General features: G+C 37.8%; 4 protein-coding genes across 5 annotated transcripts; 3 read left to right on the top strand and 1 right to left on the bottom strand.

Moving 5' to 3' along the window:
- The first annotated feature begins 17598 nt into the window (after window positions 1-17598).
- LOC133788815 (uncharacterized) lies at window positions 17599-20788 on the top strand. The gene is made up of 8 exons (XM_062226418.1): window positions 17599-17725; window positions 17848-17967; window positions 18065-18100; window positions 18241-18378; window positions 18746-18832; window positions 19563-19610; window positions 19724-19800; window positions 20381-20788. Exons 2-8 carry the CDS (start codon window positions 17893-17895, stop codon window positions 20523-20525), a joined length of 606 nt encoding a protein of 201 aa, XP_062082402.1. The 5' UTR covers window positions 17599-17725; window positions 17848-17892; the 3' UTR covers window positions 20526-20788.
- A 1338-nt stretch (window positions 20789-22126) lies between these two features.
- On the top strand, window positions 22127-25493 carry LOC133788814 (double-stranded RNA-binding protein 1-like). 2 transcript variants are annotated; one of them, XM_062226417.1, is made up of 6 exons: window positions 22127-22421; window positions 22923-23036; window positions 23596-23807; window positions 24204-24423; window positions 24688-24855; window positions 24957-25493. In XM_062226417.1, the coding sequence occupies exons 1-6, from the start codon at window positions 22325-22327 to the stop codon at window positions 25247-25249; spliced, it is 1104 nt and encodes a 367-aa protein (XP_062082401.1). In that variant the 5' UTR covers window positions 22127-22324; the 3' UTR covers window positions 25250-25493. The 2 variants fall into 2 exon arrangements, with proteins under 2 accessions (XP_062082401.1, XP_062082400.1); XM_062226416.1 differs by having other exon boundaries at window positions 24954-25493.
- A 1328-nt stretch (window positions 25494-26821) lies between these two features.
- Window positions 26822-29742, top strand: LOC133788813 (uncharacterized). Its single transcript, XM_062226415.1, has 4 exons — window positions 26822-27179; window positions 27259-27333; window positions 28498-29316; window positions 29396-29742. The coding sequence occupies exons 3-4, from the start codon at window positions 28513-28515 to the stop codon at window positions 29627-29629; spliced, it is 1038 nt and encodes a 345-aa protein (XP_062082399.1). The 5' UTR covers window positions 26822-27179; window positions 27259-27333; window positions 28498-28512; the 3' UTR covers window positions 29630-29742.
- A 29705-nt stretch (window positions 29743-59447) lies between these two features.
- LOC133788812 (inactive protein RESTRICTED TEV MOVEMENT 2-like) lies at window positions 59448-61374 on the bottom strand. The gene is made up of 2 exons (XM_062226414.1): window positions 61065-61374; window positions 59448-60455 (listed from the first exon to the last, which is right to left on the bottom strand). Exons 1-2 carry the CDS (start codon window positions 61183-61185, stop codon window positions 59563-59565), a joined length of 1014 nt encoding a protein of 337 aa, XP_062082398.1. The 5' UTR covers window positions 61186-61374; the 3' UTR covers window positions 59448-59562.
- Between the last annotated feature and the right edge of the window lie 10461 nt (window positions 61375-71835).

Here is a 71835-nt window from a genome sequence, read left to right as displayed (position 1 = left end):
AATTCTATTAAAAAACCTTTCGGTTTTAACCCTCCACTTGGTAACACACAAGTACTCAATATCTCAGATGAGACTTGTTTTGAGTACAACTAATATTCACTTGATTGACTTGTTATTACCTATTGAACCTAACACTAGTTGAATAACTAGTGTTAAGATAGGTTACCATCAATCGTGAATCTCTTTAGGGAGTTTAAGTCCCATCCCTCGAGATGATGCAGCCACTAAATCCCTCGTTAGTGGCTTAGTGAAAGGATCCGACAGATTTTCACTTGTTCTCACACAGGATATTGAGATGACTCCTCTTTGAATCAATTCTCTTACATATCCATGTCTTAGACTAATGTGTCTAGACTTCCCATTATACACTCCGTTGTATGCTCTAGCCAATGTTCCTTGGCTATCACAATGTATCGATATAGTAGATACATTATCTTTGATTAGGGGAATCTCTATCAACAGATCCCTTAACCATTCGGCCTCTTTGCCGGTAGCAGCTAGAGCTATGAACTCTGCTTCCATAGTGGAATGAGATATACAGGTTTGTTTCTTAGAACCCCAAGAAATTGCACCTCCACCAAGTGTAAATACCCAACCAGTTGTGGACAAGTTGTCCCCAAGATTGGATATCCAACTTGCATCTGTATATCATTCTAATATCGAAGGAAATTTGGAGTAGTGAAGGCTTGGTACTTTGGTTTTCTTGAGATAATCTAGGACTCTTCCAATTGCCTTCCAGTGATCCACACTTGGATTACTTGTAAACCTACTAAGTTTACTTACTGCAAATGCTATATCAGGTCTAGTACACTGGGCAGCGTACATTAGACTCCCTATAGCACTAGCATACTCCAATTGAGCTACCGCTCTTCCTTCATTCTTCTCTAGTTTTACACTATGATCGAATGGAGTATTGGCATCTTTAACCTTGAGATGGTTAAATTTGTTCAATACTTTCTCAACATAGTGGGCTTGCCCTAACGCAAAACCCCCACTATGTTTCTTTACTTTGATACTGAGTATGGTATCACTTCTCCAAGATCTTTCATCTCGAAGGTTGATGATAGAAACCTCTTTGTTTCTTCTATCCCTTTCATGCTATTACTTAAAATAAGCATATCGTCCACATATAAGCAAACAATGATCACATATCCCTTACAAGTTTTGGAATACAAACACTTGTCTCCATTGTTATGTCTAAACCCATTAGACATGATCGCTTGATCAAATTTCTCATGCCATTGCTTAGGAGGGATTTTACAAGTCTACAAACTTTATGTTCATATTTTGGTAGGACAAACCCTTCGGGTTGTTCCATATAGACCTCCTCATTGAGGCCACCATTAAGGAATGTCGTTTTGACATCCATTTGATGAACATACAAGTTGTGTATAGAAGCTAAAGCGAACAAAATTCTTATAGAAGTTGTTCTTGCAACAGGCGCATAGGTATCGAAATAATCGATACCCTCTTTTTGCCTAAATCCTTTAGCTACTAATCTAGCTTTAAAGGTTTGGATAGTACCGTCAGTGTGGTACTTTCTCCTAAATACCCACTTACACCCAATTGGCTTAGATCCCGGTGGGAGATCTACAAATTCCCAAGTGTTATTGGAAAGAATGGAATCCATCTCATCATTGATGGCTTCTTTCCAAAATGCACTATCTCTCGATTGCATAGCTTCTCTATAAGTCTTAGGATCATCCTCAACGAGAAGTACAATAGGAATTTTCCTAATGACTTCCTCTCTATTTCCTTCTACCATGTAGAATGAAATTCGTTGAGAATCTATCTCATCCACTACTAGACTTTTATGATTTTTAAGCCTTTGACTTCTTCTAGGTTCAAATGGTTGCATTACATCCTTTTGAGAATTCTCCTCTTGAGAATCAACTTTAGATATAGAAGCTTGAGAATTGTTCTCATATAAAAAATTCTCCTTTAGAGATGTTGAAGCTTGAGAATTTTTGTCACATAACATATTCTCAAAGAATTCAACTTCTCTAGATTCAATCACAATATTAGACTCTAAGTCTAATAGCCTATAAGCTTTACTATTGTTGGCATAACCAACAAAAACACACTTTATGGCTCTTGAACCTAACTTTGTTCTATTAGGTTCGTTTTTCTTGCAATATGCAAGACACCCCCACACTTTGAAATACCATATGTTGGGTTTTCTTCCTTTCCATAACTCATATGGAGATATCTCATTTTTCTTCATCGGTATTCGATTAAGAATGTGACAAGCGGTTAAAAGCGCTTCACCCCATAAGTTGAAGTTCAACTTAGAAAACAACAACATAGAATTTATCATCTCTAGATAAGTCTTATTTTTCCTTTCGGCAACACCATTGTGTTGTGGTGTATAAGGTGCAGTGCACTCATGAATTATACCATTTTCTTCACAAAATATATTGAATTCATTAGAGAAGTACTCTCCTCCTCTATCACTTCTTAGCACCTTAATCTTTATTTCATTGATTTTCAACTTCTAATTTATACAATTTAAAAGCATCAAAAGTTTCATCTTTATGCTTTAAAAGAAACACATAGGTATATATACTAAAATCATCTATAAAAGTAAGAAAATACCTTTTACCACCTCTAGTTAAAACACCATTTAATTCACAAAGATCACTATGGATTAAATCTAGTAAATTAGATGATCTTTCTACACTAGGAAATGGTTTCTTAATCATTTTCGCCTTAACACATGTTTCACATTTACCATAGTTTTTAATATTACATGCAATCATACCACATTTTACTACTCTTTTCATGGTTGAAAAACCTATATGCGATAGTCTAAGATGCCACAAAAATAAAGAATCATACTCAACAATATAGGCGAAATTAGCATTTTTATTGATAACATTGAATGTTACATCATTGGTGCACAATTTAATCATTCCCTCACAGGAGCACCCTTTTCCCAAGAATAAATTTGATTTGGTAAGTATATGTTTACCGGACTCAAAAACGGCTTTAATGCCGGGCTTGCCAAGCAAATCACCACTTACCAAGTTTCTACTCATTTCGGGAACATAAAGTACATTCACTAATGTAACTTTCTTGTCGGAGGTGAAGTAAACTTCAATAGTACATTTGCCAAGTACCTTGGATTTGCCCTCATTGCCCATTTGTATCTCATGGTTGCCCTTTGACTCTTCAACGGTCTTGAACAATGATTTGTCATAGGTGACATGGACGGTGGCACATGTATCATACCACCACCCTTTCACCTTGCCTTGGACTGCATTCACCTCACTAAGGGTAGCAACTATGTTTTCCTCTTGAGTTGCATTCACCTTAGGTCCTTGTTGGTCTTTTCTATGCCTACACTCTCTAGCATAGTGACCATTTTTCCCACACACAAAGCAAGGACCTTTCTCGCCCTTAAACTTGTTTGGGTTGGTTTTTGGACCCAAAGGTTTCTCATTACCCTTTTTCCCTTTGTTTTTGGGATGTTTTGGTTGTGACACTGCATTTGCTTTGGAAGTCTCTCCATTAGACCCCTCCACAAGTTTATCTCTACATATCGATTCCTCTTCAATTCGAATATGCTTTTGGATCTCCTCCAAAGAATAATCCTCATTTTTATGAAGGATTCTTTTCCTATAGCTCTTCCAAGTTGGTGGTAATTTAGCCACTATAGCACCAACTTGAAAGGCCTCGGGAAGCTCAATCTTTAAAACTTTCAGTTTGTTAACAATTATTTGCAATTCATGAATTTGAGGAAGAATAGGTTTATCACCAAAAAATTTGAAATTGAAGTATTGAGATATCAAAAACTTTTTGGTACCTTCCTCTTCCGCCTTAAACTTTTTCTCAAGTGCATCCCATATCTCCTTGGCCGATTTGGTCTCAGTGTAGAGGTCATAAAGCCTATCGGATAGGGCATTAAGGATATGACCCCTACAAAGAAGGTTGTCCTCCTCCCTCTTCCTTCTCTTCTCCACCTACTCGGGAGTGTCTTTGTCGGATGTCTCGGCTAGAGGTGCCAAGGATGACTCAAGGATGTAGGCTATCTTGAGTGTTGTCAAAAGGAATTTCACCTTGTCTTGCCACCTAGTGAAATTGGATCCATCAAACCTATCCAACCTCACTAGGTCTTTGTTCATGATCTTGATGGTCTCACCTTCCATTGAAATAAACAAGGGATAAGCTTTTGAATGTTAGGAAAATATGTATTTTGCCTCAATGGAAATAATAATAAGAAATTACAACTCTATGCAATATATTACAAATAATAATGATTGATTAAAAAGAGTTACAACTCTATAACTGAAAATTACAAATAAACAAAGAAAATGATGAAGAAGAAGAGAATAGTAAAATACAACTCTAAGCAAAATGTTACAAATAAAGTAAAGTGATTGAAACAAAAGAAAGAAAAGATTACAACTCTTGAACAAGAAATACAAGTAAATAGAGAAGAACAATATAAAGATGAAAAGCAATAGAATGAAAGAAAGGAACAAGAAACAAAAGATGAACAACTCTCACTCACACTATCAAAGTGAAGAGTGTTGGGGATCACCAACTTGAACAAGGTTTGAAACCTTTGTCCAAAAGCTTATTTCCCCCTAACTCAAGCACTAAGGGATCTCTCACAGATTATAGGAAATTCTTCTAGAATTATCAAGCCTCAAGGTGTTTCTAGCCAAGTGCTCTAATGGATAGAAATGTTGTATCTTACAAGTGAGCTATAGGCTACTATTTATAGAGTTTAGAGACATCCTTTGAATTTCAAATTCCACCAACCCCCATGGTTGTTACCAATGTTTAATTGGATTAATATGGAATTAAAAATGAGATTAGAGAGTTATTTGGGTTTTTTGAGCCGTTCAACAAAGATTGAAAAAACTGAAGAAAAAAAATTGTCAGTTTTTAGCCTGTGGCCGCGGCCAGAGACATTAGTGGCTGCGGCCACCGACCATTTTCAGCACTAAAAAATGTGTTGTTTTTCCAAACGGTTCCAAACCCTCCCAAATTATTTTGTAACTCCCAAAACACATTATTGGGGTTAAAATCATATCTCTAACAGCCATTTCTCAAATGGCTTTATGAAATTCATCTCAATATTGTGTAACAAAAAATTTACACAATAAAGGGTAATATTTGGAAGTTACAAATTTGTAACACCAAATATGTTACATTATTTGGATATATCTCATATATCTAAATATTATAACTCTCTATTATATGTTATAATATGTGACACTCTTTGTCACATTTATTTAATCTAAAACAATATATTATAATATAATATAATATTACATTATATTATAAAATAATATAACAGTCATTGCCTATTTGAAATAAATTGGATCATCGTCACCAGTGTCACCAACAACCATTTTGGTTTCACCATCCAAACCATAGCGAACTGGATTCCTAGAAACCCTCCCACTACGACAAGGCTCCGTGACTGTTTTCTTAGGAACAGTGGTACTATCTTCATTTAAAACGACTTGCGTCGGTTGTACATGAAGAGTGGGAATTTCATCATCAACTTGCGTTGATGACGATGGAACATTGGTTGGAGTCAATTCTTTAACCATCTCCTCTAAAACTACTTTTCTGTGTGGTTTGAAGTTTTGGACATAGTCATTTTCCAGAAAAGTAGCATTCGTAGAAGTAAACACTTTCTTTTCTGAATGACTATAGAAAAGTCCACCTCGAGTACCTTTAGGATAGCCAAAAAACATGCAAAGTTCAGTTTGCGGTTCTAGCTTTCCTTCCTTTTTCCTTAAGACATGGGCAGAACACCCCCAAATTCTATAATGGCGTAAACTAAGTTCACGACCATTCCAATGTTCTAAAGGTGTTTTGGGGATTGATTTAGACGGCACGACATTGAGAATGTCATTCGCGATTCCAATTGCATGTCCCCAGAACGAAGTTGGTAGAGTTGAGTAACTAAGCATGCATCTAACCATTTAAAATAAAGTTCTGTTCCGCCGTTCCGCGACACCATTTTGTTGCGGAGTACCTGGGGCAGTAAGTTGTGATAAAATCCCAAGTTCAGTTAAATGATCTTGGAACTGCATATCCAAATATTCTCCACCCCTATCAGGTCGCAAGATCTTTAATGTTTTACCTAATTGGTTCTGAGCCATCGCCAGGAATTCCTGAAACTTTGAAAATGTTTCTAATTTCCTATACATTAGGTAAAGACATGAGTATCTAGAGTAATCATCAATGAAAGTGATGAAATACTCAAAACCACCCCTAGCTTGTACATTCAAATGTCCACAAACATCTGAATGCACAAGATCCACCTTTTGCAAAGAATGACGCTTGGTCAGTTTGCCTTCTAGACAAGATTCACAGACAGGTAATTCACCTAAGGTGAGTTCCCTCAAAGGTTCGTCCTTTGTAAGTCTTTGAATCCTATCATAGCCATTGTGACCTAGTCTCAAGTGCCATAAATACGTTATAGTATCGTTATCGGTCTTTTGACGTTTATTGGTCCTAGGTTTAGCTACTTTGAATAAATCATTGCTAAGAACGAGGGGTTCATTAGGTCGTAGAATATAAAGCCTGTTTTCCAAACATGTAATACACAATTGTGATCCATTGAAGGAAATAGATATATTAGAACTTGTGAAAGTCATAACAAACTGTTCTAATTGCAACATGGAAACTGAAATTAAATTTCTACTAAAATTCGAAATAATAAATACATCATTTAAAATTAAGTATTTATTTTCAAACTTCAGATGAGCTCTTCCTCTATCTTGGACCGCAATGAATGCTCCGTTCCCAACTCTAAGCTTTAAGCCACCTTTGTCCACTTCCTCCCACCATTCAAGAAGATGTAAAGAGTTGTTAACATGCTTGGTAGATCCGAAATCAATAATCCAAAAAATTTATCATTCTCTAAAACACATGTTTCTAAGATAAATGAACTATAATCATTACCTTTGTTTTTCGCTGCTAGAAACTTGGGGCAATCTCGTTTCCAATGTCCCTTCTCTTTGCAGTGAAAGCACTTATCTTTACCTTTCTTGTTTTTCTTGTTCTTCCCCCTAGACGTATGTGCATTTGGTTGTGCACTCGCAGCCTTTGTAAGCTTGGGGTTGTTGATCTGTCCACATTTCCTCTTGTTTCCAACTTTCAAAGACGAAGCTTGGTTAGCTTCAGCCTTAGTTGGATCAGCAGCAACAACAGTAGTCTTATTTTCTCCTCCTTTACTAGGTCCACCCATGATAGGCTCAATAATCTGAAGCTTGTTCATGACCTGCGTCAGACCATAGTTGAGTTGATCACGAACATGCAGACACGGTGCCATTTGAGCATTTACGGTGCCATCACGAACGTGCAAAGATGGTGCTATCCGAGCATTTACAGTGTCATCACGAGCATTGATGGTGCCATCACGAACGTGCGGACACAGTGCTCGTTATGGGGATTCCTTAGTCATGATGAATTCATAGTTGTCACCAATCAACACAATGTTGATGTTTTGCTCCATTTAAGAAAGTTTTCTCCAGTGAGTTTCTCCATCGAAAGTTGAGAAAAGATGGAGTAGACACAGCCATACTCAACACTACCAATTTATCAATAAAATATAAATCAATCACTTTTTCTCAATAAAACTCCTATTCACACAAATTTCAAGAAATAACACAACATATATAAAAAATATGTAATATATGAGAAAAAATACAAAAATAATCATATCTCTATTTCTTTAGGTTTTTAACTAATTTATGATATCTTTGTCCTGGTTGGCAAGAGTCAAAAATACCACTAGTTGAATAAAGTTGTAAACTTATTTAATAATGGACACCATTATTAACAACCTACTATTCGATCAAAATAAGAAAACAAAATCTCTTATTTTATGAGCTAGACCCACGGTTTCGATAATCATAGATTTAGTCCTAGAAGTCACCGTAGGGGTGAGTCTAGTAGAATTTGACCTATAATTATCTATCTTTCGAAATCTAACCTTGTCAAAATAACAAATGAACATCTTCCGTAGGGGGACGAATTAAAGCATCTCGAGGCCCCATTAAGTTATTGATGTTGTTAAACCAACGGTGGAGATCGAATATAATTCTTAAAATAAGTTCATTATAAAATTAAAATAGTATTTTTATTATTTATTTTTAGAAAATTAATGACTATGGTTTACCAAAAAATTGAAAATTTTAATTTTTTAAAACCAAAGTCCTATAATTTCCTATTAATTCTAAAGTGTCACATTGAAACAAATTCAATTAATTTATAATTAATTTGTTGCTAATCAATATTTAGGTTTAACTAATATAATGAACCTATACAATTAAGTCCAACTCAGGTAAATGGGCCTTAAAAATTGGGCTTGTATGGAGGAGGGTTGGGTCCAGTATGTCGTTCCCACTACAAAGGCCCACAAACTTCCATACAAGGTCCAAAATACAAGAATTTAAACATTCGTTTTATTAATTGTTATTAATTGATTAGGTCCACTATAGTCATGCAAAGCAAATGCATTCACAAGTGGAATCACCCACAAGAGAGGAATTTAAACTTTACATTTTCTAATGGGCCCAAATAAAACCTATCATTTTATGAATATTTTATTTGGCAAAATCCATATATCTAACAAATATATGTGCCACTATATGCATCTAAGTCCAATTGCAAAAAAACTACATATAGTGCATAACATACATGTTATAATTAGATGGGCCTAATCATGTTACTATATGAGCAAGTCAATGAATTTATGCAAAAATACTACAATTTATTTCATTTGCAAAAATACCACAATTAATTTTCTAGAATTTATCAAAAAAATTCGAATTAATTAAATTTTTACAAAAATAAGTCAATTTAAATTAAATTTATCAACAATTAACAATAGTTAATTTAAATTTCATTTTATCAACTATCAACTTGGTTTAGGTTAATTTGAAAAAAAAATATTAATTTAATTTAAATATGATTTATCAACAATTAACCAAAGTTAATTTAAATCCCATTTATTAAAAAATATTTTATTAATTGGTTGAAAAAAATGATATTTTTCAAAATTTAACAAATTTTAAAATCAATATCTTAACTGTTTTAAAAAAAAAAATATCTTGTGTTGTTACAACTATAAGCTAATATTTTAACCATTTAAAAAAATATTAATAGTTATAACAACCCTAAAATATCTTTAAAAAATTAAACAAATTCAAATATCCATAAAAATATCTAACTAACAAATTTCAAATTTCAAATAATTTAAATATTAAAAACTATAGAATAAACAGATATTTATATTTTCAAATAAAGATTTAATAAAAAATATCAAATATTTAAAAGAAAATATCATAAATATCTAATATCTTAATTCTAATATTTCAATATTTTAAAAGATTTAAAATTAAATTGTTAGTCTATTTTTAAATTTGAATTTGAATTTTTGTAGAAAATATCTAATTATTTAAATCTCAACTAACAAAAATATCTTATTTTAAAAAACAATTTTAAATGATAAAATAAATCTAATATTTTTGGTTTTGGTATAAATAATCAATTTCATATTTTTATTTATAAAAAAATTATGGGATGAATAGTGACGCTCGCTGGTGCGCGCGGGTGCCCGCACGCATGGGCAGCCAAGCCAAAAAAAATTCAGAATTTTTTTGTGTGCAATTTTTCAAACCAAAAGTGTTTTCTAGTTAATTTTTACCATGTTTTACACAAAATAAAGTATATATAAAAGTTAATGGCATAGAAACACACAACAAAATAACCTAAAAATTGTTAATAATCACATAAAATCATATATGTTTCATAAAAACATGAAAATCCATCCAATTATTGAAACATATCAAATAATTCAATTTTTAACATATTCATGCAAGAAAATAAAGATTACCAAAGGCTGTGAGGTGAGTTATTAGGAAAACTTATACAGGATCTTAATTTATTTTCATGTAGATCTAATATTAAACAAATTAATATGAGAATCTAGAACATGTTTCTAAAATTGAATTCAAGGAGAAATAATGATAAGAATACTTACATTATACGCAGCAGAATGCATGAGTCATTCCTTCAGTTTCTCTAACCCTTGTATCATTTCTGTCACAGAGTATTACCAAGAAACTGAACCGATCTTCAATTTTCTTCATAGCATTCCAAAGTATCATTAGAATCACCTAGACTAGAGTAGGCAATTCTCAACACATGAGATAGATACAGAGAGAAGAAGAATAGAAGAGAAAAATTGAGGCTTAGAAATGACTTATGTTTAGAGAGAATCTAAAACCTATCAGAAACTTGTGTTTCAACTTGTGTTTCAGAAATCTGAACTTATGTTTTGACTTGTCTCTTAACATTCCTTTTATAAATTCAATTATGTCATTTATTTAATTAAAAAACCAATAAAATAATAGCCAATTAACAGCCCTAAGTCGAAATTATCATGGGATTTAGGCCCGTGAAATTTCTCATTTCATTATAAGCCCATTGGACTTAAAATAAAGGCATGTATTATTTTCAATTGATTTAATTAATTAAATAATTATTTAAATCATTTATCAAATTAATTATTTATAATTTGAACATTGATTTAAACTGATTTATTAATTTAGATACCAATTTATCTTAATTAATAAATCTGCCCTAATGTCTCTTTTCTTCTCAAAATTACATAACTCTGTGAAACTATCCAAAATTGACCTGGGCAACTTTGATAATTCTAATTGAGACTATCTAGATGATTTTATCCAAGGTATAGTGGGGACCATAGGCCTATGAAATCAAGCTCCAATAAGTTATCATAAATCTAACAAATAAATTTACTAACTTATTAATTCATCGTGACTCCATTAAAGACTCGGAATTGCACTCTTGAATTCATAGAACGCTCTATAACAAATATAGATACGTTATTAATTATCCATTGTTACAACCATAATTGTCACTCAATCCTCTATAGACGGTCTACAATGAGGTGGGACTAAAATAATGTTTTACCTCTCATTGTATTTTATCCTTAAAACACTTAGTTCTTTGTAAATGATATTTCAGTAAACTAATTTAATATTTGAAATGAGATCTCTATCATTTAACGCCTTGAGTCAAACTAAAAGGAAACCATCGTTTCACTTCTTCATCAGAAGCTATAGATGTTCATATCTATGATTAATACTCCCACTCAATTATACTACCGAGTTCCCAAGATGTAAGTATGAGCTAGTCCGTCGGGTAAGCTGATAATGAACAAGTCAAAGAACTCAAATAATACAATCAGTTAGAATACTAACCACTCAGAATTGAGATTGAATTGACTTATGGTCAACTATATGATATGACTAGAATAGATAATAACGGTATGTTTACTTATCCTATCAACTATCAATATTGGTTCAGTCTGATGTAACACATACATCTGATCTTATCTAATTTGCTAATTTTCTAGAAATAACATAACACTACAATGTGTAAGTAGATCATATCGTAGATTGACAAGTCAGTGTAAATCTTGTGCACTGATTAATCTTAGGACTAACTTATTTTTGAACATATAATCATATTTATATTCCACTGTGATTACGTCACTATAAATACGATTAGCTATATGCTCGGGATTTAATATAAGTTTATATTAAACAAATAATCATGAAAATAAAACATGTGAGCAAAGTGATTGACCAAGTCAAAAAATGACTTCTATTCTTTTATTTATAATAAATGAGATTACAAAGAAATTTGGGTTTTAATTAGGGCATAAAACACTAACAGGATCTTCCACTGGCCTCCTTGCCCTAGTCGTTTGTGACCTCGACACATGGCTTCCTGACGATTTAGCAGCCCTGTGTTCTCGAGTCGCCTCCCTCTCGCCCCCATGTTCAGGTCTGGCCCGATGGTTCCCATCTCGACTGCCACTTTGAAAGGGCCTTTATGGTGCAGGCTCTCCTGCCTAGTTCCTTTGAGGAGTTGGCTATGGTGCCTCTCGGAATGGTAAGGGGTGTCTTATTGGAGAGGGTGGATGTCTTATAGGTGATGGTGGTGGCCTCCCATTGTTGGGCCTGGATGGCCCAGAATTGGCTCGGACAGGTTCCAAGTTGTTCCTGACTACTTCAGGGTTAGAACTCTAAGCTACTAGAGGAGCTCGATTATTCCCTGTTCTTGTAGAAACTTCCACAGTCAGATTATTAGTAGCATCAGTTCGAGTATATCTCCCAAGGCGTTCATTGCTAGGGTTTGCACCGGGCCTCGGCTGAGCCTGTTGGGCCTCTTGCTCAGCTCTCCTGGTGGTCGTGCTCCCTCGGGGATGTCCTCTTGGCCTCTGGGGTGGTGCCTGGACCTCAACAGCCTATTTGGCCAATTCTTCATTGCGCCTTGTAGCCTCAGCCAATTGTTGGCGCAACTGGCAATTCTTTAGTTCAACAATAGGGTTATACCTCTCTGGATTATAGTAAAGGTCCTCGTCAGGCCTGGGAGCAGGCGGTCCTTGGGAATCAGAGGATGCACTCCCCTTCTCTGGGCCGTGGTCAGTCATGGGTTGCTTCCCAGGTCGGCGTGGGTAATCGTCAGTGCGAGGAGTTTGCTCCTCCTGTATTTGGGGCAATGGTCGCCCACCAGTACTGGGGTTGTGTGTGGCAGCCATTGGTAATTCAGGAGGTTTCTAATTAAACAATCTAACGACTCGCTTAATGCTCTCAATGAAAGCACCAAAATGTTGACGATGTTTTTCGTCAACTTAAATTTGAAGAGCACTAAACACAGAATTAAGAAAATAAATAAAAACAATCGGGATTTTACGTGGCTCAGCAGTTAAAATCTGCCTAGCCCATGAGTCAGTATTATTGAGTGGTGGTGTAGCATCCCAAATTTGCTAATAAGGCTTAGGGCCTTGATTAGCGTGCCTGGAGAGCAATAAGTGATTTATTACTATAATATGTGAATTTTGATGAGTATGTGATTAGAGATGCATGTTTAGGTGAATTAAGTATGCATGTGAGCCCCGTTTCGTTATTAGGGGCATGTTTGTAATTTTAGCCCGTTGAGGGCATAAATTTAATAATTGTGAAAATTGTGATGTATTTGTGATATATTTGTGCTGCAAGATCCGAGACAGTCCTAGGGAGCGGTTAGCTAGAAACTCACAACGGGGTCGAATACCCGACTCGGGGCGAGTCGAGGGGCATTCCGGGCATTAGACGTTTTATTGGGTTATCGGGTTATGAAAATAAATATTTGGAGATATATTTGAAGTTAGAACATTTAGGAGGGAATATTGGGAAAATTTACCATTTTGCCCTCTGGGACGTTTTTGGTACCCCGAGCCTTTGAGGTAACCTTAGAAACTTAAGTTAAATAAAACAAAATTGAGGAAGCACTGAGAAACCAAGGAACCGACCCAAAACTATCTTCTTTATCTCTTGTTTTCTCTCAACCTTACCAATGGGAACTTTGAGGAGATTAAGCTAGGAAATTCAGAACTCTTGGGGGGATTGAAGCTTGGAGCTTAGGAGATTAACTCAGGGGTTCAATTAAGCAAAGGTAAGCTCTTAACTTGATGAGTTATGTTGAATTTATGCTGATATTTTAGAGTTATGCATGTGAGCTAAGTGAAGAATCATTCTTGAGTTTTAGATGAGGTTTGGGGTTAATTCCTGTTAGGTTTTGTTGTTGAGACTGTAGTAGAACTTCTGTAATGAATAATTTGGATTGTTGGGTTGATTTTGGGGTAAATTGGCTTGGTTTTGGAGGTAAAAATGGAGGATTTTTCTGGGTTCGAAGGGTCGGGCCGCGACATTGTTCTTGATGAGCTGTGACCCTCTAGAAAAATTTGGATGCCAGGAAGAGGGGCGGGTCACGGCACACCCTAGCTTGGGCCGCGGCGCGCCTGCCCTGTTTTGGGGTTGGGGGTTTCTGGTTGAGGCGGGCCGCAGCGCTTAGTGTGTTTTTGGGCTTCAAAGAGGTTTTAGGCTCGGGAATCCAAAAGTTAAGGCTCGGGGTGGATTTTATCACCCGGATTGATAGAATTCAACGTCCCGGAGACTCGAATTGTGACCCAAAGCTATTTAATGGATTAGAACTTGATGGATGGATGTTGTTGATACGTTGTGACTAGGTTTTCAGCGAGGCTCGGACTATGGGACTGTGCTCAAGACATCGGTGCTTGGAAAGGTCGGGACACAGGTAAGAAAACTGCTGTACCCGTAGAGCAGGGTGTGGCCCCATAGTTTGTGTTGTAGGGCACGACCCTATATGATTGTGTTGCAGGGTGTAGCCCCATTGATTCTGTTTATACGTGTTTATGTATTTCTTTAGTTATGCTATGTGTGCATATATGTGTGAATGAACGGAAAGAGCTGGGAACGGTGAAGGCCGAGAACGGCGAGGGCCGAGAATGGCGAGGGTCGAGAACGGCGAGGGCCGAGAACGACAAGGTCGAGTACGACAAGGGGCCAGGAGCAGAGTTTAGCACGCAGAGTGCGAGTTGCCAAGGCGAGACCCTATATGATACCAGGGATATCCTCACAGTGTAGACCGCGAACCCAGGGCTTGGTAAAGCACCTGGGACGGCATGGCCATATGTGTTTAGCCTGTTGGCAGTTTGATTATATGTTGAATGATAGATATGCATATGTTATTAGCTTGTGTGAGTTTTCTTGCTGGGCTTCGGCTCATGGGTGCTCTATGGTGCAGGTAAGGGCAAGGGGAAAATCGATCAACCATGAGTACAGAGAGCGTGAGGCGATGCGTACATGTTTGGCCTGCCTGGCTGCCATGACCAGGGGTATTTTTAGGAGATGCTTGTATTAAACCTAATTTTGTTGTTTAGTTGACTTTAGTTATATTTTTGAGTTGTAAATGTTTCTAAACAGTATTTTGGGATCCCAAATGTTAAATGCTTTATAATTTTCAATGAATGGATATATATTTTTAAATTATGTGATGGTTTAGCTACACTTTTGTCTTAAAACCTCAATTAGCGAGTTAATTGCACGTTTTAAACTCACTTAGTAATGACTCTAAGAAAGTAGGAATTTACAGGTGGTCTTCTCCTAAAGCTCCTACAAAGAAATTTAGCTGAGTATATTTAGTACCAAATTGTGTGTATCCACAAATGAAATTCTCCAGTCTATTTATAGACTGGTTAACAAAATATCTTCCCTTTATTTCGGGAAGTTACATTTCAAATTTGAAATACAAATAATTAAATACATTAATCATATAATATCTCATGATAATTGGGATTTAATATCAGATAATAACAAATCCCCAAGGAATAGGGATTTCTTAACAGCAACCATGTTCAAACTGAGTTATCGACCTCGAACATACAATTTACACACTTTCAAGATCGACCAACATCACGAGCTCGTCATTCTAGTTAACCTCATCCTTAGCCAGCGATTTCATCTAGCTTAACTTTTGGAGATCAAACTCTTCGAGCTTGGAATGAAGGTTCGAATTGCACTCATATACCTCGGAGAAGATCCATCCTTTTGAGCTTGGCGCTTAAGCACGAACCTTCTTAATTGGTGCTCGGTTGCCAATAGGAACAAGTCAGGAAACATGTTAATTTACACAAGTGTTGAGCCCTTACTTAAAATTTTCGAGCTTACATTTTACGAGTCTACATTTCGAGGCTCATTTATGACGATTTTAAAATTTGGGTGTAACAGTTATAAATTAAGTGGTCCAATTTTTTTTAAGAATGATTCATCATTTGTTTATATTTTATTTATATATTTGAAAGAAAAAAGAAAGAAAAACATTATTTAGGGACCTAAATTATATGATTTGAAAAAATTGTGGACCTAACTTATACAAAATCAACTTTTGGGACCTAAGTGTTACAAAGTATAAAGAATGAGAACTGTAGCTGAAAAAAAACCCTTTTTTATATGTATTGTTAGTACCCATTTTCAACATTCAAAATTATACAATTTTTGTGCCCATTTATTATAATATTGCTGGGCTTCAGAGCATAGAAAGTGCACTTACCATTTTTGCCCCATTTTAATTCTGTGTTTTAGACTGTAAAATATACACTTAATTTTTAAAAAGAGTGTATATTCAATTTTAATTTTTAATGTCCTCACAAAAAAAATTCAATATTATTTAAAAAGAGTGTATATTTAATTTTAATCTTGAGTTTTTGGCGGATAAAATACATAATGTTTTCGTAGTGTCCCACTTCTACACCCAATCTTTTTTTAACGGTGAAAATACTCAAACCCACTAACAGTGTCTCTCTGTTACTACCCACACATTAACAATGTTAAGTGGTACTTATGTGGCATTGATGTGGCCTGACATAAATGAGGTGTCATTGTCACCTCATTCCCATGTAATTATTTTTAATAAAAAAATCATTTAAAATTTAAAAATAATTAAAATAAAATATATTTAATTTTAAATAAAAATAACTAAAAATTTATAATTTATAATTAAAATCAGATAAAGTATTTCTATTATCTAATCTAAAATTATTTTTTAACTAATAAAAAAAGCTAACCCTAAATAACTTTCTTCTCTTCTTGCACAATGAGAGGCCTTCTTCTTCTTCATAGTCAAAGGTCGAAGGGGGAGCTTCGCTAGGCTGGTTGCGTCGAAGCTCAAGTGGGGAAGGGATGGGCTGCGCTGGGTTGAGTGCATCAGAGGTAGGCGTTGGGGCTGGCAAGGCACTGGGTTGCGCGAGTGGGCTTCTTTGGCTTGACTGCGTCGGAGGTTGGAGTCAGGGCTGACAAGGGGTTCGGGTGCCGACGATGGGATCTAAAGGGGGCAGATCTGTGTTTGTATGGGTTTTTGGGTTTTCTATGTTTGTTTGGTGATAAAAACAAAAAAGTGTAAGAAGAATCTAAAAATTAGATTTGAAGGACTGAATGATCAATGTTTTGAATGAGAGATTGAAATTTTGAGTTGAATACATTATGATGTTTTGATTTTCTTTGTTTTGTTTTTTATTTTTATATTTGAAGAAAAAATAATTGTGTTTGGTTGGTGAGAAAGGGAGGGAAAATAAAAGAGAGTGAGAAAATTTTAAAGTTGTTTTTATAATTTTGATTTAATTGATAAATTATTTCAAAATCTTGTTTTATAATTAAATATATTTTATTTAATTTTAATAATTAAAATATAATTTTTAATTATTTTTAAATTTTAAATGAATTTTTTATTAAAAATAATTAGGTAGCAATGAGACTTTTTATATCAGGCTGCATCAATGCCACTTAAGTACTAATTAAAAATGTTAATGTATGAATAGTAACATAGAGACAATTTTAGTAGATTTGATTGTTTTCGGCTAAAATATTAGATTGGGTCTAAAAGTAAAATTATTTTCAAATAAAATGATTTGAAAATATTGAATTTTAAAATAAATATAAATTTTTGACATCTTGAATAGTTGGGTGTTTTTAAAATTTAAAATTTATATAATAGAAAGAAAACAATAATTGGTTGTTTTCTCTTTTGCTGAAAATTTTAACTTAGTTTTCAAAAATAATTTTTTTTTTATTTTCTAAAACAAATGTGACAATCAAATTTTTATTAGAGTTTCTATTTATTAAATTCTTAATAAAACTATTTTTAAATCCATTATCAATCCCACAATAAAGTTTCCATTTTTTGTGCACCTAACAAATTTGGCGTCACAACAAATTTGGCGTCACTATAACGCTAGACAAACCTTATAAAAAGGCTTCTCGAATTTTGACTTATCTCACGAACCTTGTAGCCGTTTCTCTCACTCATTGCATTTTCAGAGGTAACTATATTCTACTACATTTTTCTTTTCATTCATTTCACTGTTTAGAATGAGATTAATAGAGCTCATAGGAGTTTTCGAATTGAGTTGACTGTTCTAACTCGCTGATTTTGAACTTTTAGGATTGAAAACTGTATAATATTTTCTGGGTCGCTATATAGCCTAAAATGCCTGAAGATTTCTACTTAGAGCGCCCTCTTTTCGGCGCTGCCTTAGCTAGCACCTTCCCTCAAAGGTTCCAGGTATGTTTTCTTCTTATTAATTTATTTATTTCAATTTAATTATATATTTTATTAAATTTTTATTTTGATTGGGATTTGGGGTGCTATAATTGTACAGGACGTGAGTGATATTCGACAAGTTCCTGATCATCAGGTGGGTTATGCTTCTAGTTTTAATTATTTTTTTTCGAAGGCCCAATTTTTAATTTTAAGCTTATGGGCATTAGTGCTTTTTTTTTTCTTATGTTATTTATTTACGTATTATTGATTTTCTTAAAAATTGCGGGTTTAAAGGAGGTGTTCGTGGACCCTTCCCGGGATGAAAGTTTGATCTTTGAGTTATTAGAATTGAAGCATGAAGTTGGTGATAATGGGAGTGCTACATGGTTTCTTCAAGACCTTGCCTCTGAACAAGAAGCTGAAGGAAGCGCGGTAATTAAATTTGGGCTGTCATTTTTCAAGCTCATTAATCCTATATTCATCGAACATTAGCTAACTTTATCACATTTTCTTTGTCTTGAGAGTTTATGGATTAATTTCAAATGGGTTATTAAATTTGTTTCTTATAAAGCATTTAAATAATCAAGAACTAAGATTTTTGGATCAGTACAGGTCAATTTAGTCCTCTTCAGTCTTATTCTCTAGTTTCAATCTATGTAAGATGGTAATTGAATGCACATATATAATGATTCTAACTCTCACAATATTTGGATGTGAGAAAAGTTTCCCTTATAGTAGCTAGCTGAGATATGAATCAAGATATTGTGCCAAATACTAATTTGCCTCAAATTTATTTCAGGTGATTGAACAGTCAGGAGTGGTTGAGGCCCCTGGACTGTGTTATAGGAGCACACCTGCTGTCATTACAACTGCAGTAGGCCAAATGGTACGTGTCCATAGTAATCTTTTAGGTTGCATTTGCTGTTGGTTGTGAGTTTTTGCTTTCCTTACTTTGTCTTCACATTTCAATAATGGATGTTTGGTCTTTTGTTTCGTGTTTGGAATCATAAGTGTTGCTGTCCTTGTATCTGTTGTGACCTTGTGATTATTGATGCTAGGCATCTTTTCTTCGACTTCCTTCAAAGTGCCTTTTACTTGCTATATCAGTATTGTTGTGTAATAAAGCCATTACCAATTTATTAGGCATCGATTACTGAAATGTACATCACTGATTATTTTCTTACATATATGTTATCTAAATTGTGGACTAAATATTGTTTTTCCAAATTGTACACTTTTCAACAAGTATCCTTACATAATATATCTTTTTCTTTTTTGAATTACTGATAATGGAATGGAAGAGGAAAATAGTGAAATGGAAAGCTGCATGCCGCTCCATGACCTGATTATTCATTGTTAGTATTGGACATCTCCTTACAAATATTTTGTATTGAACTTCCATTAGAAGTATATACGAAGAACTGGTAGTTAATCAATAAAGGAAATAATAATTCCTTATGATAATCTCAAAAAGTGGTTTTGAAGCATGGCTTTTAGTTTCTTTGTTGCATAGACAATATACTTTGTTTATCGAACTTCCTTTGACGAATATCAAATTTAACTATATTAACCTTTTGGGCTCATATCAATTTATTATTTTGGTTACTTGAACATAGGCTATCTCTAAGGGACGGCAAGGTAGGGAAGCACAAAATGTTGTAAGGGTAAATTGTTTCTCTTCTTCTTCTTTTTTTTAAAGCTAGTTTACTATTTTGTTTCCACTTGCTAATCAAGATTTAGTGTCTATGCTCTATTAATATTTTTGCTTTTTCTGCAGGTATATGTCGCAAATGTTCGTCTTAAAGAAGTTAACACGGATGTCCTAATTACTGCATATGAGCCGATTCATATAAAGTAAGTACTAGGAGTTAGTGTTCTGCTACAGAAGTTCTTGGTTTTTTGCTTCTTTCTGAGGATACAAATCTTTGATTAAGTGTTATCCATTTGAATAGCCATACATCACCTGTATTTGCATAAATAATACCTAAATGAAGAGCATATACACATGTATATACTTGCAACATTCAGTCAATCTATGCATAATCTCTCTTGTATATCAATAATTTAAACAACTAATATATTGAAGCATGCTATATTAATTGCAAGCCTAAAAAATTAATGCCTCTTTTTCTTCCAAACTTCAAGATGTTGAATTTCAAGGATACTTGTGTTTACCAATTGTATATTCTCTCAACATTAGTTTTCCTACCAGCAATGTTTGAGTAATGTAATGAGACAGTGTATAATCTTTCGGCTCTGCACCCTCCTTGTGTTAGATTGTTAAAGGAATTTGTGTTACAACCTATTGTGGTTTAATTCCCAAATGTTTGAACATAAATAGATGTTAGATAGTTACAACACTGTTTTGTGTAAAAGATCATTTGAACCAGCATTAGTTTCTGACACCCTCACCCTTTCCTTATTGTTGTTTCAGTCCATTGAGTGAAAGTGTTACTGCCGTCGGGGCCGGTGCTGCCACTCCTGCTGAGCATTCTGGATGTATGCCAATGGTTGAGGTCTTTAAACTAGCTGTCTCAACCTTTAAAGTCAACAACTGGGGTCTTTTTGGCAATGCATAGATGAGTCACACAGCCATGTATATATAATACATGAATAGGTGGTTTTTAGATTTATAAATCTACTATGTGGATTTTTTTTACTTCCGCATTGTGTTACTATTTCTTAGTCTTGTAAGTTGTAATGTTTGTTTTTTGTTAAGAAAGCATGCTGCCATTTACCATTTTATAGTCTTGTAAGTTCTAATGATTGTTATATGTTCAGAAAGCATGTAGCCGTTTACTAAGTAAAGTAAAGTATAAATTTGTATTTTAATTTTTAGAAATCTAGTATTAAAAATTGATTTTTTTTAAATATTAGATATTCTATATAATTAAAATATAGATATTTTTGTCTTATTGAAAATAAATTTGATTAAAATTATGTTCAAGGAATTTTTTTATTAATTTGTCATGTCAAATACATTGTGGTATTTTAGTATTTAGCTGGTACTGAAGCAAATAAGAAGATAGTAAAATAATATAAATCTATAATATTAATAATAAAATAGATTCAGGACACATAGGCCATCTTTATCTAACCATACTACTATAAATTTCTTTATTTTTTTCATTATTCATTCTTTATTAGTTTATAATTTTTAAGAAAAGTTATTTATAATTTTCTATAAATGTTAATAATTTTTTTAAGAGAATTTCAGGTAGTTTATAGACTACTATGGTCTTATTTAAAATATAATTTTAAACGGCTTTGTCAAATATAAAGTACAATGAGATACTTTATAATGGTATTATCAAAATCGAAAGTGTGTTATTTAAGTAAACTACATGAATTAATCAAAGGAATTTTCCCTTTTAATCAATACTATTTGAACACTTTAGTTAAATAACATCTCCACTTATTGGTTGGAAAATGTTGGGAAAAATTGTATTAAAAACTATGTTATAGCAGCTCATACTTGCTGAATGAAGTGGTCTGTACTTTAACCGCTCCCTCAAATAAATACCTATAAAAATGGGAAGGGGGGCTGGTTTTATATGCATGATTGGTAGACCCAGAAAATTTAAGACTAAAAAGAAACAGAGATTTAATTTTCTGAATTTCTTTAAAATTGATTATTTGTGTTCATATATTAAGCATGGAAAATAGAAATAGAAAGAAAGCACGTAGTACAAGTTGGTGTGTGTGTTGGAGTGAACACGCGGGAAGCCTTAGATGTCCTTTGGTAACTAACAACCATATAAAAAACTTGGAAACTTTGTGTGTTATGTTCATCTTCTTAAAGAGTTCTTCAATAAGTTAAGTTCAACTCTAAACAGAGAAAGAGAGAAAGAATGTACAAGTCGAAGCTGCAGGAGCTTTGCCACAAGAATCAATGGGATTTACCAAAGTACACCTCTATGAGATATGGGCCAGAGAATGACCCTCTCTTTGGAGCCTCTGTTTCAGTCAATGGCACTTCCTTTGACTCTCTCCTCGTCTCCAAATCCAACAAACAAGCCCATAACCATGCTGCCATGCTTGCTTTTTTCCACTTCACTTCTCCTCATCTTGGTTCTCTTTCAATCCTTCTTTCCCGTGTTATATTATTGTGCTCCCAATTGGGTTCTCTTGTAATTTTCTGTGTTTCTTTCATTAAGAAAATTACTCTTCTTATGTAGACAATACTTGTGCTTATGAGAGATTAATCATGCTTTATGATTGTTTGTATGAAAAAACACTTGGTCAACTTCTATAGTTACTCATTTTCTTTATTAGATTAGTACATTTCTTGTTTTTTTTGTTCATATGAGGTCATAGGAGAAGATGAGTCCAGTTTGGTAATTTTAAGCATATTGATTCTTATTATACTGTGTCCTCAATGGTAGACTATGACCCTGCTGCTGTTGCAACACTTACAGTTGAAGAAAGCAACCAGAATCTTGATGTTCAGTCGAATGTTTCTGGTTTGAAAAGTGGTAAGTAGCTTCAACTTAATTTTCTGAATCTTTCTTGCAATGACTTGATTTACCATATTGAGAAACTATTCTAAAAAAATAATAATACTAATTGCTTGTTAATTTAATCAATACATGAGACTTTCCACTTTTGTTGCTCATCCATTTTGATCCTACTTCTTTGGCCAACAATAATGTAGAAGACAATGTAATCATCTAATGCAATATATTACCTCTACCGTATGATTATTTTGCATACTTTATCTGGAAAAACAGGTCTCTTAGATATATAATATTGCTGTTAAATTATATAGCTTCCTTCCTAGATGCAGTAAAAGGTGAAATCTCTAATTGTCAGGTGGATGATTCTGTCACGAGTACACACACACACACATATATATATATGGTGTGTATAATTTGCTGTCATCAAACAACAAAAAGAACGATATAGAATAAAAAGGATTGTAAGATTATGCTGAAATTTGTTGCTTGTAACATCAATTTTTCTTCATTGTGGTTCAGATTCTTCAACGCTAATCAAAACCAACAAGGGAGGACAAAACGTCGAAGAAACGTTGGAGAGTTTCAAGATGCAGTTAAATGCTTTGGGCATCAGCGATGATGAGAAGTCTGAAGGTACAGAATTCTTTAGTATATGCACAGAGTAGTATGTGTACAGATAATTCTATGTTACACAGAAAGGTAATTAGGTACTGTCTCTTGAAGTCATGTTGTTTTTGTTGACATTGTCATTAGTTTCTTGAATCAAATAATGGCATGAAGAATATATTTTCTTAGAGATTCACTACATTGTAGTTTGCTATCCAGAGAAGCTGCATTCAATTATAGTAAGAAAATAGCTACACTTCACTTTTCTATCGCTATTGCTTATTCTGGTCATTTTGTTATGTTTTAGTCCTAATATTTTGCTTTTCAAGGAAGAAAAACAAAACACACAGTTTTCAAGTCTACAGAAGATTAATCTTCCATTCTTAGCTATCATCCACAGTATTCATATGCTTACCATAAATGTGTAAACTATCACAGTTCATGGTGTAAACTTCTATAAGATGCACGATAGCACTATAGTTTTGAGACATGTACCTTTAGTTTTTGTTACAACTGTTTTCCTACTGAACCCTTTATTTTTTAATGTATGTGATATTGAACTCAAATATATATAACCATTGTCCAGTCAAGAAGCAGCTGCAGAAGTATGCAAGACAGAGGAATTTCGATTTGCCTGTGTACTCTTGTGAATGTGATCAGGGTCCTGAGGCCACTCACTTTAAGGCAACAGTTACAGTTGGTGATCAAATTTTTGAGAGCTCTGAATTCTTCAACACTTTGAAAGATGCTGAAAGTGATGCTGCAAAGGTTGCTTTGATAGTGGAGAACTTTCAGGAGGCAAGTTCTGCAAAGTAGCTGATAGTCTTTTTTTCACAATTGTGATGATATTAGATGTTTGAAAAACTTGGTGCTTTGAAAAGTGAAGTGTATTGTAAAGGAGTGCTAATCATTAGATATTTTTAAGGATTCAAGATTATCTTGTGAATTAGGATTGTTTGAGGATTATCATTTATTGGATCAATTTTGTTCTAGTTAAGATTGTTTAGAATTAGTTTCTAGTAGAGATTGATTAGAGGATCTATATACTATCTTTGATACGAAGAGTGAGAAATTTGGATATTTTGGAGTTTTCTTTCTCTATTGTTTTAGTTACCTACTTGCTCTGCAGCATCATATCCGTGTGGATGTATAGGAAACTGTTAGTCTAATTACTCATTTGTTTTCCATTTACAGGATGAGTCTCGCGTATACAAGAATCTCTTGCAAGAGCTAGTTCAGAGAGAAAATTTAAGCACTCCAGTTTATAAAACTATAAAACACGGTGAGCCCCACAAGCCTATTTTCTTTACTAGTGTGGAGCTGGATGGAGAAATATTCCATGGGAAAGCAGCAAAGTCCAAGAAACAGGCAGAGTTAAATGCTGCAAGGGCTGCCTATGTTGCTCTTAAGGAACGTAAGTAAAAAAATAATTCTAATGGTATCTGTTGCTGACTCTAATCTTCTATGTTCTAGTGAATATTATTCTGGTTGATAAGAAATTAGGATCATCTTAATTACGAATGATTTGATCAAGTACTAATTTTGGTAGTTTGACTCGTTAGAAAATTTCCTTTCTGCTTTTTCCTTACGATGCAGCAGCTTTACAACTTGGCATGAGTATCAAACTTCATATCCTTAATGCAATGAATAATGCATTAAAATCTTTTAAAATCTTCAGGTGGATCAACTCAGATAGACAAGTTTACTTCCTGTAGTTTAAGAGGACATGCTCCCAAATCTACTTCGAGCCCTGAAGTGACCTGTGACTTGCTGCAAAATCTCAAACACCAATGCATTTTGGCTCCATATCCAGCTCAAACTTATGTTGAAGCTAAAGAGAAGATTGGTACATCTCTATTAGATTCTTTTGATACATATCTCTACTTGTTTTTTTTTTTTGGGTTATTCTCTAGTACTGATAATGTTGTAATCTCATGACATTAGCAGAGTCAGCAGAAGCTATTCTAAGCACAGTCGCAGTGGACAGCAGTAGCTCATATCCGGCAATAACACCTCATATGGAAAAAATGATTGGAGCTAAGAAAGTTTCTTCAGTCAGAAACTCGAACACGAGGAATGGTGAAGGTACTGATGTGAAGAGTTACTTGCTTTGCAACAAGGTGAGAGTGTACCGACAGTTGCCGAATTATCCATTCCCTGAAGACATTACTGTACTCCCCATTAGTGATGATAAGTGGGTGGCTGTCAGCTTGGAGTTCCCAAATGAAGAAAAGAATTGACAATTCATCCGTGATTCTCTATACTTTCCCCTTGAAAACAGAAATGCATTGGACAAAGTTTTTACTATTACATTAGCTAACTAAAGCTCCTTGCCTTTGAAAAAAATACTATAAGATTTGATGCCTGTGTATGTTTATATTACAACTCAAGTTATATGATAAGTTCATTGTTATAATATATATATATATATATATATATATATTGCAAGTTTTTTCGGTATTTGGATGATGCTAATTTTGTGTTTTAAGAGATTTTAGCTTTATTTTGTAAGTTTTCAATATTTAAATTAAGTTATAATTTTTGTTGATAACACTTATATATTTGGTGCAATTTTGGTTTAAGAATTATATAGGTTACAAAAAGAAGTTGCATGATGAAGTTGAGATGTAATTCTAATATCTTTTGGTTATGTTTGTAATTATGGAGTAATCTTTTTTCTTTTAGGTTAAGGGTTATTTCAAAACCCAAGACATGAATTCATGATTTTCAATAATGAATGTTATTTCTTGATTTCTCCAATAATAAATTGCTTCTATTATTCTATGATTACTGTTATGGATTATGTGATATCTTGTTAGATGACCAACTAATTAAGATGTTTCATTGTTCTACTATCATCTTAGAATTATTATTCACCTAATAGTTTATGGTTCTAAATGTATGTGATAATTTGTAATTGATAGTATTGTCATAGGTATTATTGATTATGATGAAGTTTAGAACCTAGGTAAAACAAATTATATGCTAAATTGATTTGTTGCTTAGATCAATCTATCTCTAAAGAAATTAATGTTATTTCTAGGTTAAATAGATTACATGCTTCATAGATCTATTGCTGGGTATAAAGATTTAATTAGTGAGCGCTTCGCCTTGATTAATTGTAATCGGGAGATTGAGATAATTGACTGCTTCAAAATTATCTACGGAATTAATAATTTAATTGAGAAATCAGAATAATGTTTATTATTGTTAGTTTTGAATGATTGTGGAGGGTGGAGAATGACTTTAAATCGTAATATCAACTCATTATTGTTTTTAAGTTTATGTTATTTAAGTTTCAGTTTGAGAAAAAAATCTCCTATTTAATTTTCGTTGTTAGTTCTTGAATAATAATTTGAACGTAGTCCACGTGGATTCGACTCGTTCTTGTATTTACTGTTATATGATATAATTGGTAAAACTGAAAAGAAAATAATAATTAAATTTGACACGACATTTTTCATTATAATAAGACTTTTTTTTCTTCACTTAAATAGAATTATTTCACCATAAACCTAATTGGTTAGGCTCTTCACTCTATGACTATTGGTATTTTTAAAAAATATAGTGCTAAGTAAACTCTTTATTGCACTTTTTTTTACACTTTTCTTCATTTACGCTGATAGGTAGATATTATTTAATTTTTTATATTATAATATTTTTTTTCAAATCAGTAGTGGAATCATGTTTCATTCTTTGATTTAAGAGTAAAAAAAAAGGTATAGTATTGAGTGTATTTAACATTTTTCTTTCAAAAATACAGTTACTCTATATAAGCATATTTAAGAGTTATAGTTCTTTAATTTTAACTTATTTGTGTGTCAGTTCTCATTTTCCTTGATGATACGGATAAAGATGAATGAGTGAATAATTAAAAAAAAAAAAAGACGTGGAGCATGGGTTTTGGGGAGAGGCGGAGATGGATTCCGCTGGTGCCTAATTTGTAGTGATACTGGCGACGATTTAAAAGGTTTTTAACGACGACTTATGATGTCACTAGAATTGGTCGATATATCTGCCCCCAAACCCTATTCTTCATCATTTGCCTCATTTTCTTTTTCTATGAAGTCTCTCTCCCTCGAGCGGCGCTGGTGATCTCCTTTCCTCTTAGGGCTCCGAAAACGGCGGCTAAGCAAGGATATCGTCCTCTCCGGCCTCTCTCTTCAGCAGGTAATTTTCTTTTTCATTTTATTTTTTTATAAAAGAAGAAAAAATTCTCTAACCCACCGGCCTCTCCCCCTCTCTCCAGATTCCGGCAACCACCGTCCTCTTCGGCGAGTGACAGTGCCGCCGGCGTGCTCTCCACTTTTGCAGATCTGATAAGGTAATATATATAATGAATATTGATTTGATTTAATTAATAAAAATAATTGTTATTTAAAGTTGAAAATAAAAAACCGATTAATATTTTAAATCTGGTTAGGTTATCAAAAAGTAGTTTAGCATCAGAACTTGTTTAATTTATAATTTATCATTAGATTTTTTTAGTTTTATCTTTTTGAAATAAATAAAAAATAAATTTCAAATTATTAGCATGCTATTTTTATTAGGTTTTTTTAATTTTATTTTTGAAAGACTATTTTTAGTAGTTTAAAGATGATATTATGTTTTTTTTTTTCAAAAAAGAAGAAGTAGAAGAAGATGATATTATGTTTCAAATTAATATTATGTAAGGTTGGTTAATGTATTATTTTTGTAATCAAGATTTAATTAATTGGTTTTTTTTGACAAACGATTTAATTAATTAGTTAGATTAAAAAGATATAATTTTTTATAGATCTGTAGAATTTTAAAAAATAATCAAATTGTGTAATAATAAGTAAATAAAAATTTTAAACTAGTAAATAAAAGGATCAAATTGGTGAAGTATAATAATAATAAAATAAAAAATGGCAGTGAAGAATGTTAAGAATAAAAATTAATAATTTGTTTTAAAAAAGTTAATAATTAAATATATAATATAATAAAAAGGAAAATTAAAAAGTAATAACTAAAATAAATAACCTTTAGTTATTAATTAAAAAATAAAATAGTTAATAGATAATAGTTTTTAGAAAATAGTATTATTAATCGAATAGGGAAATGAAATATATTATAATAAGTAAATGAATAAAATTAATAAGTATATACAATATCAAATTTGAAAAATAAGATTTCATCAGTTATTCACAAGATTTAATAAAATATCATAATTCATATAGAAAAAAAATTCATTATTGTATTTCTTTGGTGATAAGAAATTATTGTCAAAGAATGATAATTTTTTTATTACTCACTAAATATACTTTTCCGAGCTGCCGAAATTTTTATAGAAATGAAATAATATTATATGTATAGGTAGATCATACTATAAATATATATATATATATATATTTATTACAAGCCTGAATGGAATATATTCTTTGCTGTGGTGATAAGATAAATTAGGATACACACAAATTTTATGTAAGCTAGAGAAATAACTTTTTTTTCTTCTAATGTTGTGCAGCGCTACACTTATAAAATGTCGATAGACAAGACTTGGATTAACAATCCAAATAAAGTGTCTGATGAATATAAAGCTGGAGTGTTGGCATTTGTTGAGAGAGCTAGTCATTTTGTGGATGCAGGGGGACGGGTGAAGTGTCCTTGTAACAAGTGTATTAATATCCAATTTCAGACTATCGATGCATTAGAAAGCCATCTTTTCAAGAATGGGTTTTTACAAATATATACTAATTGGAATTGGCATGGAGAAGATGAAATAATACTAACAAATAAAGTGGTGCAACAATGTTTAAAGGATGAGATGATGGATGCTCTTAATGATACAGTACAACTTGAAAATAACAAAGATGAAGAAAACAAGCGTGATGATAAGATACCTACAACTAAGGAAAGCGAGCATGATGATGAGATGCCTACATCTGAAGAAAGTGAGCGTGATGATGAGACATATACAACTGAAGAATACGATTGTGATGATGAGATACCTACTAATGACTTCATAGATGGACAATATTATAATGATTTATTTGCTGAGATGGAGGCTCCATTATTCCCTGGATGTGAGAAATACACATATTTGAATTTCTTAGTTAAGTTGATGCACTTCAAAGTGTTGGGGAAAATTCCTAATAAGATTTTTGATGGAATGTTGGAATTGTTACAAGATGCATTTCCAGCTCCAAATAAGTTACCAAAATCATATTATGATGCAAAGATGTTGCTGCGTAAACTAGGCCCTGCTGGAATCCCGGAGACATGGCTTACAACTCATCACATTGACGACAAAGGGTCGGTCACTAAGGACGCGAAGGATAACTATGTAAGTATTTTTTTTTGAGTTTTTTTCTTTTTCTTTATTTATGAGTTCTTATATAAATATTGCAAATTGTATTATACAGGAAAAGTTGATAAATGTGCTTGAGACGCATTCACAGTTTTCTGCGAGTTCGTCAGCTGGCAGTGCGCAACATGCTACGCCAGCTGTACTTCCTCAACCTCAGTATAGTTCTGAGGCAATGCGAGAGATGATGGAGCGCATAAAAGCCTTGGAGGAGCATGTGACTATGTTGTATACAGTATCTAAATCTTCTCCACATCCACCTAATCAAGATCCTGCAGCACCAAGCAAGTAGGAAGAATAATCTTATTTATGTATTTTATTTTTTAGGACTTTTTTACCTAACGAACTTTGTGAACCTGAACGATTAACATATATTTATAATTAATTCTAATTCTTATTATATAATTTTTTTAATATTAGTTTAATTAGAATTATTAATTTAAAATAAAATTATTAAAAAAAACAAAAATATTAAAGAATGACATTGCTAGAAGAGCCTAGAGTTGTCTCTAGGAGTCCAGGAAAATAAAATTTTCTTTGCTAGAACTTGTAGTGATGACAAAATGATATCATCACTTAAACTTCTAGCGACAAAGTTCTAGTGACTACATCTAGTTTTGTCGTCTCTAGAGCTACTAATTTTTGTGTATATTTACTTTAATTTGTCAAAGGATTAGGAAAAGAACAAAACAATAAATATATATTTATATATAAATTGTTTTTTGTGTTTGAATAGTACTAGTGAAAGAGAGCTTGTGGTAGTTTAAAAATAAAAAAAAATCAATTTAATTTTTCTAGAGCAATTTAGAAGAAAAATTAATAAGAATTTAAAACCTTTTTCATTTGATTTTAGTCTAACCTAACATAATTATGTAAGTAAAGAATAATATTTTTATATTGTAAATAACTTTACCTTTTTTCACTGTTGTTGGAGAAAAAAAATCACCTTTATTTGGTTTTCCAAATATTTTGTAGACATTTAGTTGACCGAACTTGAGAGGTTTACGAGTAAATTTTGGTGGCATAATTCCTCTAGTCAAGGCAAAGGCATCTATTGGATAAGTTGGGATTTGTTCAGCTTTCCAAACCCTTTGTTTGTTAGGAAAGAAAAATGGGAGGAAATAAAATTTTGGAGAGAAAATTAGAGAGAAACAAAAATAAAGGTTGTTTGGTAGAAGATAAAATGTGGAGGGAAAAAAAAGTGAGAAAAAAAAAGTGGGACCTACAACAAATATTTTCTCTCCAAATTGGAGAGAAAACTAGAGAGAAAATGCTTAATAATTTTGTTTCACTAAAATAACTTGTGTCACTCTTATATTTTCTCTATTTCTTTTTTAATAAATTAATTTTTTTTAAATATTATTTTATTTTATTTTATTTATACATGAATATCATCACTATTATCAATATAAACATTCCATTTATATTTATTTTACTAATTTGTTCATTTTGTCTTCGTATTTTTATATACAACTCAATAATATATTTATATATATTAATTTTAACTTTTTATATTTGCTCGTTTATTTATACTTAGGCTAATTTTATAATCTATATTATTTATATGTTTTATTTTTTAAGAATATGAAAGAAAAAAATATAGAGAAGGGTAGGCATAGTTTTTTTTTTTTTAAAATTCTAATTTTCAATAATAGAGAGGATTGTTGACGCGGTTTTTTGCCAACAGTAAATTAAGAAATCCAACAAGAAAGATATTAGTGCTTATTTCCAAATCGTTATGAACTATGTGAACAACTTCTCTCACACACAATTTTACGTGGTTCACAGTTAAAATCCACATAGTCCACGAGACAATATTATTACTCTCTCACAATTTCTGTAGAGTTTCTGTATTACAAAAAGCAGTCATTTTTCCTGTCCATTATCCCTGATATTTATAGTGAAATTTCTTGGACAGGTTTGGGTAACCGTGTGCACAAATATTGATGGACCCAAAATGAGTACATTTTAAATATGTAAATCGCAAGCGCACGAATCATATATATAGTATAGAGTTCGTGTAAGCAAGGATGTCAAACCCAAATGAGTTGTCTAAAATAAAAAGAAAACTATTTTAAACCAACATTAATAAACTCTAACTTAGCTCCAAAGATTGATGATGAGATATTGTGATAAGAAAAATCAAATAAATGAAATAATAAAGAAATTAAAGACAATATATAAAACTAAATTAAAAGTTGTAAATAAGATGGTAGAAGAAATATTATTAAGATAATAGAATCCACAAAATATAAGTTCAATAATATTTATAAGTACATTGATTCTCAAGTTTTAGTAATAGTATAAATTATTCAAACCATCACTTATTCAAATTAGATATTCTATTTAAGCACAAGCTATTATAGAAATATATGATTTATCTTCACTTTTTAAGATATAATTTCAAAGTATTTAGTGTGAATCAATCTAAAAAAATAACAAATAAATCAATGAATATTGTTTATAAGGCAAAACATAATATTTTTGTTCTAACCATTTGATGTGAACAATTTAATAGCACACCTTAATAAAAGAATATTATGATTTTGCACTAATGAAAAACAAAGTGTAAATATGTGCTAACAATAAAAAATACATGATATTTAAGATGAAAGAAGATATTTGAAGAAGAAAAATTCATAAACTTTGTTGCACAAATGAGGAATCAACATACAAAATAAATATTATCTAGCTACATATTGCTTCATCATCACCTTAATAATCTTTAAAAGATTAGAAACTCATAACTAGAATAGAAATTACAAAACAAAGAGAATACATAGTTGAAAAATACTAAAATGGTAGAGAAAAATGGTAGAAAAGATGATGGTAACAAAAAATTTATCACCCAAAAATGGTCTTAAAATTACATATTTATAGCCAAAATGAGATAATTAAAATAATCAATTTAAATTAATTAAATTAATAATAATATAGCAAGTATGGGTAAATTCTAGGGTATCACGATGAATTTTGTATGAAATGTGTAGAAAAATTAGGTAAAAATTGGCATTTTGAGAGACAAGGGGAAAAGAGACAAAATGGGCTAAACAAGAAAATTGCAGGTGGGGCTGGTGGCTGCTGGCAGGTAGTTGGCTTCGGGCCTGGGCTTCTGGAGGGCCCATGGTGTGGCTGGGAGAAGGAAACGGGCTGGGTTGGCTGACATTTGGGTCGAATGGAGCAGTTGGGAAGGCTGGGCAGGCACAGGCCGGGTTGGCTAGTCAGCTGGAGGCACGTGCCGGGCTGGGGTGGTAAGCTGGAGGCGCGAGCTGGGTTGATGTGGGCCAGGCGGGCCCAAGCCGTGGGCTTCATGGCTGTAACGCCCTGCTAATTAGGGTCCATTACTAGGTGTGTTTTGAAACCAGTGCTGGACTTACTAACAAGTCATTTGAACTAAACATGTGATTAAGCCACTAAGGTATGGGTATTAAAAACTTTTGGTCATTTCATAAACATATCCATTAAGTTAATAACCAATTCTTTACATGGGATCCCAAAAACATTAGTTTAAAAGCCTGTTACAAAACTCAGATTACACATTAAGCCGTCCTAAGCGGCAAAAGGCTGAGTTTAACCCTAGTTCCTCTGAGCATCTCGGCCGTGGTGGTCGAGCGGACTGCATATGTACATACCACTGCTAATGCCCTCCGACTCATGGCTGGTTGAGCTTCTCTTGACCTTTACCTGCACTACAAAGCACCTGTGAGCCAGAAGACTCAGCAAGAAAACTTAATCAACAGTTCAGTGAATAAAACAACCATCAAACAGTAATAAATGAATCCAGTGCATTCATTAAACCCAATTGGAGACCATAGAGTCACATAAGTGCATGTCGCACTTTCTTTCAAGTTGTTGGCATCCGAGCCAGTCAAGTGCATGTTGCACTCCCAGGGTGGCCCAACCATGGTGGCCTGCACTCCACGTGCATTATGCCAATCTTAGCTTATAAACTAAGTTCCTTATGCCCTTGACTTATAAGTCAAGCCATCACGTGCCTCCAACTTATAAGTTGAAGCCTTGGGATTTTCAACTATTAAGAATCTCCCAGAGCCCATCATATTCTCAACTAATAAGTTGATCCCCATTTAACATTCTAATGATACCCTAGTTTATAAACTAAGCCTCACAGGCATAACAGACAGCCACATGTTTCATATAGCGTACTTAACAGATAATCACACAGTGCATTATAATACATTCACTCAACAGTCATAAGCATAATCATAATTATGCACGTTACATCATACATAATCAGACATTCGCAACATAATTATAATCATGTTCATCACCTTAACTAAGCTCTAATCATGCATTCACATAACAGGTGCAGTTTTCTTACCTTTGGTCCGTATGCAGGCTACTAGCGACAACCCTCCGAGCACGATCCCTGATCCAAGCCCTTAGCGAAAACCTAGTCACAACTGCGATAAGGAAGTTCCCATCAATAACAAGTAAATAACAACTTCCAGACCAACTCTTAGCCTCCGGGACATCGAATTCCACTTAACAAGGAAGTAGGATCGATCCCGAGCCCAAATGGTTAAGTTCCCAATCTAAAAATCCCTATTTAAGCCAATTTTCCCCTTAAGAGCCGCGACCCCTCACACCCGAGTCGCGGCCCGCCTCTAAATCCAGAGACTCGGCCTCCCTGGAATCCAACGTGCGCCCCTGAGGCGCCGCGGCCCGCCCATGCATCCGAGCCCTACTGGCTCCAAAATCTTCTTCGCAGGCCGCAGCTCACCATAAAAGAGTCGCGGCTCATCACCACGAACCTAGAAATTTCTGGGTTTTTCTTCAACCGAATCTAACCAAAGCTTAACCAAATTCGACCCACACCTCCAATTCAATTCCCACAACATACATATTCATTCTCACCAATAAAACTCAACTAATTATCCCACTAAAGCTCATCAAACTTACCAAACCCAACCTCTCAATTATCAAGCATGCATAGACATCTTCACTCTAAATTATTCAGCATAATTAACCAAACAAATTTCGGTTCAAAGTTCATACCTCAGCTGTGATGAAACCCTTGAGCTAAACCCCAAGTTTCCCCAAGTTTGGCACCTTAATTCCCAAGCTTCACTCTTTGAATTTTCCAAAAAAACAACTTAAGCTTCCATGGCACATAGAGAAAACGAGAGAGAGAGAGAAGGGAAGCTGCTGAGTCTTTTTTTTCTTTTGTTTCCTCAACCTTCTTAGCAATCCCAGCTCACCCAACACTAAACTTAGCCCAAAAATGACCATTTTACCCCTTGCCCTTACCTTATTCATCAAGTGTTCACAAGGGCAATTTTGTCCTTTGCCTTAAATCCCACTATCCACAATTTGCATCCTATAATTCCCGCTACTCCCAATATACTCACACAATCACCAATAAATTCCCATTACCCACTAATTCCCGGTAATGTACTAAATTACTAGAATACCCCGAACCGGGTATTTAGACCCCGTTGTGACTTTTTCGCTAACTTGCTCATCGGGACCGCCTCTCGTCGAGTAACCCAAATATATCAACATAATAATGTGGTTTCAATCACACAATCACATATTCACATTTATACCCCAAACGAGTCAAATTGCTAATATACCATTCTTATAAGAAATGGGCCCACATACACATATTTAATATCTTTAAAATACAAGCATAATTACATTATAATATAATTCACATATTAACTCAATTATTGCCTCCTGGCCCCTAATCCAGGAACTAAACCTTATTAGGAAATTTGAGATGTTACAATGGCCTCTCTAAGGCTTTTCAGAAATGCCATTTTGTTTTTCTTTCTTTTCCTTGAAAATGCCACTTTTTTCTTCATTTTTCTTGCTTTTCAAGAGCAAAAAAATACAACATATTTCCTATAAAATAAACATAAATTAAATTAAAACTAAAAAATTTCAATAATAAAATATACAACATAAGTTCTATGAAAATACTAATTAAAACTTAATTTACTTTGACATTTAAGCTCAATAAAATCATCTTTCTAACTTTTAATTTAACAACACTAATTTTAAATAATTAAACTGCAACATATTATAATAAAATATCTATAAAAACACACAAAAATCCATAAAATCATGATAAGACTAATAAATTCAAAATTACTTAAAAACTTAATGAGTTACTTAAAAACTCAAAGACTAAGCAATAATTAGCATAAAAATGTGGTAAAATAACTTTATTTTGTAGAGTTATCAAATATAGTAAACAATCAATCAAGATAATTCCCATTTAAATAGGGATATGATTGCCTATGAAAATTACTCCTGTTATCTTGGGCAATAAATGTATAATACAACCTGGACATTAATGAGCGTATATGATAACTCTAGGATATAGAGTTATTTTACTATTGTTAAACTAATATTTTGAGCAAAAAAATTGTGTTTCTTGAGTGATTTACAATTATTTTAAATGTAGTTTTTGTTAATTTGCTAATTAGAGCTATTAAATGTTAATGCTTATAAATTAATGAAAAAAGGCTCATAAATGCTATGTTTGTTTTTGAAGTTGGGCAAGAGATCTAGTGGAAACTGTAGAGAAGATTTGGAGTTTGAATGGATAAGTAAATGATCAGATTTCTACAACATTCTCACAGAATTTCGATCAGGCAGCATTAAGGATTTTCACATGTTTTGGTCTACCACTTCATAAATTATTGAGGCATTTGTATTTCATTAATATATATATTAGGCTGAAGGTTGGGCTTTTATTAATTGGTGGTCCAAAAAGCTGGAGAAAGAGACAAAATGAGGGCTTGCACGTGAGAGAGGAGCCCTAGCTCATGTGAAGATTATCATCATCTTCCTTTTTTGGGGAGGAGGCAAGGGAGAGAAAAAAAAGAGGCAGCCGATTGGTACAAAGAAAAGAACCCAATTTAGAAGAAAAAAAAAGAAGAAAGAAGGAATGAGAGAAGATTCTAAGGAAGAAGACAAAAAGATAATGGCTATTTGGGGGACACTCCATAAAATTCTTGGCTTGCTTTCTTCCCCTTCTCTCTTAGATCTTAATTTTTTCTTGCATTTTATTCTGAGTTATGGATGATTATAAGTTGAGTTATTTTGTGTTTAAAGCTATGAACTAATTCTCTTAAAGTTAGGATAATTAAGAAACTTTATTATGCAATTGTGGAACTTTGCTATTGATGCTTAATGCTAATTGAGATTTATTCATTCAAGTCATTTTCATGCTTAATATTTACTATTGCTTGATCACCTTTAGTAAATGATTGAAATAGTTGAGATTGCTGAAAATGATTATAATTATTGGACAAAAGACTTGAATGGTGTAAGATTAATTTCTTTGATTTTAATTTTGTGAGGGTATAGACATATATCTTTGCCTTGCATAATCTAATAGAATTGGTGCTTGATATGAAATTCTTGAAATTAAATTGGCTTAGACATAAGTAATATAATTAGAGAGTTAAACCCATTTGTTTTTGACGGTATCTTATGGACTTGATTAAAATTCTTGATTAGTAAACTGTCAGTGTGCCACAACATTCTCATAGCATTGTTTCCAGTAATTACATAATAGGGGGAATTAATTATCCTAGCTTACCATTTTATTATCAACTTATTTTCATATTGCATTCAATTAATTTAGATTTTAAATTCAGCTGTTAGTTATTTTTAATTACATAAAAAAAAAGAAAAAAAAACTTCCAATTTAATTTGAGTTTGGTTCTTTTATTTTTAATCATTTTGCTAGATTTTAATTTCACAATTTTAAGCTTAAAAACAATCCTAGTGGATACAAAATTGGGTTCTTATCACCTTATTACTTGTTGACAGTGTACACTTGCACTTAGTATCTATTTTACACCAACAAGTTTTTGGCGCCGTTGTCGGGGATTGTTTAAAGTCATTTATTGTGAAATTAAGTATCTCGCAATTTGGTTTAAATTCTTTTGTGCTAACTTGGGTGATTCTCGTGCAATTTCAGGTTTATACAGTGTATGAACGAGAATCAAGACCTTGAACTACTTCCCATTGATCTAGAAATCGAGCGTACCTTTAGAAGAAGGCGAAAGATACAAAAGTAAAAAAGGGAAGTAGTAGTGATGGATGCTGAGCAAGGGGCTCAATAGGGAGCTGCCCGGAGGGCAGCAAATCTATCAGGATTCGCTCATGATCCACCAGTAAATCTAGCAGGAGTTGCTCAAGGGGGAGTAGCTGCCAATAATGGGCAAAATGCAGTTATTGTGGCTGATGACAGAGATCGTGCTATCAGGCAATATGCTCTCCCCCTCTTCAATGAGCTCAATCCGGGCATCGTTAGACCAGAAATTCAGGTAACACAGTTTGAATTGAAGTCAGTCATGTTCCAGATGCTTCAAACTGTGGGCCAGTTTAGTTGGATGCCAACAAAGGCCCTCCACGGCATAACAATGCACGAGGACCCACCGACCAGTGCAGGCCTCCCCCTAACGCTCGGGAAATGCCAGCCCAAGGAGGCAACAAAGTGAATAGCCAGTCACACCATAGTCAGCCACGACTACAATGAAGTCGATTCTGGCAGAAGGAATGTTGGTCAGAGAAACGAAGAAAGAGGCGGAGGCAGGAGCCCACCACCTAGAGAGGACCGACCAGCGGGCCATAACGTTGGGGGGCAGCCCAGGTAGCAGAACGTCTTTAGTTGGCTGGGAGCCAACGAGCAGTGACGAAGAGACGATGATCTGAGGGACGTACTTAACAACCGCCAAGAAAGGCACGATGAGTACGTTCCCCTGGCGCCAGTGGCCCCAGCAATCCTAGAAGCTGTTCAGGCTTAGATCGATGCCCTGAACTAGGCGGTGCAGCAGCTGGTCGGGAGGCGAACATCCCACATTGAGTACGATTGAAGGAGAGGCACCCCTTTCGTACAGAGGATTGCTGTGGCTGAAACCCCCAGTAAATTCAAGATGCCAACACTACCAAATTTTGAAGGATATGGAGACCCAGTATCTCACGTTAATAAGTTTGAGATACAAATGGATATACAAAAGGTGTCAGAAGATGCCCGCTGCCGCATCTTCCCTGCAACACTATCTGACACCGCTCAGGAGTGGTTCTTTAAGTTCCCTCCTGCTAGTATAGTATCATGGGAAATGTTCATAAAGGAATTTTACGGACAGTTCTACGCGGGTCGCGTGCACCCCACTGAGGCCAATCAGCTGGTCAAGATACGCCAGAAAGAGGGAGAGCCCTTGAAGGAGTATGTTCAGCGCTTCATGCAAGCTGCAGCTGGAGCCAAGACTGTGGGCGATGAAGGTAAGATGATGGCCCTAACTGCAGGGGTTAGACGCCATTCACCCCTCTGGTGCAGCCTCAGAAAGAATGGGGTAAGGAGCACCCAAGAGTTCTTAGATCGAGCTGATCGATACATCAAGCTCGAAGACGCGATTTCCAATGAAGGGAAATCACCAACAAAAGACAAGGGGCCCAAGGAAGATCCCGCCAAAGCTGCCAATGGGTCAGAAAAACCCAATGGCAACGACAAAGGCAACGGGAATGGCAACAAAAGAAATGGTGGAAAGCGGGCGAACAATGGACCCTCGACCTCTGAGAGTAAGCGCCCCAAAGGTATTCGGTATGAACCGAGATTCACCAGTTACATTGCCCTTGTCGAAAGCCGAGTTGAGGTCTATCAGGCGATTAGCTCAGACGTGTCCTACAAACGACCCGCACCTATAAGGAAAGATATCTCCAAGAGAGATACAACAAAGTTCTGTCATTTTCACAATGACTACGGTCATGATACCAACGAGTGTAACCAGCTGAAGGACGAGATTGAGTTCCTGATAAGGCAGGGACATTTAAGAAGATATGTGCGAGCCGCAGGAGGTTCTCAGCGAGAGGCTCAAGGTGGCAGCGAGCAGGCGCCTGCACGCCAACGCTCGCCACCTTTACAGCCAGCTCCTATGGCAGGCACTCTACTCACCATCTGCGGAGGCACGCATCTTGCAAGAGATAGTGGGAAGGCAAGGGAACGATACGCTTGAACCCTGAGCTACGAGCAAGACATCGAGATGATGAGTGTCGAGGATCGAGCAACAAAAAATGCTCGAACAGAGGAGGAACTGATAACCTTCTCTGACGACGACGCCCAGCATGTGCGATTCCCACACTCTGATCCGCTGGTCGTGGATGTACATATTGCAAATATGACGGTGAAGAGGGTATTGGTCGATACAGGAAGTTCAGTCAATATCCTATACAAGTCCTCGCTGGAAATAATGAAATTGTCAGTAAAGGACCTGGAGCCATGCAACCAAACCATTTATGGTTTTTCCGAAGAAGGGCTCGCCCCAACAGGGTCAATTAGACTCCCAATTACATCAGGCACTGCACCTGCTGATAGGACATTACTCACTACTTTTATAGTAGTTGATTGTCCTTCGGCATACAATGCTGTAATTGGGAGACTGATTTTGGTTGACCTGCGGGCCGTCACCTCGATATGGCACCTCACCATGAAATTCCCAACAGACGTGGGGATAGGTTGCGTATTGGGAAACCAGAGGGAAGCGAGGGAGTGCTACAAAGCCTTGATCACCAAGGCGAAGAAGGGTGTATCGAGAGACGCTACCGGAAAGGAATTGCAAATGGTGATTGATGTTCAGGCCCACTCAGGTGATAATGTCACCAAATAGGGTGTTGCCCAAAGTGAGGATAGGGATTTGGATCCTCGCTTTGGGGATTTTGAAGAAGAAGTGGGACCCATCAAGGACCTTGAAGAGGTCCAAGATGAAGAAAATCCGACTAGAGTTGAAAGTCGGTAAAATCTTAGAGACAACAACAAAAGAAGCACTAGTGGAGTTTTTAAGGAGGAACCAGGAGGTATTTTCCTGGTCGCACAAAGACATGGTCAAGATAGATCCTGCAGTCATCAGCCATGTCCTAAACATCGACAAGAGTTTTCCACCAGTGCAACAAAAAAGAAGGCTGCTCGACAAAGATAGATCAAAGGCCTTAAAAGAAGAAGTAAAGAGGCTGAAGGAGAATGGATTCATCAGGGTGGCATTTTATCCATCGTGGGTCTCTAATCTTGTACTAGTGCCCAAGCCGAATGGCAAGTGGCGCACGTGCGTGGATTTTACAGACCTAAATAAAGCCTGCCCCAAAGATTTTTTCCCACTCCCAAGGATCGACCAGCTGGTCGATGCCACTGCAGGACATGAGATCCTCTCATTCATGGATGCATACTCTGGGTATAACCAAATTAGTATGCACCCCCTGATGAAGATCACACTAGCTTTCGGACTGATACAGGGCTCTACTGTTACAAAGTGATGCCCTTTGGTTTGAAAAATGCTGGTGCGACTTACCAGCGACTCGTCAACCACATGTTTAAGGAATTGATCGGCACAAACATGGAGGTCTACGTCGACAACATGTTGGTCAAGTCGAAGAAAGCAGAAGGGCGTGTAAGGGATTTGCAGGAGTGCTTCAACGTCTTGAAAAAATATCAGATGAAGCTAAATCCCCTTAAATGTTCCTTCGGAGTAGGATCAGGGAAGTTCTTGGGATTCATAGTTAACTCGAGAGGAATTCAAGCCAATCCCGAGAAAATCAAAGCCCTGATTGATATGAAATCGCCAGCAAAGATTAAGGATGTTCAAAGCTTAACCGGAAGAATTGACGCTCTAAGTAGATTCATTTCGAAGTCAACAGATAAGTGCGTCCCATTCTTTAATCTACTTAGGGGCAATAAAAAGTTTGAATGGATAGAGGAATGTGAACAGGCTTTTCAAGCACTAAAAACACATATGGCGCAACCACCCATCCTGTCAAAGCCGGTCGATAAAGAAACTTTATTCATCTACCTGGCGATCATGGAATATGCTGCTAATGTCGTTCTAGTAAGGGAAGAAAAAGGCGTGCAGAAGGTTGTCTACTACGTAAGCAAAAGGCTGACTGGAGCAGAGCAGCGGTACCTACCCATCGAGAAGCTAGCCTATTGCCTAGTTTTGGCCTCTAGGAATCTGCAGCCTTACTTTCAAGCTCATCCAATTGCGGTCTTGACCGACCAGCCTCTTCGACAAGTCCTGCAAAAACCAGAGGCTGTAGGTAGATTGCTAAAATGGGCAGTCGAACTCGGGTAGTTCGACATATCTTACTTGCCGTGAGCAGCGATAAAAGGACAAGCCCTAGCAGACTTCATTGCAGAATTTACTGAACCTATGAATGGTGAGCAGGTTGAAGAGCCTAACGAGCCTGAATGTCAAATCCAAGCACCCACATGGAAATTATTTACGGATGGTTCTTTTAACGAGTAACACGATGGGGCAGGAGTGATATTGATAATGCCGGAAGGACATAGATTTCACTGTGCAATCATATTTGACTTCACTACTTCTAACAATGAGGCCGAGTATGAAGCACTGCTCGTTGGATTGCAGTTATCCAGGGACATGAATATAAAAGTGCTTGACATCTATAGTGATTCTCAGGTGGTGGTGAATCAGGTCCTGGGAGAATACCAAGCGCGAGGTTTAAAGATGGTTGCCTATCTGAACAAAACAAAGGATATATTGGCTCAGTTTGACAAGTACAATCTCTAGCAAGTACCTCGCGATCAGAATTCCAACGCGAACGCTTTGGAAAAATTGGCAAGTGCAAAGGATGCTGATACTCTGAACATAGTGCCAGTCGAACGACTATCTGTACTAAGCATCCAAGCAGAGGAGACCACTCTGGTAATCCAGATGGCGGATACGTGGATGGCACCATATGTAGAGCATCTGACGCAAGGCGTGTTACCAACGGACAGAAACAAAGCCAGGACCCTTCAGCGGCAAGCTGCTAGGTATATCCTGGTCAATGGAATTTTGTACCGAAGGGGATACTCAATGCCACTCCTCAGATGTATTACAAAGGAAAAAGCCAAAGAATTGATGAAAGAGGTGCACGAAGGTTTTTGTGGAGACCACGCTGGGGGGCAGAGTTTGTCAAAAAAGATCCTAAGGCAAGGATATTTTTGGCCCACAATGAATGAAGACTCGATGGAATTCGTGCAGAAATGTGACAAATGCCAGAGGTTTTCCAAAATCCCATGAGCAGCCCCTAATGAGCTTAAACAGATGCAAAGCCCGTGGCCGTTTGCATTTTAGGGTATCGACCTTATCGGATCCTTGCCCACGGGAAAAGGTGGTGTCAAATATGCTATGGTTTCCGTCGACTACTTCACCAAATGGGCCGAAGCTGAACCACTCGCAACCATAACGACCAAGAAGGTGCTGGATTTTGTGATCAAAAACATCATTTGTCGCTATGGATTGCCAAGGAAGATTGTCTCGGATAATGGCACCCAGTTTGACAGTGATCTATTCACAGACTTCTGCGAGTGGCATGGTATTATTAAGAGCTTCTCTTCATTCGCTCATCCCCAAGCAAATGGACAAGTTTAAGCAGTCAACAAAACATTGAAGGATACACTGAAGAAAAGACTAGAAGAAGCTAAGGGAGCGTGGCCGGAACAATTGCCTGAAGTACTTTGGTCGTACAGAACTTCCCATCGAACAGCAATGGGTCATACTCCATTCTCTTTGGCTTATGGATATGAAGCTATGTTGCATGTTGAGTTAGATCCGCCTTCGCATCGCAGAATAACGTACGATCAAGATTCGAACAGACAACTATTGATGGAATCCCTGGACTCAATCGATAAGAAACGTGAGCAAGCCCAACTCCGAGTAGCTGCGTACCAGCAAAAAGTCGCCCGGTATTTCAACTCTAAAGTGCGAGGGAGGAAGTTCAGCATTGGAGATCTTGTACTCCGAAGATTTTTTCTAAACACCCGCGACCAAGCTGCTGGAGTACTCAGACCTAATTGGGAAGGGCCATACCAGATTGAAGAAGTCCTTCACCCAGGCACCTATAAACTTGCTTGCTTAAACAGAGATCTCGTTCCTTGCTATTGGAATGGAGAACACCTGCGCAATTATTACCAATAAACAATTCTTCTTAAAGAATTGGCTTGTATTAATTTTACTTTTTACAAGTTTTGAAAAAGGGTTGGTCATTTTATGTGACCGATCGCTTATAAGTGTAAGATCTTATTGATCACTCGTACATACATGTTTCGTCCATTTATTATGAGAAATACAAGGGACTGTGCGCAGTCAGTCATTTCTTGCCAATTATTGTGTTTATTACAAGTATTTGTTCATTACGTGTGTTGTTTTGCTGTATTACAATTTCAATTATTTTGCTCCGAGCAGCATTGTTCAAACAGGTTTTGGTCAAGGCAAGTGACCAAGGACCTAAAGCTCCTCGATCACTTAGGGGGCATATATGGTACAAGTAAGCAAAGCATATCATTAAAAGGTATGTAAACACATGAGCAAAATAAGTGAAAGCATGCTAGGGTACTTAGAGTATTTTTCAAAATTTTGTATTTTGTTAAATCAATCCAAAGTGCTATGCTAAGTTCGGTCATGTGAACAGATATTATAAATAAAAATGTGTTATAATATCAAAAATGAATTACTTTACACTGCGAGCAGTACTGCTTGGATGTAACTGTCTGATTAAAAGGAAAATAGCTTCCCACACAGCAACAAAAAATTAATGTCTTTACATTACGACCCGTAGGTCAAGTACTTGAAAGATTAAAAGAAATAGCAGACTACGAATCTGAAGGATCTTGAGGGGTACCCTGATCGACAACATCTGCAATTTCATTGTCCGCCCCGTCCATGCCAGTCGCCAAGGAAATTTCAGGCTAGGCAGGTACTCTTGCCCTCTCCTCCTCTGCCAGTCGAGCAGCGCAGCGGACTATCTCGACTTGCCTTGCGCGCTCGGGAAGGTAGTTGAAGTCCGCCCCCTGGTTGTGTTTCCAAAATTCATAAAAACACTTACTCGTGGCGTTCTTCTACCTTTCCAAATTGCTGGCATTGACTTTTTCAAGCTCCTTGAGTCGGCCCTCCAAAGTTGTAGTCTCTTGTCTGCTCGTGATCAACTCCTGCTCGAGCTTTTTATCCTCGTGGTAGTTAATGCGGTTAGAATCCTTGAACTGGTCCCTTTGCTCGACGGCCTTATCCAGAGAATTTTGCTTCTCCTTCAACTCCTCAGCCAGTTTGTTCTTCTCCTCGAGCACCGCCTCAAGCTGCTCAGTGTACTTTGCCTCGACACCTTTAAGTTCGTTAGCGTGCCATTGCTCCAAAGATTTGGACTGCTTGGTGACGACGCTCGAGCGTAGCCGACCGACAGTAAGAGTTAGAAATGCCTGCGATCAGAGCAAAGATTAGACAGACTATAGAGTATAAAAGAAGCCATCTTGACAGAAAAAAGATAACTTACACTGGCAAATTCATTCAAGGCGCGGGTTAGAATCTGGTCGACATCCATTGTCTCAGTCGCAGCCATCGCCTCTCGGCAGCGATCGTTCTTCACAATCTTTGTGACCCTATCTTTTAACGATCTGAAGGCATGACTTTTTATGTCGACCTCGGTGGAAACAGGACCAACCTGCTGAGTCTGGTCAGTTAAGGCTGTTGGAGATGGTGTCGACTCGGCAAGAGCAGGGGGAGTCTGCTGCTCGAGAAGAAGGTGGCGGAGTTGCATTGGCTGAGGTTCCGTCCTCCGGGAGGCTTGCAACGCGAGATTTCTTAGCCTGAGGCATCTTACTGCTTTCCCCAGGATGCCTCTTGCTCACTTTTTTTTTTTGCTCGAGGGAGCTTCGGGAGCCTCAGGGGCGCTGTATAAGTCAAACACGCATTCAGAATCCATATCTGGAAAAGAAGCAAATATTCGAGCAGTGAGATAGTATAAACAATTAAGTATGTTATGTCAGGAAAAGAAACAAAGAAAATTGTAAGTGAAATACCCGAGCTATCACTGGTCACTATATTATATACTCTACTAGTCTTACACTCACTCTCTGGCATGAAGAAGGATGAATCTAAATTTGGAGCGTACTTAAAATTGTCGTCCCCGTCAAATAAGTGACAGGGAATTGGCAAGCTATCTAAGAGCAAGAGATCAGTACCGTTCTCGTCTGAAGATTCGTTGAGGGGCTCGAGAGGTTCGGTGGCTTTCTTTTTTCCTTTTCCCTTTGGGGCAAGGGGAGTAGAAGCCCGCGGGGTGTTGGAAGGTTCCCTGATTGTTACTCTGGTGGCCCTCCTCGGAGGAGTTTGTTCCACATCCGAGTGCTGCTCGGGAACTTCTCCACTAGTAGCACTCCCCGCTGTTGACTCCCTCATGTCCTGATGAAGGGCCAAAAGGCCGACCAGCCTAAGGTTAGTCTCTGTGACCAGATGTTTGACGCTTTTCTCCACGTCGGTCATATTGGCCAAGAGGGCTGATCTTAACTCCATATCTGGAGTGGGGTCTGGTCGCAGCCATGGGCCTGAAAGGCATTAAAAGTCTAAGAAAGTGTAGAGGAAGCACTAAATAAAGATTAACGACCAGTGGTACAAAGGTTTTACCTCCTTGAGTAAAGGCCAGATTGTTCGCGATCATGTCGGTTGTAGGGAAATACTCCTGGTAGTACCTCCCCACGTTCGATATGTGAGTGGTGTTGGTCAGGAAGGTGCGCCCAGTTTCCTGGTGACAAAAGTGAAAGAACTCCGTACTTTCTTGGTTGGGGTTAGACTTGAGGTCGAACAAATAATTAACCTCATGGGGAGTTGGCACAGGCCATTTTTTGTGGCTATAAAAGATATAGAGTGCTGCGAGCATTCTATACCCATTGGGAGTTATTTGGAAAGGGGCGACCCCGAAGTAGTTGGCCACCCCTTGAAAAAATGGATGAAGAGGCAAGGTAGCCCCTGCCTCAATATGGTATCTCGACCAGGCGCTGAAGGCGCCTCCAGGAAAATTCGCCCTTTGGTCTTGATTGGGTCGAACTAATGTCACCCCCAGGAGTCCATATTTTCTGATGTAGTTGCCGATCATCCTAATTGTCACCTGGCTCTCAGGGACAACATACCACTCAGTATCTGGTTGAATGGCATTTCGGGGCTGGGCATGAGTTCGGATATTGGGGTCAGGAATATTTTCGGCTCGACCACTGGTCGAGGGAATTTCAGCCCGAGGAGCAGGCTGATTTAAAGGATTGGGATTTTTCTTTTTCTGGGTTGTAGTTTTTGCTCGAACCATATTATGAATAAGGTTAGATGGAGTGTTTGAAGTGGCACGAGAAAAGGGAATGTCAGGTATTAGCGATGACGGTTGCTCCTCATCCTCAAGCAGCTGAGCCAATAAGTCGTCATTGATGGTGTAACGACCCAAATTCGCTAATAAGGCTTAAGGGCCTTGATTAGCGTGCCAGGAGGGCACGATGGGATTTATGTGTGATTTTATGAGTTAAATGCATGGTTATGATTTAAAGCATGTTATATGACTAATTGAACATTGAGATGCATGACTACGTGGTTAGTATGCATGTTAGGTGAAATAATTACGCATGTGGACCCCGTTTGCATGATAGGGGTAAACTGGTAATTTTAGCCCGCTGAGGGCATATATGTGATAATTGTATTATGTGAATTGTACCACGTGGGTGTGGTTGTATTATTGTGATGCACGTGCCGAGACGGTCCTAGAGAGCTAGTTAACTTCAGAGTCACAACGGGATTCTGTACCCGGCTCGGGAGGAGCCTAGGGGTACCTCGGGAATTTTATGGTTAAGTTGAGATTTAGCGGGTAATGGTTATTGGAGATTTAGTAACCTGGGTAACCATTAGTTACTGCTGGGAGTAACAAGTTCTAGATAGAAAAATGGTAGAAATGAAATAGAAGTAAAAGGACTTAAGTGCCCTTGAGGTTTAGTTGGGAAAGGATAGGCAAGGAAGGGCAAATTGGTCATTTGGCATGGGTTATAGGCATTTTGCAGCTGGGATTTAGGGGTCCACGGTTTGGGGACTTAGCCATTTGATGCTTTGATATTTGAAGAGAAGGAAAAGGAGAGGGAAAAAGCTAGGGCATGAAGAAGAAGAAGGGAGCTGAAAACTTGAGGACTTAGGGGATGAACCAAGGAAGCTTAAGGTTGGATTCTTCATTTACGGTAAGGTTCTATGCAATTTTAAGAGTTTTATCTGTTGTGGTTTAAGATTTTGAGGTATGGTTTAGGTTTTTCAAGCTTGGGTTTGTGTTTTTGGCCTATGGGTTTAAGTTGTTGAAGTTGAAATCAATTGGGTGGATTTGTGAGTGTGATTGTGTTTTGAGCTTGAATCTAGTGTTTATGGGTTGTTAGATGGTCCATTTGAAGTTTTAATTTGATTTTTGGGGTTTGGGTATTGGTTTGGTGTGATTTGGAAGGTTTAAGTTCGGGAAAAACGCAAGAGAAAACCCAGATTTTCTGGGTTCGCGTATGAGCGCCGCGGCCCTGTTCTTGGGCGCCGCGGCGCGAGGTTGCATCAGGAGGAGGCCAAGTCGCTGGGCGCCGCGGCCCTTGAATGGAGTGCCGCGGCCCTAGGCCAATTTTGACACCCAAAATTCTGGTTTTTAGGGCTTTTGCCCGGGGACTCGGGGGATGGTTCCGGTGAATTATTTTAGGGATTTGGGAGTCCCGAGAGTGCGGGATTGGTCTCGAGAAGTGGTTTTGGGTTGATTAGTAATGAGGGAGGTTTCTTGTGTGTTGTGACTAGGTTGTTGGTGAGGCTCGTGCTTGAGGACCGTGCTCGCGGCTTTAGTGCATCAGGAGGCTCGGAATGCAGGTAAGAAAACTATAACACCCGTAGGATAGGGCGTGGCCCATAGTGTGATTGCGGGGCACGGCCCAATATTGCATTACATGTTAGGGTGTAGACTTACATGTATTGATAATTGTATGAATGTTGTTTAATTTATGCTATGTATGATTATAATGAAATGAACGGCAAGGGCCGAGTGCGGCGTAGGCCGGGTACGGCAGCGGAGCCGGAAGTAACACTAAGCACATGGGATGCTTATGGTCAGGGCGGGGCCCAGGACCCAGAGGATATGTGTGAGATCCTTGCGGTGAGGACCGAGACCCCAGGCTTCGGTAAGGCTTCGGGGGCGGCATGGTCGTGTTTGCTTAGTCTAATGGTTGACTTGTTTGTATGTGGATTATCTGTTATGATAAACTGTATGAATTGCATATGTTATGTTATGCATGAGTTTTCTTGCTGGGCTTCGGCTCACGGGTGCTCCGTGTTGCAGGTAGGGCAATGACTGAATCAACCAACCATGAGTACGGAGAGCGTGAAGCGACGCGTACATGTTCGGCCTGCCCGACTGCTTTGGTTGGGGGTTTATTCGAAAATGGCTGTAATAATCTATGATTTTGTAACCGATCAACTGTAAGCTTATTTCAAGATGTAAATAGTTTTCAAACCTTATTTTTGGGATCCCAATTGTTTAATACTAGAAGTTTTTATTGAGTCAACGCATTTTCAAAGATTACAGCCTTAACTTTTATTAGTCACACTTTTGCTTCAAAACCTCGGGTAGCGAGTCTATTGCACTGTTTCGTCTTAAAACTCACTTAGTAACGGCTCTAAGGTAGTAGGGCTTTACAACTTGGTATCAGAGCGAGCCAAGGTTTATTGGTTCTGGAGATCGACCGAACATGTACGCTCGCTGTCAGTGACAAGCTCGACTCAGGGTTGGTTGGTATGAATGATTAATATGCTTGAATATATGTTTGATTGCTTCGTTTGCCTGCTTAATTATATGGAGCATGAGGAATGAAATGACATATGCATGAGATACTGATAGGGCCTGGCCCTTGACTATTGCATGTTGAGATTGATGCATGCTGAATAATACTATTATGCATATGGATGAATGTTGGCATAATGGTTCGCATATTGAGTGTATGTGGTGAATTTTCTGGATTAAATTCATATGTTATATCTGTATATTGGCTTGTATGAAGCATGATGAGTATGGATATACTTAGTGATGATAGAATCTGGTAGCTAAATGTATATCATTGTGATTTTGGCTTATTTATGCTTTTTGGGTGCTTGATACCTGTGGATATTTAGATCTAGTTGTGGTTTGGTTCAGGGTATGAACCACAGAGTTCAGGAGTTTGGTCAGTTTTGACAGATGAACTCGTGTTGGTTGTTCCTAGAACGGTTTTGTGGACCTGATATTGTGTTGAAAGGGGATTCTAGGTATAAGTTGGAGTTGAGATCTCCAGTTATCCCTGAAAGCAGCAGCAGTGAGTCACTAGTGTGTGAGTAGGCTGTGGAGTTTGTTAGTTGAGATGGGATAGAAGAACAGCGGATTTCTCTGGGGAAATAGCTGATTTCGATGATTTAACAGTAAGGTGTCCAGTGTTGGTTCACTGTGAGGTATGGACAGATAAATGTATTATATGAGGGGTTTAAGGGGTGTTATCCTCGGGTTTTGAGGAGAGCTCGAGTTGGCAAGGGACTTATCAATAGACGAGCAGAGTTAATTCCACCCTTGGTTAAGAGGATGAGAGATCCTGATTAGAGGGTTGTGTTAAATGTTGAGGTAGAGAGTTTCCTGGAAGTGACACTCAGGCTGAGGTACTGGCTTATTGGGTTGGAAAGAACCTAGATGATGAATGGTTAGAAGAGATTTTAAAGACATGATTAGAACCGTGGAGACGGGCAAATGTGTAAGTCTGGTTTGGACTGTTAGGGGTTACAACCGCGTAGATCAATGGGTCTGGTGAATTGGATAATTCATTTAGGAAGTTATACTGACGGATGTATCCGGAATTGGATGGAGACCCATTTAAGGATATGAGATCTGGAATAGTCTAGGGGATTTGGGCCGCCCTGATGTAAGGAATTATCGTATGTATGTGGATGGCGGAGAGGGCCATGATGTCGAGGAACTGATGGTTGATGATTAGGGCATGAGTGCTAGAGCCGCAAGGGCAGTGCTTCCTTTGAGGGAATTGGTAAAGATAGACTCGTGATATTCAAGTTAAAAGAACCCCGGGTAGGATTGTGGCTTCTGGTTTGCCAGAAAGAGGGAAAAGTCTGATTGATAAGATGGTACTTGTGTTGATAGAACGCAGCGAGGTCAGATTTTCAATTTTGAGGTAGAAGGACCCTAGACAGTGCTTGGGCACCTGATTTAAGATTGGAAAGAAGCCTGATGGAAGAAGTAGTTATCAAGTTGGTGACAGGAACTAGGGAGGTTATTTTGTATGCATAAGGGAAAGGATGCCACCTGAGAGGAGGTCAGGTGAGGGCGTGACTTCTGCGTAGAATGACTTGGGATGCTAGGATGGTTTTCCCATGGTGAGGGAAACGGAGAACTGGAATGCGTCGATACATTGCAAGTTCGAGGCTGAGTCCTTAAGGAGGAGTATTTGACTGACGAGCATATGCTTTGGGCAAGTAGCAAACTGGAAGGACTCGGTGTTGTGAATGCTCTGAGAGGGTGATGGACATAAAGAGGTTGCCTCAATGGTGCCATTTGAGAGGCTGAGGACAGTAATACTTATTGAGAAGAAATAAGAAACTCTAGCAGATGGATTGTAGAGGATATCATCTGGGGTATGTAAAGGAGACTGAGTGGGAACTGAGTTGACCAGTGGAAAACTATGTGGGTATAAAAGGAAGACTCGGGAGTGTTTCAAGGTTAGACTACAGATAGGGTTGGTATAAAGAATGTTGTAAAAGACGGTTTTGGCCGACAGAAAGTCTATCGAAGCAATTAAAGGAATCTGAGCCTGGTATAGCCAGTGTGTTATACCGCGGGGACTGTTAGCATCGCAGGGTTAGGACGAAAAGTACAAAGGTTGGGAACCAAGGAAAGAGACATTTCAGGAATTTTGTTTTGAACTGAGTGGAGTGTGAGGAGTTGGTAACAAAGATTCTAGATTTAGTTCAAGCTACGGCATCACAGGTAAGTTCTTTAAGTAGAGAATACAAGAATGGTTCAGGCAAGTCCCCTTCAAGTTCACGAGCAGTACATGTGGATTACTCCCAGACGGAAATGGTGAGCAAGTGACTACGCAAAAGACGTTTACACCCAGGAGGCGGAGTCTCAGGTAAGGTTCCACGGAGTGTTAGTTTGAGTGTCGTCAGGAGTACTCAGATTAGAACTACAAGAAGAAAGGGCAGGTATGAGAAGATTTGGTCTGAAGTAACAAAGAAGCTTATGAAGAACGTCCGAAGAATTGAAGGCATAACAAGACTGGTAAGCGCGTCATCTATGGCACGAGCATCTCCGGGAGACAACTACATCAGAGGCGAGGGGAACAGTAAACTCGAGGTTAGACGGACTGAGTGGTATCAAATCAGAAAGAAATTCAGAAGGCAAGGTATGATTGTTTAGTATCTGATAATGCGGGAATATGCGTGTGTTTTGGTTAAGTAAAGAGTGATTTCATAAAGGACCTGATTTATGGTAGGGTTATGGAAATGTGGGAGTGCATCACGAGTTGGGCACGCCCAGGAATAAATTGACGCGAGGATGGATTGAACCTTGCGGGAGACGACAGAATGGATCATGGTGGATACACTTGGAACATTAAGTTGACTGTTGTGTATGGCATAAGGTACTTGAGTGTTGGGTATTAGTAAGAAGGTTAGCACTGAGACCCAAGTGTGGTGAAAAGTTGCAGACGGATGATCAGTGTTTGAAATCCTCGATTGAGTGTGGGGAGATATAATTGGAGGCGGAACTCCTAGCGGTGAGGCGTGTGTCAGTCGGGGAACAGCGCCATAGATTGTATTGGGGTGGACAAAGCAACGACTGAGATCGGCATAATGTTAATAGGTAAGGGTTAGCTGGTGAGTGTCACTGAGCTATGGAATCCGAAGTGTTGACTTGAGTTGAAACAGGGAAGGACCCTGTCATGGTGGTACAGTAGGATACCAGGATCCAGGTAGGATATGGTTTTGAATGAGGATTCTGAATGGACATCATTCTACCTCCTAGGGTACGTTGTACCGGGAGGGTTGAGCGGGTGACAGAGTTTAGGTGATGTGGTAGTGTATCATGGGAATAGACCACATTAGACCTTAAGTAAGGTAATTGGACATGAAAAGTTTAACTCGGTTGTGTGAGTTAATGTTGATTGGGTCGAGTGAACTGGTTTCAGGACGGAGCGTCGATGATATCGAATTGAGACCCTTTAGTAGTTTAAATTTTGGAATGGACTTAGAGAACGAAAAGAACAGAGTGGGAACTTGGAATTATCAGTTGATTACAAGTGGAATGGCAGTCTGAAAGTTTATCAAGGATCTTAAAGAATTAAGCGCTGAGTAGACGAATACTTAAGGTATTAAGGGAAGTGTAATCCCTGGTAAGTTAGTCGTGCTGGCGGTTGCTGGTGTCTTGCTATTGTAACGATATAGGGCTTGGTAAGAGGTGAAAGAGAATGAATGCTACAGTTTGGCTTTAGTTTAGAGAGAAATCCAAGAAGGTCGTTGAAACATCTTAAGGCAGGAGTGTTTGCCTATTTGAAAGAATAAAGAGCTGGTAAATTGCTAAGTTATGAGGAAATAAAGTTCCGGGAAGAAAGAGTTGCATCTCTGCGTGATAACAGACGAGGATCTGTAAGGTGTTCAGAGAAAGAAGGGAGAGTTCTGACTCTTAATTCAACATAAAATTTCGAGGTTGTACTAAGTGTTAGGCCAGCGGGGCCTACAAGCTGATCCCACCTAGTAGAGGTGATGACGTTTGAGTATCTATGGAATCAGGAATAAGACAATGAATTGGTCATTGTTATCTAGGCAGACCCTGGGCTTCGGCAGGGTTGCGGTGTTAAAGAGGGGCTATCGAGAGTATGGCTATCAGACGAGATCTTGCGAGCCAAGATTGTTACTCCTGAAAGAGCGTTGAGGGGAAACTAAAATAAGGCGATGGACCTTGGATATTTTGGTCAGATTGCGGGTTGCTGACTGATGTGTTTGGGTAAATTTCGAGGACGAAATTTTTATGAGGAGGGGATAGTTGTAACGACCCAAATTCGCTAATAAGGCTTAAGGGCCTTGATTAGCGTGCCAGGAGGGCACGATGGGATTTATGTGTGATTTTATGAGTTAAATGCATGGTTATGATTTAAAGCATGTTATATGACTAATTGAACATTGAGATGCATGACTACGTGGTTAGTATGCATGTTAGGTGAAATAATTACGCATGTCGACCCCGTTTGCATGATAGGGGTAAACTGGTAATTTTAGCCCGCTGAGGGCATATATGTGATAATTGTATTATGTGAATTGTACCACGTGGGTGTGGTTGTATTATTGTGATGCACGTGCCGAGACGGTCCTAGAGAGCTAGTTAACTTCAGAGTCACAACGGGATTCTGTACCCGGCTCGGGAGGAGCCTAGGGGTACCTCGAGAATTTTATGGTTAAGTTGAGATTTAGCGGGTAATGGTTATTGGAGATTTAGTAACCTGGGTAACCATTAGTTACTGTTGGGAGTAACAAGTTCTAGATAGAAAAATGGTAGAAATGAAATAGAAGTAAAAGGACTTAAGTGCCCTTGAGGTTTAGTTGGGAAAGGATAGGCAAGGAAGGGCAAATTGGTCATTTGGCATGGGTTATAGGCATTTTGCAGCTGGGATTTAGGGGTACACGGTTTGGGGACTTAGCCATTTGATGCTTTGATATTTGAAGAGAAGGAAAAGGAGAGGGAAAAAGCTAGGGCATGAAGAAGAAGAAGGGAGCTGAAAACTTGAGGACTTAGGGGATGAACCAAGGAAGCTTAAGGTTGGATTCTTCATTTAAGGTAAGGTTCTATGCAATTTTAAGAGTTTTATCTGTTGTGGTTTAAGATTTTGAGGTATGGTTTAGGTTTTTCAAGCTTGGGTTTGTGTTTTTGGCCTATGGGTTTAAGTTGTTGAAGTTGAAATCAATTGGGTGGATTTGTGAGTGTGATTGTGTTTTGAGCTTGAATCTAGTGTTTATGGGTTGTTAGATGGTCCATTTGAAGTTTTAATTTGATTTTTGGGGTTTGGGTATTGGTTTGGTGTGATTTGGAAGGTTTAAGTTCGGGAAAAACGCAAGAGAAAACCCAGATTTTCTGGGTTCGCGTATGAGCGCCGCGGCCCTGTTCTTGGGCGCCGCGGCCCTTGAATGGAGTGCCGCGGCCCTAGGCCAATTTTGACACCCAAAATTCTGGTTTTTAGGGCTTTTGCCCGGGGACTCGGGGGATGGTTCCGGTGAATTATTTTAGGGATTTGGGAGTCCCGAGAGTGCGGGATTGGTCTCGAGAAGTGGTTTTGGGTTGATTAGTAATGAGGGAGGTTTCTTGTGTGTTGTGACTAGGTTGTTGGTGAGGCTCGTGCTTGAGGACCGTGCTCGCGGCTTTAGTGCATCAGGAGGCTCGGAATGCAGGTAAGAAAACTATAACACCCGTAGGATAGGGCGTGGCCCATAGTGTGATTGCGGGGCACGGCCCAATATTGCATTACATGTTAGGGTGTAGACTTACATGTATTGATAATTGTATGAATGTTGTTTGATTTATGCTATGTATGATTATAATGAAATGAACGGCAAGGGCCGAGTGCGGCGTAGGCCGGGTACGGCAGCGGAGCCGGAAGTAACACTAAGCACATGGGATGCTTATGGTCAGGGCGGGGCCCGGGACCCAGAGGATATGTGTGAGATCCTTGCGGTGAGGACCGAGACCCCAGGCTTCGGTAAGGCTTCGGGGGCGGCATGGCCGTGTTTGCTTAGTCTAATGGTTGACTTGTTTGTATGTGGATTATCTGTTATGATAAACTGTATGAATTGCATATGTTATGTTATGCATGAGTTTTCTTGCTGGGCTTCGGCTCACGGGTGCTCCGTGTTGTAGGTAGGGCAATGACTGAATCAACCAACCATGAGTACGGAGAGCGTGAAGCGACGCGTACATGTTCGGCCTGCCCGACTGCTTTGGTTGGGGGTTTATTCGAAAATGGCTGTAATAATCTATGATTTTGTAACCGATCAACTGTAAGCTTATTTCAAGATGTAAATAGTTTTCAAACCTTATTTTTGGGATCCCAATTGTTTAATACTAGAAGTTTTTATTGAGTCAACGCATTTTCAAAGATTACAGCCTTAACTTTTATTAGTCACACTTTTGCTTCAAAACCTCGGGTAGCGAGTCTATTGCACTGTTTCGTCTTAAAACTCACTTAGTAACGGCTCTAAGGAAGTAGGGCGTTACAGATGAGTCTTTCTCCTCCCCACAAATCTTGCATGAAAGCTGCGAACAGAGAAAGGAGGAGATAAGACGTAAAGCTTAAAAGCTTTTGTTGAAAGTTGGAATAACGTTGCTCGCGTATACGACCAGCAGTATTCTAACAGAAACACTAAGTTCTATACGAGCAGTTTGAAAAACAGATTGAAAAGCGGAAGTAAAAAGTTTTTGGGAAAAAGCTTTTTCGACTCCGAAGGGGCGGGAAAAATCCAATTTTTCACCTAGCTTAAAAATCGAATTTTTACTTCGATTTTACGCCCTAAATATACAATCTCGACTACCAAACTGGCTCCTAACTCCTACGAAACAATATTTCACTACCCTATTAATCATCTGTCAACATGCAAACAATCCCCATACATTTTCAGCCAAGAACACAAAGAGGTTCAGAGATAAAAACACGCATAAAGTAGTTTCGAATAGCAACTGAAAGGACAAGAAAATTTGTGAAACTTACTCAGATAAAGATTGAAGTCCGAAGGTGAGAGCTGTCGAACGTCCGAGTATAGATGTTTGAAAATTTCTGGGCTCTGGGGCGCGAGTTCTTCAGCGTTCTTCAAGAAGGCAAAAGCAAGTAAAAGGTAAAAATGGTACCTTAAGGGTTATTTATGAAGACCAAGGCATGTTAAAAGAGGCAATCATGAATTACTGTTTTCTAACTATGGGGAAGTGGAATGGCTGTCGGACACATTCTTGGGAAACTGAAAGGACCTGATTAGACATGATTGGTCACCTTTTTCGATAAGGCATGGGCTGTTTTGACATATGTCGTGGGGTATTCGAAGAGTCGGTTTCCTACGTTTACTTATTGCTGGTCGCGAGAAATAAACTTGGGGGGCAAATGTTTACCCAAAAATGGCTATTGATGACATGGCAAAGATTACTTACACATGGATTGACACGTGGCAGAATTGAAGGGAGAAGGAGCTGTTCGGCTATCGACCAGAAGCGCGCCTCATCGTCAGTGTTAATCTTTGATACGACCAGGCTGATCGTGAAGCTTGGTTTATTTCCTTCTTAAGTTGTAATCTAATATTAACTGCATTTGGATATTTCTTCATAATTATCCTTGATACGCGATTATTAAGGAAAGATAGGGACACGTTAGCATGTGTAACCCTCCTTGAGCTTATAAATATGCATGAAATAGCTCAAGGAAGTGACTTTTGGATTTTATTAGCTTTTTTTCTTGATATTGAGAGAGAAAGAGCTATAGTGATTGTTCATCATTCTATTGTAATCCTTCCAAGGTTTGTGAAACTCAAGAATCCTAGTTCTTTGATCACGACTTTGAAGGTCAATAATAACAACACACTAAGTGGACGTAGGTTGTTACCAATCTTTGGGGCCGAACCACTATAATTTCTTGGTGTTTTTTTTCCTTTCCATTAGATTATCTTTTCAAGCATCGTTTCATATTTTGTCGTATATTTGACTCCGTGTCGTTGGCTAATTCGAGGGTCAGCAAAGGATAAGTGGATTAGCGATGAAGCGGAGACAAAACATGTAAGTTACCTAACCTTAACTAATTTATGCTCATTTAACTTTAAAAAAGTTTAGTAAATAATTAATAAAAATTAATTATTAATTGGTTGATGTCAATTAGTAATTATTTATTAATTATCAACTAAATTTATAACAATTAAATCTTTATATTCTATGTGCCAATATATTTATGATTAATGATTGTGGACTAAGATAAAAAAAAAAAAATGTAACTAATGTTGTCCCCGTATTAGGGAGCTTGTGGGCTAAGTTAGTTTGTTCATGAAAATCCATATCTAAATCACAAACATGTAAATATTGGTGATGTATATGTTTAGAGACATAAATTCCCCATTAATGGAATTAACTGTTCTTACTGTATATATCAACAATATCTTCATTATTCTGATTTAGATATGGATTTTCATGACCAAATTACATTCTTAAAATTAATTACATTCTTTTTCAATCACTGGTCTGCAGTCATTAATGATAGGATGTTGGCAGATAGAAGAGTACGACCCCTGTATCATCTGTTGCTTCTTGTGTCGGCGATAATGTCGACAGTCAGTTCCCGCCTGATATGGATATTGTCACGGATGTCCTTGGGCCTCGCTCGCATTATAAGAAAGGATTTGGGGGGTTACCTAGGTTGAGAGCAATTGGCGCAAAGAGGGCAGCATCTTCATCAACTTCTCAATTGTCCGGGCAATTGCCACCTGAAGTGGACACCATTTTGCAGCAAACTCAGGACATTATGCAAGAGAATCATAACCTAAAGAAGTATACGACTAAACTTGAGAGTCGTCAATGGCGTCAAGATGTGCTGGTCAGTGCTTGGTTGAAGCAAGTTGGTGTATTGGCTCCTGGTTTTACTGTCGACTTACCAGAAGAGGATCCGGACAAGAACGATGATGCTCACGGGGGCGGGGATGATGAGAAGAGCAGTACACATTTGTAGAACTTTTTTATTTATTTAAAGTTTAATTAATTAGAGATTTAATTTACTAAACTACTTTTATATTTTCATGTTTGGTAGAGATAATAAACATTAATAGTTATAAAATATTTTTTATTTATTTATAAAATCTTAATTTTTATTTTATTTCTAATTAAATAATATTACTAAAAAATTAAATAATTATTAATATATTAAAATTAAAATTTATTAATTAATATTAATATATTGAAAATAAAATTAGTAATATTATCAAAAAAAAAATTATTTAAAAAATACTTTTACTGACGCAAAATTTCGTCAGTAAAAGTCTCAACCTTTACCAGCGCAAAAATGCGCCACTACAGATATCCACCTTCGCCGGTGCAAAAACGCGCCACTACAGATATCCACATTTGCCGATGCAATATTGCGCCACTAAAAGCAACATCTTTTGCCGGCGCAAATTTGCGCCGCTAAAAGTGTTTTCCACAATCCCGCGACAATTTTTTTCGTCAACACATCCTTATTTTTCCTGGTGCATTTTTTCGTCGCTAAAAAATACATTTGCCGACGCAGTATGTTTTGCACCGGCAAAAGTCCCATTATTGACGAATGTACGCCGTCACTTTTTACCGACACAAAAGCGCGTTGGGAAAGTCCAGAGGACTTTTGCCGGCGCAAAACGTGACTTTTGCCGGCACAAAAATGCGTCGGCAAAAGTCACGTTTTTTGTAGTGAGTTAATATAAACAAGGTTGATTAGTATCATTATTAATCTTGGAACACTCTTAGGGAAATTAAATTGTTAAATAGGTCTTAAATACTCATTGATTTGGCAAGGATTCTAGCATACAAAGAAACCATTCCTAAAAATTTAAGAAAGTTGTGTTTTTTTTATTCAATTAGATTTTTCCCGACGCAATTTATATCTTTACCAACACTTTTATGATTTTCCCCAACACATTTTTAATTCTTTCTTGGCACATTAACATAATACATCGAAAAAATTCAACACGTAAATATGGAAAAAAAAAACTATTCCCAGCAAAACTAGATTAAAAATTTTGGAAAAAGAGTCGTCATCTTTGTCGGTGCATTTTGTCAATGTGCCAACAAAACTCTTTTCCTGGAACGCTTCTTAGTTTCATCGCCAGCAAAAGTAAAAAACCTTTATCAACGCAAAAAGCCATCAACATTATATCCAACTTTTACCGGTACGTTTTTTGAATTGCGCCAACAAAAATTTATTTTATCAGCGCAATTCTGAAACACTTAGTGATGATAAAATATTTAAGAAAAATAATTAAAATATATTAATAATTCTAATGAAGGTCTCTTTGCTTTTTAATAAGTTTTTAATTTTTTTTTAATTTTTCTATACGCAATTTTGAATGTAATTATGTTTCCCTAATCTGAATTTATTTTCTGGCTCATTCCTGGTCATAATATAACTTTCAAATTAAAATGATAAATGATTTGAATATTAATTTAATAAGCAAACTCTATTTTCTTTCATATATATAAAATGAAAAGATAATTAATTATTATCAACAAAGAATATTTTATAATCTTGCACGTGAAGAAATGTTATTATAACTTCTTATTCATCTCACACAAAGTAAAAGTAAGTACGTGCATGGTACATGAAAACAATTTACATACGATAACATAATAAATTGGTGAAGGAATTAATTATAGCTCTGATGAGCTCTTGTTTTCAACACCACCAAAAGCCCTGATAAAGATATTCCTTACATACAAAGCAAGAACTCCAACAAACAATACAGCTAGAGCCGAGTTAACCAATGTCCTCGCACTAATCTTCTTCACTTGCTCCATTATTCTTCCCTTCTTATCTAACCCTTCACCAGATTTACCAGTAGCCTTATCAGCAATATCATCACTTGCTTTTTCCTTACCCTTCTTATTATCATAATCATCCCTATCCAACTTCTTCTCAGATTTCTCTTCAGCTGCTCTGCTTGGCATCATCTTCTTCTTCTTCTGATCATCAGAGGGTGCCGCCGCAGTAGTTGGCATTATCTTCTTCTGGTCGCCTGGTGCGGCGGCCGCCTTCTTGTCCGGCGTTGTCTTGGTTGTAACATGTTTGGTATCATCAAGCAATTCCTTCCTCCTACGATCAGCCTCAGCCTCCGCATTATTGACAATGTGTTGTTTCTGGTCCTTGTTGGCTTTGGCATGATCGGCTTGCTGTTTTAGGATGGGAGTTGGAGTTGGAGGGGTGGGGATGGCATTAGGGAGTTGTTGTCGTTTTTGGTCATGAGCTGGTGATGATGAGGCTGGTGCTGGCGTTGGGGTTGGGGTTGGGGTTGGGGTTGGGGTTGGGGTTGGAGTTGGAGTTCTCCGGGGTGGCTGAGCAGCAGTAATAGTTGTTGGTTTTGGTAATTTGACGTAAAGAATTCCACCTTCGAATTTGGCAGAGATTTTGGAGGTGTCACAGCTGGGGTCCAGCTCAAACTCCTTGCTGAAACGACGCCATTTGTTCTGACCTATTGGTCGTTCACCACTTATTCTCAGTTTTCCAGCTGAGGTTATTTGTATCTTCAGTCTCTCCTTTTGAAAGCCTTGATCAATTGTATATATATAAGTAATTTAAATATTGAATCGTACATATAATTTTATACAAAGCATATATATTGTGATGCAACTTAATCATTTATATACAAAATTTACATGTTTCACTCTTATTAAAAGTCTCAAAATTTCTTTATGAAATTAGCTAATACTCATTTACTTGCAGCTTTGCAAAATGCATGATGATCGATGCGATGGATTGCGATACTATTTTTTAATTTTCTTTAATGAAAAACATAGGATCTCTATGAAGCTAAAGAGTCATTGATATGCTATTGGAAAGTGTGAATGCCAAACCGTATTATTAGTATTAACTATTAATTGTTAAGTTACATATAAAATCTGTGTTCCTATAAAAGCTATAATTACCAAATAAACCGACAATTTTTGATGAAAATTAAATAAATATAATTTAATATCTACCAATATCATCTCTCCAAAAAAAAAAAAAAAAAACTAATGTGAATAAAGACCAAAAACAAAAAATAGATATATGTGATCATAGAACAAGAATAATGAACGTGCTAAAGTCAAAATATGAGCAAAATTACATATATTTATATAAACATATATACATGTGAGCATTAAGTAAAATAAACCTGGTAAGAAGACAAGAAGAGTGTCAGAAGCCTCATCCTTGACCCATTCCAAGGGTGGTTCGAATTCTTCATACGATTTATTCTGATTAGCAGATGTAGTAGCTGGCTTAGATGTATCCATATAATACTAATTAAAACCTCACCCTTTCAACTTGAAAGAAATATTTTTCTCTGAGATAAATATTTAGCGATGGGAAACGGAAGACTGTGGTGGCCTTGGATTTATAGTACTAGCTAGCATTAGTTTGGAGACGAGGATGCAAATTATGTTCCATGTGTTTTCTTTTGATATGGTTATTCCTTGTTTTTTGTTATTTTTTCCTCTTAATTCGTAGATAGCTTTCTTTTGGGTTTTGGTCTAAGTTTGTTTCTTTCGGTTGATTAAAGGCTTCAAATTAGATATACTTTAATTGCATATGCTTCCCATATGGAAATCTTGTCCATTCGGCAAAGGAAAAGCAAAGGTTCTTTGTCGCTTCATATTCTCTTTTTCTCTCTCAAGGAATTAATTTATTTTTAAGTTAGGCATTAGAATATTTGTTAGACAGGTACAAACTTTGAATTGGAAACAAGATAAATTGTTATAAACTTTTTGTTATATGAAATTAAAATATCTGTAGAGTTATTTTGGTAATTAGATATAAATTCTGAACTTTTTAAAAACAAAATAGGATTATTAATTTTTTTATAAAGAAAAATCATATATCCTTCATTAATTTGAGAGAAATTTACAAAAATACATTAATTAAATTTTTTTTTTTAAATATGAATTTTTGTACAAAAACACAAAGGGGCATAATTTTTTTTTCTTTATGTAATTTTATCAATTTATTTTATTGTTTTTTTTATTTAGTTTTATCTCATCTCTCACCATATATACTACTAAGTTATTAATTCATTTATTTAAAGATTTTTCAATATTAATATTAGATACTTTCTCAAAGCAATGTCACTACAAAAATAGAGGCTCTACCGACAACATGTGTGGTTAGTAGAAATCACAAAGTGTTTGATGTTAAGTTGACGGTAGAACCTCGTCGGTAGAAGCCAAACTCTATCGACAACAACATTTTTGTAGTTGGTATAGGGTGTAGCGACAACACCCCGTGGTCAACAAAAGCCTCTTAGGCCGTCGACAGAGAGTTATGTCAAATCATTTACTTGCTGCCCTATGCCGACTGGGATGTTGTCGGTACAGCTTTTACCAAAAACAATGTATTTGTTTTTTTTTTTTTGTGCATATCCATTTTAATATTAATAATATTATAATTAAATTGTTTTTTATATCTGCGTTAATAATAATATAATAACAAAATTTATACTAAAACACTTTCATTAAAGGCTTCAAGCTAAATACATGAGATTTTTTAAGTTCAGGTTCAAAGTCATACATTGTTCTTAAAATTAATGTATCATAATTTGTGAAAACAAAACATAGAAGTGATAAGTCGACTGTAGCGTCCTAAAACTCCTAATAAGGGTTAATATGTTGATTATTGTGTCGGGAGGGCATAAGTGGAATTATTGTGAAATTTTGTGATGATAATATTGAATAAATATGTGATTATGTGAATTATATGAGTGATATTATGATATGACTGTTCATGCATGTTTATGTGTATTTGTTGACCTTGATTTTGGTCAACTGACACAGAGTCAAAATACGCTTGACGTGGATGAATGCGTTGAAAAGAATGTGATGACGAAAATAATAAGAACACGATATTTTATAGTGGTTCGGCCCCAGAATCTGGTAATAACCTACGTCCACTTAGATTGTTATTGATGTGAGAGTCGAAGGAGTGATCAAAGAACTAGGGTTCAATGAGTTTCACTAACCTCTGAAGAACAATACAATATTTCAGATAGAATTACTCTTGTCTCAAATAATCCGAAAGCCAAAAGTCCATTCCTTGAGCTATCTTTCTCTATTTATAGGCTCAAGGGGGATTACATGAATTTGTTACAGATATTCTCTCATAAATAATCAGATATTCAGGAGATTGTGGGAGTCAATTTCGGGATTTACAAAGATCTTTATGGAGACATCATGTTGCATGCGGAACCATCGACCAAACTGGTCGCAGGTAAGACTAGGCCACCTACTGCTTATAATGTGCCTTCTGGTCGATATCCTAGCAGAGTTCCTCCAAGTGTCAGCCACGTGTCCAGGAATCACTCGCCACGTCATCTATGCCAGTTTTTTTGATAACATTTGCCCCCCAAGTTTATTTATTACGAGCAATGAATAAAATTTTGAGGAAAAGACCCTTCGGTGACCCCGCCATACGTGTCAGAACCCTTCGTGTGTTCTTGTAAAAAGCAACCTACTCTTGTCTAATCATGACTTTTCGCTTCCCCAGTAATAATTCAACGGCTATCCCGCTTCCCCATACTTCGAAAAAGGGGAAACTGATGATTAATCACTTTTAATGCCACAGACAAACTTATATATAACATCTCCGAAGTTCCCTTTTTCTTTTTACACACGCCATTACTCTTTCAAGAAACCCTAAAACCAGAGCTTCCGTTTTTCCTCTGGAGACCGTCTCTTTGCGTTCTCAAAACTCAGTCCGAGAGTTCCCTGATCTCCGAAAACTTTTGCCAATCTTCTCGACCTTCTTTCTGGTAAGTCTTTGAATCTTTACGTTTCGTATTATTGTAATGCATGTTCCTGTATGTTTAACTGTTGAGTTTATCTACTTCTGGGTTGAGATGCTTGTCAGTAGAATGTCTTGTGGGTGAAAAAATGTTACGAGTTAGTTTGATAGTTGAGATCATACTTTTTAGGACGTAAAACCGAAGTAAAGATTCGATTTTTAGGCCAGCCAGAAAAATAGGTTTTTCCCGCCCTAAGGGGAGTTGAAAAAGATTTTACGAAAAACATTTTGCTTTCACCCTTTGATCTGTTTCTCAAACTGTTCGTGTGAGATTTTTTAGCTTTTTGTTAGAATGCTGCTGTATAAAAGCTTAACTTTTATACTCGTTATTCTAAAAAGCCTTAAAAATTCTCTATCCTCACCTCCCCATTCTTCTATTTGCAGACTTTAATGCCAGATTTGTGGGGAGGTGAACGGCCCATCGACGACGATCTTCTTGCCCAGCTGCTCGAAGGCGAAGAACAACCGACCGACAGAATTAACGAGATCCCTTTTTCACGATCTTCTCCTAGACCTCGCCCATCTCCTCCTCAAATGGCCCGTTCTAAATCCTTAGGCAAGAAAAGACCTGACTCAGAAGATAGCCCAAACTCTCCTGCCTAGCCTGATTCACAGGCTAGGGTTCCTTCGACCAGCGATTGAGAAAATACCGCTCCTGACCCTAATATCCAAACTAGAGCCCGCCCTCGTCATCGGAATCTGCTTGATGTCGAGTGGTATCTCTCCCCGACCAGCCAAGTCACTCCTCGGATGCTTGCCAACTACCTTAGGAAGTATCCTCTCACAGGGGTCAATCTCAAGATTCCTGCTGCAGACCAAAGGGCTAACCTTCCCGGAGGTGTATACAGTGCTTGGTCTAGGTATCATATAGAGGCGGGGGCTACCCTCCCTCTACATCCTTTTTATCAGGGGGTGGCCAACTATTTTGGTGTCGCCCCCTTCCAAATTACTCCGAATGGATATAGAATGCTGGCCGCACTCTATATCCTGTATAAACTTAAAAAATGGCCAGAACCTACCCCCCATGAGGTCAATTATCTCTTCGACCTCAAGTCCAACCCTCAACAGTATGAGACGGGCTTCTTCCACCTTTGTCACCAGGAGAAAAATCTGACGTTCCTGAGTGACACCACGCACATATCCAACGTGGGGCAGTACAGCAAGGAGTACTTCCTTACTCCGGACATGACCAGCAACAACCTGGCCTTCGCCCGAGGAGGTAAATGTTGTTTTTACTAGTCGATACTTTCCATCAGCGAATTTCCTTTCATTTTTCTTAAAGTATACTTTGTCTTTCAGGCCCATGGTTACGTCCGACCCCAACACCAGACATGGTGTTGAGGTCCACCGCTTTGTCCAGGATGACAGACGCAGAAAAAAGCGTCAAGTCCCTGGTTACTGATGAAAATTTGAGGCTATCTGGCCTCCTGGCTCCTCGCCATGAAACAAGAGGACCCGTGGTAGCCGATGCCACTGCCGAGGGGGTTCCCGAGCAACAACCCCTTGCGTCCCCTCCGCGAAGGAGGCCGACGGGGGTTACAATCAGGGAACCCACTGGCAATCCTTCTGCAGAAAGGCCTTCTGCACCCCAAGGCAAGGGGAAACAAAAGGCAACAGAATCCGTTGTGGACTTGGGGGAATCCTCCGATGAAAACGGTACAGTTATTTTGCTTTTAAATAGCTTGCCAATTCCCTGTCACTTGTTTGATGGGGAGGGCAACTTTACATATACTCCAAATCTAGGGCCAGACTTCTTCGTGCCAGATAGTGAGTGTGTGACTAATAGGGTCAATAGTATAGCGACCAGTAGTTGTAGCTCGGGTATTAAACTTTGTGACCTCTTTCCTGTTTTATCAAGAGTTCTTATCTGCTTTTATCTTATCATTTGCATATGTTCATTTATATGCAGATATGGCCACTCCCAATGTCTTCGATTTATATCAGACCGAGGAGAAAGTAGAAGTTCCTCTAGTTCGACGAAAGACGTCCAGGAGGCATAACGGCGAATCGAGCCAAGGACCTCCTGCCAAGAAGAGTCGAACAGAAGATCCTCCCAAGGATGCGCCAACTGGGCAAACTTCTGTCCAGCCTTCGGTTCCTGTCGAGAAGGAAACCCCACCTACTACGACGAACCCTCCACCTGCAGCCGCCAAAGAACAAACCCAGCGGGACGAAGCTCTTGGGGCCAAACTCTCGAACTGCACCTTGCGAGCGGCCAAGGACCGCCTTGCACACATCATGAAGTACGATTATTGTAAGGATGCGATGGCTGAAGCAGAGAAAATAAGGGTCGACCAAATTCTGAACAGGGCCCTAAACGAAATGGCCAGTGTAAGTGCTTCTTATCTCTTTGGCCTTAGTCTTTTATTCTTTACAACATGCTCTGACTTTATCCTTTGTTTACAGGCTTTGCTGACTACAACCGCTGCTCATACCCGTGCCCAGGCTACCATCGACCAGGTTCGGGCAAAGGCCATCAAGAGGTACCAGGCGAAAGTTGCGGAGGAGCTTTAGGCTGCAAAAGCCAGGCATGCCGGGGAGTTGGAGGTGGTCACTCAGCAGAAGGACGCTGCGGTGGCAAAGCTGGCGGAGGTCGAAGCTTCAAAGGCAGCTTTGAGGAAGCAGAGGGAGGAGTACCAGGAGGCCAGCCGAGTCCAATATCGCGAATGCAAGAGACTCAAAGAGGAGAATCTTGCCAAGGACAAGGTCGTGGCTGATCTTGAGAGCCAAATAGAGCAGCTGAAGCTTGACAACGCCAAGAATCTGGAAAGGTATAAGAATGCGACGCTTCAGTGTTTCTATAACTTCTGGAAACACAACCAGGGTGCCAACTTCGACTACCTTTCAGAGGACATCAGGAATGCTGAACTGGCCCGCTGCACTGCTCGATTGGCCGAAGAAGAGGAAAGAGCAAGGAACCCTGCTTCTCCAAGCATCCAGCCGGCCGCTGGCGCAGAGGAAAGAGGAGTTGTTGAGGGTGAGGCCAACCAGACTGCTGAGCAAGACCCTCCTGCTCCTACTGCTCCTTAAACTTATTTTCTTTTTATTTTTCTTTAATTACACAACCCACGGGTCGTGATGTAAAGACTATCTTTTTTGGATTTGCTGCATGGGCAACAAACTTTCCTTATATTCGAATAATTACATCCAAGCAGTGATGCTTGCGGTGTAAAAGATTGCACTATAATGTTATAATATTTTCATTTACTATAACATCTGTCCGTATGACCGAACTTAGCATAGTACTTTGGTTTGATTTAACAAAATATGAATTTTGAAAAATACTCTAAGTACCCTAGCATGCTTTCACTTATTTTGTTCATGTGTTTACATACCTCATGGTACGCTTTGCTATCGATGTGCCTTATATGCCCCCCAAGTGATCGAGGAGCTTTAGGTCCTGGGTCACTTGCCTTGACCACGACCTGTTCGAACATTTCTGCTCGGTAGGAAACGTAATACTTGTAATACAGCAAAACAACACACGTAATGAACAAATACTTGTAAAAATAAATTTACAAAGGTTGGCAAGAATGACTGGCTGCGCACAGTCCCTTATAATCTCATATTAAAAATGGACTAAACATGTCTTTACGAGTGACCCTAAAAAAGGATCTTACATATATAAGCGATTAGCCATACAACGTGGCTAACCCTTTTTGCAAAACTTGTAAAAAGTAAAATTTAATACAAGCCAGTCCTTTAAAAAGGACTGTTCACTGATAATACTTGCGCAGGTGTTCTCCATTCCAATAACGTGGAACGAGATCTCCGTTTAGGCGTGCAAGTTTGTAGGTGCCCGGGTGAAGGACTTCTTCAATCTGGTAAGGTCCTTCCCAATTAGGTCCGAGTACTCCAGCAGTGGGGTCGCGGGTATTCAAGAAAACTCGTCGTAGCACCAAGTCACCGACGTTGAATTTTCTTTCTTTTACTTTTGAGTTAAAGTACCGGGCGACCTTTTGCTGGTACACAGCAACTCGGAGTTGGGCTTTTTCTCGTAGCTCATCAATTGAGTCTAGGGACTCCATCATCAGTTGGATGTTTTGGTCTTGGTCGTATGTTATGCATCGATGTGAGGGGGGATCTAACTCGACAGGTAACATAGCCTCATATCCGTAGGCTAAGGAAAATGGGGTATGACCTGTCGCTGTTCGGTGAGACGTTCTATATGACTAGAGGACTTCAGGCAGCTGCTCTGGCCATGCTCCTTTAGCGTCTTCAAGCCTCTTCTTCAGGGTGTCCTTAAGAGTTTTATTTACGACCTCGACTTGCCCGTTTGCTTGGGGATGCGCAACTGATGAAAAGCTTTTAATAACTCCGTGCCTTTCGCAGAAGTTGGTGAATAAGTCACTGTCGAATTGGGTTCCGTTGTCTGAAACGATCTTTTGGGGCAAACCATACTGGCAAACAATGTTCTTGATGACAAAGTCAAGAACTTTCTTGGTTGTTATGGTAGCGAGTGGTTCAGCTTCGACCCATTTGGTGAAGTAGTCGACTGCCACGATTGCGTACTTTACTCCGCCTTTTCCCGTTGTCAGGGATCCAATCAAATCTATCCCCCATACCGCAAAAGGCCACAGACTCTGCATCTGTTTCAACTCGTTTGGAGCTGCTCGTGGAATTTTTGAGAACCTTTGACATTTATCACATCTTCGTACAAATTCCATCGAATCCTTGTTCATAGTTGGCCAGAAGTAACCTTGCCTTAAAATCTTTTTTGCTAAACTCTGCCCCCCAGCGTGATCTCCACAGAAGCCTTCATGCACCTCTTTCATTAGTTCCTTAGCTTTTTCTAGTGTAACGCATCTGAGTAGTGGCATTGAATACCCTCTCCGGTACATAACACCATCGACCAGTATGTACCTAGCGGCCTGCCTTTGTAGAGTTCTGGCTTTGTTTCTATCTGTTGGTAGCACACCGTTTGTCAGATACTCCAAGTACGGTGCCATCCATGTATCCTCCATTCGAATCTCCATACTAGCTTCAACTGCTTGTATGCTTGGCTCACTCAATCTTTCTACTGGCACAATGTTCAAAGTGTCAGCATCTTTCGCGCTCGCGAGTTTGGCTAAGGCGTCTGGGTTTGAATTTTGATCCCGCGGTATTTGCTGGAGGGTATACTTCGTGAGCTGGGCTAGCAGGTCTTTGGTTTTATTCAAGTAGGCCACCATTTTTAAGCCCCAAACTTGATATTCCCCTAGAACTTGATTCACCACCAGCTGTGAATCGCTGTAAATATCAAGCGCCTTTATGCCCATGTCTTTGGCCATTCTCAGTCCAGCAAGGAGGGCTTCGTATTCGGCTTCATTATTTGACGCGGTGAAGTCGAACCTAATAGCGCAGTGAAATCGATGCCCTTCCGGCGTTATCAATATCACTACCGCTCCTGCGTGGGATTCATTGGACGATCCATCCGTGAATAACTTCCACGAAGGAGCTTTCTCTTGAGGGTCAGGCGCATTAGGCTGTTTGCACTGTTCGCTGTCTGGGAGTTCGGTGAACTCTGCAATAAGATCAGCCAATACTTGTCCTTTTACTGCTGCTCGCGGTGAATATGTGATATCGAACTGCCCTAGTTCGACTGCCCATTTTAATAAGCGCCCAGCCGCCTCTGGTTTTTGGAGGACTTGCCGAAGGGGCTGGTCGGTTAAGATTGTGATGGGATGGGCTTGGAAGTAAGGGCGTAGCTTCCTTGAGGCAAGGATTAAGCAATATGCTAACCTTTCAATGGGTGGATATCTTAATTCTTCCCCAATCAGCCTCTTGCTGACATAGTATACCGCTTTTTGTACGCCTTCTTCCTCTCGTACTAGTACCGCACTAGCAGCAACTTCAGTGATCGCCAGGTAAATAAACAAAGTCTCTCCTTCGATCGGCTTTGATAAAATGGGAGGTTGTGCCATATGCACCTTCAAGGCCTGAAAAGCTTGTTCGCAGTCTCCTGTCCATTCAAATTTCTTATTGCACCTAAGTAGATTGAAAAAAGGGACATATTTGTCTGTTGACTTCGAAATAAATCTACTCAGGGCTGCGATTCTCCCAGTTAGACTTTGTACATCTTTAATTTTCTCTGGCGATTTCATGTCGATCAGGGCTTTTATCTTGTTGGGGTTGGCCTCGATTCCTCTTGAATTTACAATGAACCCCAAAAACTTCCCTAATCCAACTCCGAAGGAACATTTGAGAGGATTTAATTTCATCTGGTACTTGTTTAGTACATCAAAACATTCTTGTAAATCCTTCACATGTCCTTCTGCCTTTTTAGACTTTACCAGCATGTCGTCCACGTATACCTCCATGTTTACTCCGATCAGCTCTTTAAACATGTGATTGACTAGCCGCTGGTAAGTCGCACCTGCGTTTTTCAGTCCGAAGGGCATTACTTTATAACAGTATAAGCCCGTATCGGTCCGAAAGCTGGTGTGATCCTCGTCATGGGGGTGCATGCTAATCTGATTGTAGCCCGAATATGCATCCATGAACGAGAGGATCTCGTGTCCTGCAGTAGCATCGACCAACTGGTCGATTCTTGGGAGTGGGAAGCAATCATTTGGGCAGGCTTTATTGAGGTCTGTGAAATCTACACAGGTTCGCCATTTTCCATTAGGCTTGGGAACCAGCACTGGATTGGAGACCCACGATGGATAAAATGCCACCCTGATGAACCCATTCTCCTTTAATCTTTCAAATTCTTCTTTTAAGGCTCTCGATCGATCTTTATCGAGCAGCCTTCTTTTTTGTTGCACGGGTGGAAAAGTCTTGTTTATGTTCAGGACATGGCTAATAACTGCAGGGTCTATCCCAGCCATGTCTTTGTGCGACCAGGCAAAGACTTCCTGGTTCCTTCGCAAAAATTCCACCAGTGTATGCTTCGTGGTTGGTTCTAGCTTTTTCCTGACCTTTACGACTCTGGTCGGGTCTTTTTCATCGAGTTGGACCTCTTCCAGGTCCTCAACGGGTCCAACGTTCTCTTCAAAATCCCCAAAGCGAGGATCTAGATCTCTATCCTCACTTTGGGCAACACCCTATTTGGTGACCTCATCACCGGATTGGGCATGTGTATCAACTGCCATTTGCAACCTATCTGAGGTAGTGCTCTTCGATGTTCCCTTTTTCACCTTCATGACTGAGGCGTTATAGCACTCTCTGGCTTCCCTCTGGTTCCCCAACACGCGTCCTACCCCTGCGTCTGTCGGGAACTTCATGGCTAAGTGCCACATAGAGATGACAGCCCGTAGATCAACCAGTATAGGCCTTCCAATGAAGGCATTGTACACCGAAGGACAATCGACTACTACAAAAGTAGCGAGTAATGTCCTGGTAGCAGGCGCTGTACCTGTCGTCACTGGTAGTCTAATTGATCCGGCGGGGGCAAGTCCCTCACCAGAGAAGCCGTATATTGTCTGGTTGTAGGGCTCCAGGTCCTTGACGGACAATTTCATGTGTTCCAGCGAAGATTTATACAGGATATTCACCGAACTTCTTGTATCGACCAGCACTCTCTTCACCATCATGTTGGCCATTTGGATATCCACGACCAGCGGATCGGAATGTGGGAACTGGACATGTTGGGCATCGCTATCAGAGAAGGTTATCTCGCCCTCTTCTGACCGAGCCTTTTTTGGTGCGCGGTCCTCCACAGTCATCATCTCGATGTCCTGGTCGTGGCGCAGAGTCTGAGCGTATCGTTCCCTGGCCTTTCCGCTATTTCCCGCGAGGTGCGGGCCTCCACAAATGGTTAACAGTGTGCCAGTCACGGGGGCAGGCTGCAAAGGTGGCGAGCGCTGGCGTGTTGGCTCTTACTCGTTGCCACCTGGAGCTTCTTGTTGGGAATTTCCCGAGGCCCGTACGTATCTTCTCAAGTGTCCTTGTCTAATAAGGAACTCGATTTCGTCTTTCAATTGGTTGCACCCGTTGGTATCATGTCCATAGTCGTTATGATAACGACAGAACTTGGTAGTGTCTCTTTTTGAAATATCCTTTCGAATGGGGGCAGGCTTCTTATAAGGCACACTGGAACTCGTGGCCTGATAAACCTCTCCCTGAGACTCGACAAAGGTAGTGTAGTTAGTGAACCGAGGTTCATAACGGTTACCCTTGGCTTGTTTATT

This window comes from Humulus lupulus, chromosome 7 (assembly GCF_963169125.1).
Source record: "Humulus lupulus chromosome 7, drHumLupu1.1, whole genome shotgun sequence".
NCBI classification, from domain to species: domain Eukaryota; kingdom Viridiplantae; phylum Streptophyta; class Magnoliopsida; order Rosales; family Cannabaceae; genus Humulus; species Humulus lupulus.
Note: the sequence above shows the minus strand (reverse complement) of the source record. Positions and strands in the feature narration are given on the sequence as shown.

Excerpts from the sequence above, each read along its gene's own strand:
- LOC133788813 (XM_062226415.1), top strand. The coding sequence starts at position 28,513 with ATGTCGATAGACAAGACTTGGATTAACAATCCAAATAAAGTGTCTGAT. Across the intron at positions 29,317-29,395 it reads AGGACGCGAAGGATAACTAT|GAAAAGTTGATAAATGTGCT; the intron begins GTAAGTATTTTT and ends TGTATTATACAG.
- LOC133788812 (XM_062226414.1), bottom strand. The coding sequence starts at position 61,185 with ATGGATACATCTAAGCCAGCTACTACATCTGCTAATCAGAATAAATCG. Across the intron at positions 60,456-61,064 it reads TCTTCTTGTCTTCTTACCAG|GCTTTCAAAAGGAGAGACTG; the intron begins GTTTATTTTACT and ends CAATTGATCAAG.
- LOC133788814 (XM_062226416.1), top strand. The coding sequence starts at position 22,325 with ATGGTAGACTATGACCCTGCTGCTGTTGCAACACTTACAGTTGAAGAA. Across the intron at positions 22,422-22,922 it reads TGTTTCTGGTTTGAAAAGTG|ATTCTTCAACGCTAATCAAA; the intron begins GTAAGTAGCTTC and ends ATTGTGGTTCAG. Across the intron at positions 24,856-24,953 it reads TGAAGCTAAAGAGAAGATTG|CAGAGTCAGCAGAAGCTATT; the intron begins GTACATCTCTAT and ends TCATGACATTAG.
- LOC133788815 (XM_062226418.1), top strand. The coding sequence starts at position 17,893 with ATGCCTGAAGATTTCTACTTAGAGCGCCCTCTTTTCGGCGCTGCCTTA. Across the intron at positions 17,968-18,064 it reads CCTTCCCTCAAAGGTTCCAG|GACGTGAGTGATATTCGACA; the intron begins GTATGTTTTCTT and ends ATAATTGTACAG. Across the intron at positions 18,101-18,240 it reads GACAAGTTCCTGATCATCAG|GAGGTGTTCGTGGACCCTTC; the intron begins GTGGGTTATGCT and ends GCGGGTTTAAAG.